Source organism: Dermochelys coriacea, chromosome 1, assembly GCF_009764565.3.
Source record: "Dermochelys coriacea isolate rDerCor1 chromosome 1, rDerCor1.pri.v4, whole genome shotgun sequence".
NCBI classification, from domain to species: domain Eukaryota; kingdom Metazoa; phylum Chordata; order Testudines; family Dermochelyidae; genus Dermochelys; species Dermochelys coriacea.
This window is the reverse complement of record NC_050068.2, coordinates 160,811,110-160,883,198: the sequence shown is the minus strand read 5'-3', so window position 1 is coordinate 160,883,198 and position 72,089 is coordinate 160,811,110. Positions and strand designations below refer to the sequence as shown.

The 72,089-nt window shown below is 41.3% G+C and overlaps 1 protein-coding gene across 1 annotated transcript; it reads left to right on the top strand.

Moving 5' to 3' along the window:
• Positions 1–43,075: 43,075 nt before the first annotated feature.
• On the top strand, positions 43,076–61,004 carry ETS2 (ETS proto-oncogene 2, transcription factor). Its single transcript, XM_038374069.2, has 10 exons — positions 43,076–43,260; positions 48,823–48,894; positions 52,606–52,726; positions 54,735–54,854; positions 55,179–55,379; positions 56,408–56,488; positions 57,424–57,645; positions 57,772–58,035; positions 58,657–58,775; positions 59,663–61,004. The coding sequence occupies exons 2-10, from the start codon at positions 48,823–48,825 to the stop codon at positions 59,876–59,878; spliced, it is 1,416 nt and encodes a 471-aa protein (XP_038229997.1). The 5' UTR covers positions 43,076–43,260; the 3' UTR covers positions 59,879–61,004.
• The last annotated feature ends 11,085 nt before the right edge of the window (positions 61,005–72,089 follow it).

The window sequence follows — 72,089 nt, the reverse complement described above, 5'->3', positions numbered from 1 at the left end:
GGAAGTTTTACTATAGACTTCACAGGAAGCAGCATTAGGATGACACTGAGTGCTTTCTAAAGTCCCACCTTTAATGGGTAACATTAGTAGCATCCTTCAGTGGAAAATATTTGCATTGGTAAGAACTGCTCCTGAGTAAGTGTTTGTTGGACCAGACCCTAAATGAGCAAGACCACTTTTCAGTTTGTTTTGCTAGAAAGTTCCTCAAGATGGTCAGGCATCAGAAAAAAAAAACCCTCAATAAAATACATGCTAGCTCAGTCTAGGTGAAACCAGCAGAATGTGCTGTCCATCATTATTTATGTAAAGAGCTGGATACAACCAAAGTTAAAGATAGGGCGGGCACAGCTCCATCTCCTCTGATAAGAGAATTCCCCCTCCACTCCCTCTCAGAGAGTGGGGGAGCTCATTTTCCTTAGAGCTCCACTTCTGTCTGGCTCTTCACTGGCTGGTGAAAGGAGTTTGCATCACGCCAGAGAGAGAGTCTGCAGTGGAAGTAGCAGGAGGAGCTATCCCCGACTGGAGAGTTTAGGGGATTCCAAACCTTCCCACGAGTAGCTGGAGCACCTGATGGGAGGAAGAGAGTAGTCCAAGTTGAGAGTCCAAGTGTTGCCAATGCCTGTGAAATACTGTATGTCCTCCAGCCACACCCACACATATCCCTAACCCACCCACTCTCTGCTACCTTCTCCCATCCATGGAGAGTTGAGCCCCCTAGGCCAGGAGTGTGGGAACATTTGCTCTGCCTGAAGTACATGCAGAGCAGAGAGCATGATGTCAATGAGAGGAAACAGCGCAGATCTCATTGTGTGAGAGCAGCATGAGGATAGTTCCCAAACTACAGGAGCAGCTATAATACCTCCTACTGTATTTCCAATGAGCTGCCGCAACCAACAGGAAACCCATGGACAGATGAGTGGCAAATATGCAGATTCTCAATATTACTGTTCAGTACAACACCAAGTCACCCAGGAGCTTTGGTAAGTGCCAACATAATATGAGGTTTTCATTTCAGGAGATCATCTAGGACAGTGGCTCTCAACCTTTCCAGACTGTACCTATTTCAGAATTCTGATTGGTCTTGTGTACCTTTCACGTTGCTTAAAAACTACTTGCTTAGAAAATCAGACATAAAACTACAGAAGTGTCCCAGCACACAATTATCAAAAAATTGCTTACTTTCTCATTTTTAACATATAATTATACAATACATCAATTGGAATATAAGTATTGTACTTACATTTCAGTGTATAGTATATACAGCAGTATAAACAAGTCACTATCTGTATGAAATTTTAGTTTGTACAGACGTTGCTAGTGCTTTTTATGTAGTCTGTTGTAAAACTAGGCAAAGAGCTAGATGAGTGGATGTACCCCCTGGAAGACCTCTCCGTACCCCAGGGGTACATGAACCCTTGATTGAGAATCACTGATTTAGGATACTTCCTTTTTTCTCTTTGTTCTTTTTCCATTGGCCCAGAAATACGCAACGCCAACCCTGCTTCTCAATCATGGATGTGGCTTCCCCTGTAACCTGCAAAGCTGATTCTCCACTATGAGAAGGGACTCAAGACACTTCCTACAGAGTACTCTGCCTCCAGAGCCTACCCATCCTGCCTAGTGCAGGACTGAACTCATTACAGAAAACTTGGTCTCCCACTAAGCTGGCCTGGCATTTTCCATTTTTATTGTTCTCATAGATTCATAGATTCATAGATACTAAGGTCAGAAGGGACCAGTCTGATCATCTAGTCCGACCTCCTGCACAGCGCAGGCCACAGAATCTCACCCACCCACTCCTATGAAAAACCTCACCCATGTCTGAGCTATTGAAGTCCTTAAATCATGGTTCAAAACTTCAAGGAGCAGAGAAGTCTCCCTCCAGTCAACCATGCCCCATGCTACAAAAGGCAAAAAAACCTCCAGGGCCTCTCCAATCTGCCCTGGAGGAAAATTCCTTCCCGACCCCAAATATGGCAATCAGCTAAACCCTGAGCACATGGGCAAGATTCACCAGCCAGATACCCAGGAAAGAATTTTCTGTAGTAAATCAGATCCCATCCATCTAATATCCCATCTCAGGGGATTTGGCCTATTTTCCCTGAATATTTAAAGATCAATTACTTACCAAAATCCCATTATCCCATCATACCATCTCCTCCATAAACTTATCGAGTAGAATCTTAAAACCAGATAGATCTTTTGCCCCCACTGCTTCCCTTGGAAGGCTATTCCAAAACTTCACTCCTCTGATGGTTAAAAACCTTCGTCTGATTTCAAGTCTAAACTTCCTGGTGGCCAGTTTATACCCATTTGTTCTTGTGTCCACATTGGTGCTGAGCTTAAATAATTCCTCTCCCTCTCCTATATTTATTCCTCTGATATATTTATAGAGAGCAATCATATCTCCCCTCAACCTTCTTTTAGTTAGGCTAAACAAGCCAAGCTCCTTAAGTCTCCTTTCATAAGACAAGTTTTCCATAAGTATATGTTCTTTAAAGTAGCAGTGATTATTTACATGATTATATATTTAAAGAATAATTTATTTTTTCCTAACAGAAATACCATATCACCTAAGACCAAAGGCAGCAGGATTATATAGTCAAAGAGATCACAAGAGGGTACAAGATGGCTTATATATGGTCCAAAGGCTTTAGGTAATATTTTCCCGGGTGCCTAATGGTTTAGGAACCTAAGTCCTGTTGAAAGTCAATGGAACATAGGTTCCTAAGTCACTTAGGTGCTTTAGAAAATGTTACCCTTAGAGCCTAATTCTGTTCTCACTGAAGTCTGTGAAATCAGTGGCTAAATGCCCAAGGGGAGCAGAATTCAGTGGGAGAGAAATCAAGGAGGATGAATCTAAACAAATAGATTGGGTCATCTAGCCCTGTAAAAGTCTGTTTCTCTACAAAATTAAGAAACTGAGACCAGTGTTTTACTTCATATAATTGAATTCCCTTTTTTCCTGTAAGGATAAAGGAATATTAATCAATTTTGTTAGGAGTTTTACTGAAATGCTAATTATCATTAGGTAAGTGGAAACAGCCACGGTTTAAAAGGAAAGATGTGTTTATTTGTAACTCATGGCATCTCTTCCTCTAGCTTTTGCTAAGATTGATTAGGTAATGGTGTGAATTGTTTAGGCAAGATCCTACCAGACATATGTACATACAATCTTCAGAAGGACGCTCTGTTCCTTATTCCCAGGTACACAAAATATCATGATGCATACTGAAAGCCTGCTATAACCTGTTAATAGAGTGTGGAAACAATCCTGGGGGATAAGGCACACTTTATTACATAATTTACATTTTGGCCAAGAAAAAACATTGATCTTATTAAGCCAGTTTTAATAAAGTCAAGATTTATTTGATTTTATGATAGTATCTTCATTCCAGTTGCTGTTTTAGCATGCCAAGTTTTGTATCACATTAGCCAATTACCATAAAACAAACGGTTGTTGGTGGACTTCTTATTTCAATTTTAATTTTTTGGGACAGAGTGGGAGGTGGCTTATGTTGGCTATTTCTTTGTACTTCCTGCCCCCTCAATTCTGATTAGGAAAGGGAATTCTAATACAGTCATTAACAAGTGATTAGAATGAGAGTAGAACAGAAAGAAATGCTCAGGGCCTGTCTTTGCTACTGTAGCAAGCGGCATGGTTTCCCTCCCTGACGGATGGGGAGAGAACTGTGACTGCCCTGTGGTGGGCAGAACTGAGATACCCATGGCCGCCCCACTGGAAGGAGAAGGGCAGGACAGGAACCGGAAATATAAAAGGCAGGCCCTCCAGCTCAGTTGGAGCAGAGCTGCCAGAGGAGCAGGACATCTCCCTCCCACTGCTGAAGCCCAGACCCGACGGAGGCCACTACAGTGCCAGAGACTGGGAGGGACTGCCGGAGCTGTCAGACATTGGGGACACCAAGGAGCTGTTGGGGCTGCCACTAGCCATTTACCCTGGTGAGATTAACGACAACCCAGGAACCCAGGTACCCCCTGACTGGGAGTGTAGGAAGAAGCCCAGGGAAGCCAAAGAGGAGTCAGTTGTGTTACTGACTGACAGCCAACCTGTGTGTTGCGGCTGGATTTCCCCGCTGACCCAGCAGTGGAGCACTCTGCCACTGTTAGGGCCCTGGGTGGGATGCAGTGGAGTCAGGTGGGCCTGAATTCCCCTATCCCTGCCACCCCACCCCTGGGAGTGGCAGCCTCCCCACCTTTAGGCCAGGAGGCCTGCATTGGTCTAGCACTTGCTCGAGCTAGGATGCCAGATGGTTTTGCTGGGTCTCCCGCCTGAGAGCTAATCCTTCCAAGACTGCTGTGTGATTCTACCTGACAGCAGGCCAGAGCCCTTACCTGATTGCTGCCCTGCCCTAACTGAGGGCCCGGGCAGGTAGACTCACTGCTGCTCTGCCTGAATGGAAACCACAGCCATTAACTGATTATGGTCCTGCCCTGATTGAGGGCTCCAGGCTTATAGACTTACTGCTACCCTGCCCGACTGCAGGCCAGACCTATTAACTGTGTACTATTCCGCTGTGGCTGAGGGCTGGGGCTACCAGACCCAATTGCTGCCTGGCCTGGACTGCAGGCTTGGGACTATTAACTGTCGGTTAATTCCCCCCTGAACGGTGTCGCTCTAGGAGCATTGCAGTGAGGAAGCGTGGTCTCTCTCCCTGATGGGCAGGGAGAGAACTGTGACCGCCTTACAGCTACAAAGTTATAACTCAAGTCCCATCCCCACAAAAAGAAGCCTGAATTGCCTGTCCCAGTACTTGCAAATACTACCAAAAATGTTTTTAAAGCCCTTAGTTTGAGCATCCTAGTGATTTTAACTCATGTTGGCTGGCCCATCAAGAGGTATGAGCTAAAACTCAAGTTAGTACAACTCATCAGCTGCTAACATGACCACTCTCATGTGGACATAGGCTAGTTCCACTCAGGTGCCACTAGTCCTCCAGTGCCTTCCACAATTCCCTCATGTGCCCAGAAAGGATAGACAAGTTGTCCCACAATTCACTGGGAAATAATTCAGAGTGGCGCAGCATAAAGAACTCTGTGATATGCCGCCAGATGTTTTATCACACACATGGGTGAGTGTTGTGCCAGTGTGGACACAGTTACACAAGTGTTGTTTTGTAGTGTGGCCATTCTCAAGGTAGGCTACCTCAAGAAAAGTCATGCCCATGTAGATAGCTCGAGTTAACTCTGCAGCGAATACATACCCTTAGTGTAACAGCAGGCTGAAAAACACGACCCTCAGGCCATCCCACTGGTCTTGGTAACAATACTAGAAGGTTGTATTTTTGTTCTAGAGGGTTTTGTGGCATCTGATCATCAGCACCCAAGTGTATTCTGCTCCCATTCTGAAGAGTAGTGAATTTTATTATGTTTTCTGTAGCAACCGACTTTGGAGCAAGTGTTAGACTGGAAATGGTGAATGAATAGCACAGAAAACCTTGATAGTCCATTGAATATTTTCTGCATTACACCATGACTGAAACCTCATTATATTTATGCATCCTCTAAGTGACTTCATGTTTTTCAAACTATTTTACTGTGCTCAGTTGTACTATTTATGATTTACTGAATTTATTTAGTTATTATGGAGTGAGGTTATGTCTTAAAATAGTGACAAAAAAACCTCCACACACATTTCCTATCTTATGCTAAACTATGTATAGTATCAGGATTATAGTGTATTAAAAGGGGGAATCTACCACATGGCCCATTTTCTACCATGGTCATGTAAAGAATTTAAGGCTCAATTTCCCCTTCCTGTCCAAAAATAAGATCATGAGGAAAGGGAGAAAAATTCTGAGGGGAACCTCATGCAGTTTACCTCAGATTGTTTTGTGGAGGGTGGTGATTGTGCCTCCTGGAATGAGAACAGGGCTAGCAGCGAGGAGGCCTTGTGCCTCAGCACCAGTTCCTGAACCTCCTGCTTTCCTCTCTGACTCTGTACCAAAGACTCCTATCTGTCAGTGGATCTGGATTCAATGAAGATGTTCTCCCACCCCCTGAACTCCATCCTGCAGTGACCTTCTGTGGCTCTGCATACAGAGTACCCACTAAAGGTTTGTGAAATATTAAGTTTGAAGCACTGGCAGCTAGAAAAGCCATCTTTCACCTGTAAAATGAACCAACTGATATGGACATCATCACTAGGACTGAGCTGATGATGACAACAAAGAGAGGAAAGCCCATTATATTTTTACAGGCACTTTTCAGAGTAGGACAGCACTCTAAACTTTTCAAAGATAGAGGGTGCAATTTTATTACCTATCATGAAACAACACCAATTTTTGTTTAAAAGCTGAGGTATACTTGTAAGGCACATTCCATAGAGACCAGACAACCCAAATCCCCAGTGAAGCTAAATGTAAGTAAAGCTAAGGTTACAGAAACATACCACACAGCAGAGGTCCCAAGATTAACAACAACAACAAAAAACACATAAAGATGAAACATTACCACAGAGAGAGAGATACAATAACACACCCTCAGGGTAGTGCTTATGTCACAGATCGCAAGAATATCATATAGGTACATCACATGCGGAAAGTTGCTGAAAAAGATGGTAATTCCATCTTTACTTGAAGAAACTCTGAGTTACAGGAGAGTCAAACAAAACCAAACAGCAACAAAATTTAAAGGAGACAGAGCTGGACTGTCCATTATGAAAGCAATTATGTATATAGCCCACATAAAGTTCAGTGTAAAGCCATGTTTGCTTGTACTAGAGGATCTAATTTCGATCTCTCTTACACCAGTTAAATAAGGGGTAACACCACAGAAGTCAATGAAGTTACTCTAGTATAGAACTGTTGTAAATGAAATAAACTCTCTGAACCTGAATCTGTTTAACTGTCCTAAGGAGAACCTTTCAAATTTTGCAATGTCGAAGTGGACATTGCTCCTGTTAATCATCTTCAGAGTGGTACAGTAGTATACTACTGCTGTTACAACAACAGCTTTTGCAGCCTGCATCCCACTTCAGGAGCCTTATCTTGTGACACTGTACTGAGGTCCACTAAGAAAGAAGACTGAAAATTTTTCAGTGTTTTTTCAGTGGAAAATAGCTTTTGTTTTGTTGAATTGGCCATTTCCTGACAACATGTGGGGGGAAGGGGAATCCTTCATATAAAAAAAATTAAAGTTTTGAAGTTTTTTGGTTTTCTAAAAAACAAAAAAAACTACACCACACTTAAATAGCCATGTAGCTCAAGCCCTGTGAGCCCATCACAGGCCAGCCACAGGTATTTAATTACAGTGTAGACATACTCTGAGGGACCTTCACTAGATACACTCTCCCAGTTTGACAGCAAGCCATTGATAACAACTCTGAATACAGTCTTTCAACCAGTGGTGAACCCACTTTATTAGTAATTTATTCTAGACCACATTTCCCTAGTTTGCTTATGAAAACGTCATGCAGGACTGTGTCAAAAGCCTTACTAAAATCAAGATATATGAAGTTTACTGCTTCACCCCATCCACTAGGCCAAAAACCCCATCAAAGAAAGAAACTGGGTTGGCTAGACATGATTTGTCCTTCATAAATCCATGCTGGCTATTTCTTATAACCCTATTATCCTCAAGGGGCTTACAAACTGATTCTTTAAAATAATTTGTTCCAGTAACTTGCCAGGTTTCAAAGTTAGGCTGACTGGTCTGTAAGTCCCTGGCTCCTCCTTTTTCCCTTTTTAAAGACTTTGTTTGCCATTATTTAGACTTCTGGGACCTCAATGAGTTCTCAAAGATCATCACTAACAGGTTCCAGATTGCTTCAGCTAGTTCCTAGGGTGCATTTTATCAGGTCCTGCCACTTTGAATACATTCAGCTTAACTACATATTTGTTAACCTGTTTTTCTCTGTTTTGGCTTTGTGTTCTTTTCCCATTTTTGTTAATATTAATTGTGCTAAGTATTTGATCATATTTGACCTTTTTAGTGAAGAATGGAGCAAAATAGACATTAAACACCTCAGCCTTCTTGATGTCATCAGTTATTAGCTCTCCTTCCACACTAAGTAAAGGATCTACACTTTCCTTTGTCCTTCTCTTGCTCCTGATGTATTTCAATAATTTCTCCTTATTGCCTTTTATATCCCTAGCTAGATGTAACCCATTTTGTGCTGTGGCCTTTCTGATTTTGTCCCTACTTGCTTGTGCAGTTCTTTTGTACCCTCCCTTAGCAATTCATCCATGTTTCCATTTTTTGTAGAATTCCTTTTTCATTTTCAGATCATTAAAGAGCTCCTAATGGAGCCCTATCACTCACTTACTATACTTCCCATCTTTCCTTTGCATCAGAATAACTTGCAGTTGGGTCTTTTATATTGTCTCATTGAGAAACTGCCAGCTCTCCTGAACTCCTTTATCCCTTAGAACCTACTAGTTCTCTGAGTTTGTTAAAGTCCATTTTCCTTATTCTGCTCCTTACTCCTTTCTAGCCTTAGAATCATGAAATCTATCATCTATCACTTTCACCCAAATTGCCTTCTGCCTTTAGATTTGCCATCATTACCACCAGGCCTTGTGTTCTGGATATTTCTGTTATTTATTTTAGAAATGTCTCATCCACTTCCTCTTCCTGATTTGGTCTATAGTAGACCCCTACTCTAATGTCACCCCTAGTTTTCTCCCTTTCTATCTTTATCCACAGACTTTCAACTGGCCTGCCTCTCACCTCCTTCTGGATCTCAGAACAAGTGTATATATTCTTGATGTATAGTGCAATGCCTCTTCCCTTTTTCTGTGCCTTTGCTTCCTGAATAAATTATATCTCTCTTTACCAATATTCCACTCCTGAGCTACATCCCACCAAATCTCTGTGATGTCAATTAAATCACAATGTATCTTATGTACTAATACTTGCAGTTCTTCCCGTTTATTCCCCCTACTTTTTGCATTTGTATATAGACTTTTGAGGTTGAGCAGATTCCTCCACTGATTTCCCTCGTTTCTCCTATGACCCTATTGTAGTTTTCTGTGTTCCCCCCACTCCACAACATTTAGCCCCATTAAGATTAACTTTTATATGCTTACCTGTGGGCTTTTGTCACCTGCTCCTTTTGAACCTAGTTTAAAGCCCTCCTCACTATGTTGGAGAGTTGGTGCACAGTGCTTCTCCCCTTAGTAAGGTGGACCCCATCACTTCCCAGCAATTCTCCTTCCCAGAATAGCACCCCATGATTGAGGAAGCTCTATCCATTATGGTCCATGTACAGTTTTTATACAGGAAAGCTACAGACAGACTAAGTCTGGAGACACCATATATTTCTACTGGTTTATATAAAGGAAACTACGGAGAAATGGAGTGACTGCCCCCAGCATTGCCTTTGTGGAATATTATTATACTTTAGGCTTCAACTTACCATGAATGAAACAAAAATCAATGGGAATTTTTCAGTTGACTTTCATGGGAGTGGTATCTGGCTGTTTACTGTGGACTTACCAAACAAACAAACAAACAAAACAAAAAAAAACACACAAGGAAAGTCACTCTTGCTCTTTTCCCTGCTCCCCTTCCCATACCAATGTATAAACAGAGGCAGCTTTCATACTTGTTTCTCAACCTGAAATAAGCTGTAGGAGGTTAAGCAAGTGAGCCTAGAAAGGCTTTATGGCCAGCTTTCAAATGTCTGGCAAACAGCTCATTTCAGTGCTAACAGCAGCCAAATAGTTCTGTGCACTCTGATCTAATATTTGCAGTATTTTACTCTGCCAGATGACATTTTAGGCCTTGGATGGTTTCACTCTGTTTGCTAGATTTAGTTTCAAGTTTATATGTAAACAGCTACTACATGAGATACCAACAAACTTTGACTCAATCTTTCATCATAAAATAATTCTGTGCTCCCACACAAATCCTACAAATGCTTCTGATTCACTAAATAAAGTATCATTAAAGACCTGACTTTTATGTGGGGTGCTTAGGATCAAGCTATGGCCAGCAGAGTAGCCTTTCAGGGCAGGGGAGGGGGGTTGGTATGCAAATAATAAAGCAAGGACCTTAGACAACATGTTGGTAGATTAATGTCATGCTGAGTGATGCTATTCACAGTGGACGTAATAGTTTAGCACCCTTACAGTTGTGGATGGGTGCCTCAGTTGTGGTTTTTGTGGGGAGGACATATGCCAGTTTTCATTCTTCCCATTTGAATCCCTCAAATGAATTCCTCTACTAAGTGAACAGACAGAGCCAGGAAATTGTGCTTGTAAACGTGACTGGTACAAAGTAAATTATGACTAAGGTGTAACTGATCTAAAAATGAAACTTTGGCTTAAAATGATAGGAGATTTTATACAGGGCATAACTTGCAAATAGATCATTCTGAAAGCTGAAATCAGTTTACTGCTGATATTTTTCATAATTCTTGTTCAGGGTTGTATAATTAGAAAGGAAGGACGACCTTGCTGCACTAGACTAGAACTCTGAGATCTGGATTAATTTCCCAGCTCTCAGACAATTTCACAGACTCAGACAAGTTGCTTAGTTTCTCTGTCTCAGCTTCCCATATTAAGAAACAAAACCAGTATAATATTTTGTCCCCCACTCTTTGTATCTCATGTCTCCTTGGATTGTAAGCTCTTCTGGACAGGAACGTTCTCTTACCAGGTGTTTGTATAGTACCTAGCACAATGATCTCAGTTTGGGCCTGTAGGTGATACTGTACTACAAATAAGTAATCTTCTGGCCCACATACAGGCCCCAAAAGAATCTGAACACAGTGGAACCTGTGCAAGTCTGTTGTGTGAGGACCCACAGTTATGCAAGTCCATCCGCCAAGCTGTCAGTTACTGTAGCTCTAACGCTGCAGTAGCAGCTCTGGAGCGTTCTCCAATGCATTTGTGTGACTTCGGGCTTGCCTACACTTAAAATAGCAGTACAGCACTTCAGCATAGACCAGCACAGAACTGAAAGTTTGCGTCAAAAACTTGTGACCAGTTCTGCTATCAACCCAGGAAATCCAACACCCCTTGAATTTCATTGCCACAAGGAGAAATTGGAATCACAACCCAGAGAATGCCTAAAGGTGACATGCAGGGGTAAGGAGGAGAAATCGGTTGCTCTTCTTTTGGGATACACGAAGACCACTTGAATTTCTTTAAATAGACATTTGTGTTGAGGGAAGAGGTTATTCTGTTTTGTTTGCGGGTTGCTAAAAGCATCTGAGAAATAATCAGGAATAACAATTCTTGTTGTTTTTCTCTTCATTTTGCTGGAGGTCTTCTTTGAGAACCCAGAGAAGTGGATTGGAAGCTCTCAGCCTTAGTTAAGGGGGTTGGGTGCTGAACCTTTGCATTTGTGTGCCTTAGCGCTTCCCTACACTTAAAATGCTCCCGTGGTACAGGTGTGCTGCTGTAGTGCTTCAGTGTAGACACTACAATGGGTTCTCCCATTGCTGAAGTAAGTCCACTTCCCCAAGGCGCAGTAGCTAGGTTGATGGAAGAATTCTTCAGTCAACCTAGCACTGTCTACACTGGGGGTTAGGTTGACTTAACTATGCCTCTCAGGGGTGTGGATTTTTACACCCCTGAGATATATAACTAGGCTGATGTAACTTTTCAGCGTAGATCAGCCATTTAAACAGAGGCATTTTCTTCTATCTGTTCTTTAGATATTTCTTTATGTGTTTTTGTTAAAACCTGTTTAAACAGATTTTAAAACATTCTGAACAAAAGTCGCTTTACTTTCACTAAAGTTTCATTTATTATCTGATTTCATAAACTATTAGTTCTCCAGTCATCCAGATCTTTCAAACATGGTAGACAAGGCTTGAATTTCCAATGCAAAGAACAAGCAAGGTGGGGGAGGGGATTTTTTTTTTTCTAAATAGCCTTCTTCAATCACAAACAAGCAGAAAAGAGCACAAACGTTCCCCCGCCCCTTTGCAGGGCACATTTAAGCAAACACCAATAGTCAAGGGTTATCACAATGCAAAACCACAGTCTTTGCCTACCACTATCATAACTGTTAGGGATCTAAATATTATACTGAAGATCAATTGAAATTGCACAACTAGGCAGCTTCCTACCAAGGAAGCCAAATGGGCAACATTGTCCAGCTATTTAAATCCTACAATAATCATATCTCATTTATACAGCACCTTTCTTTCTGAAGTATTCCAAAGTCCTTTACAAAGTATGTAGATAGCAGAATCATCATCTACTATTGAAATGCAGCAAGCTCTGGGTTGAAAATAAAGTTGACAGAAATTTAAACCCTTTAGGTTATAAAATAAAAAAGAATAGCATATCAAATTGAAACTGTGGAGGAGACTTAGGCAGAATGTAATTATCCAAATTGGAATTTGGTAAGAACACCACGGATTAACAGCCCAACTCTGTCAATAAATAAATGCCACACTATAATTATGGGTGGTGAGGATCTCAGTTTTATGTCTGAGCCTGAAGACTGAAATGCTCCATTGATACTGAGTTGGAACAGTGGTTCAGTAATGATTCAGGGAGAGTGCCACCTACTGAATCACCAGAAAGACTTCCTGCAGCACCTGACATTCTCCTTGATGGAATGTCATCCAAGCCTGTTCAACTTGTGAGATCTCATAAGGTCACAGCCTGAAGTGGTTTGTCTAGAACAGGGATCGGCAACTTTTGGCACGTGGCCCGTCAGGGAAATCTGCTGGCAGGCCGGGACGAGTTGGTTACCTGCAGCGTTCGCAGGTTCAGCTGATCACAGTTCCCACTGGCCCACGCCACTTCCCACAGCCCCCATTGGCCTGGAACGGCAAACCGCAGCCAGTGGGAGCAGCAATCGGCTGAACCTGCGGACGCTGTAGGTTAACAAGCTGTCCCAGCCTGCCAACGGATTTTCCTAATGGGCCATGTGCCAAAGGTTGCCTATCCCTGATCTAGAACCTAGAGAATGGGGCTTCATGCAAATGGCAACATCCATTACTTATACTAATGACTGAGAAATATGCATTTTGTCACACATACATACATACACACAAAAACTGACAGTACTAATATTTTGTTTTTTAAATAATCTTAAACTGAAAAGTATCAGATACAGTTTATACTGAGTCATACATCTATACCAGTCTTTTGGCTCTCTGCTCTGTCTTTCCCCAAAATACAATGACTATGACACTTTGCATCTGAAGAAGTGGGTATTCACCCACGTAAACTTATGTTCCAATACGTCTGTTAGTCTATAAGGTGCCACAGGACTCTTTGCCACTATGACACTTTGGTCACAAAACAACAACTGCAGTGTTGTCCCTCTTAACACATTATATATAAAATGTTTTTATTTAAAGATACTCTGTGACAATAAAAACAAGTAGAATATTAAAAAGGGTATGGTGCACAGGATCAGCCATGAATAATATAACATCAGTATGTATATATCCCAATAATATAAGATACAGTATGAATATATCCTAAGGAAGAACAGTTGTACAATTAATATTTACAAAGGTAAAAATGTAAAGTGTTCACACCTAAGTTTATTAACAGAGAAATTCTTATGGAACTTAGTTTAGTTTTAAGCCTGTATTCTTTTCTCATAATTGAGGAAAGGAAGCCATAGAGTCCAAATGTCACAAATGAATCTTGAAACAGGTCATTTTCTCCATTCTCGCTAGATCTCAGACATTATCAGCCCCCTTGTTTTTTTTCACAGTGAGGCTGCTCATAAAAAGAGTGTGTCAGTCTGGGCAGCAGGAAGGAAGAGCTGAAGTGGTGTGACGGGGTATACCAACCCCACACTGGGGCGGCGAGCGTTAAGGAGCTGCTCTGGACACAGGAAGCCATGCCCCTTCACCTCTGTTGCCAGCGGAGGCAGGGTTCAAAAGGGAGCAACTCAGCTCAGTCTGGGCTGATGGAGCAAGAGAGCATTTGGGTGCTACAGCCTCGTGTGGACTAGCCAGGGAGGCTACCAAAGGCCAGGAACGGGCCCCACAGTCACGCTGCTGCAGACCCGTCAGCTGGAGGCACTGAGGATGCCAAACCAAGGCAGACAGAGAGAGTGACCTGAAAGAACTCCAAGAGGGACCCTGAGACAGACCAGTGAAACCAGCAGAGGATCCAAAGCTGGGATAGGAAGTGGCCCAGGGATCAGTCATAGGGGTGCCCATCTTCTAGGCCACGCAATTCGAACGACTATTTCTTTTGACCCGAGGTTGGAACCAGGTGGGGCAGGGTGGGCCCAGGTTCCCTGTCCACGGCCACTGACTCTTGCCGCTGGGCAACACAGCCACTGAATTCAGCCACTAGACAAGATGGCCACTGACTCTCGCTATTGGGCAACATAGCCGCTGAATCCTGCTACGAGGCAAAGTGGCCATTGATTTTCATCACTGGGTGACTCGGCTGCTGAATCCTACAACTAGGCAATGTGGCCACTGACTCTCACCATTGGGTGGCACAGTCTAGAGTATCACCACTAGGCAGTTCTGCCAACGTTGGACTCAAAACCCCCTTTGACAAGTGGATATATATCATTTTATGGGAACTGCATACCCATTGTATACATGCCACTGTTGGGGTTAAGACAATGGGCCTGTTTTTTCATCCACTACCCCTTCACATTGCTTCAAAAAACTTAAAGTGGCTGTAAAACCTGGCTTAACCAGCTACATGGAAATTCCCCTGGCATAGAAGGAATCCCTGTGTGGCACAGAGCTGGCATAACAGACCTGTGTCACCCTTCTTGCAGCCTTACAATATGAAGTGTCACATGAGAAACGAGGCATGGCTGAGTACCTCTGCATTCTGGCTATTCCCAGACACCAAAACTGTCTCTTGAAACCAGGGACCTACCTACCAATCATACACCCCTAGTTGTCACTTACTATCCCACACAGGGTATCAACTATTACAACCTATACTTGAAGGGGACCATATCTTGAAAGAAATATTTCCTGGACCCCCTCTTGTGGGCTTCAAACACCCTATCCCCCCACCCCCATCTCATCAGAAACAATTTCCCCTCAGACAAGGACACACCATCTCAAAGCAGCACCAGATCCTGCCAAAACAACAGAGGCAAAACCTTCAGACATATCTCCATTGCTATGGTGTTAAACACAACACACCTGTCAAGATTTACGGGGCCTACACATGCCTATCACAACATGTGGTGCATACAGTGCATTAAATGCCCCAGTAACAACTATGTGGGTGAAACTAAACAAGCACCACGCTCTTGAATGAACTCACACAAAAAAGTGATAAAAGACAGACAAAAAACACCATATTACCCATGGCAAACACCTTTTCACAAAAGTGACCACTCCCTATCTAATCTTTCAGAATTCATCCTCAGCAGAAACCTGCACAACAACATCTGCAGAAGGGCAAGCCTAGGAACTTCAATTCATAACACTGCTAGGCACTAAAATCCATGGACTTAAAACAGGGACATTGTTTTCCTGGCTTATTACAACAATCTGTAATACATACCTGCCTGCTAACTCTTAATGGCCCTCTTCAAAACCATTTTGCATAACAATCCAACCCTTATTGCCCATTCCATTTCAAGTGACCTCCTACAATGTTACCTCTTATGCTTAAGAGTAGCAGCCGTGTTAGTCTGTATTCGCAAAAAGAAAAGGAGTACTTGTGGCACCTTAGAGACTAACAAATTTATTAGAGCATAAGCTTTCGTGAGCTACAGCTCACTTCATCGGATGCATTTGGTGGAAAAAACAGAGGAGAGATTTATATACACACACACACAGAGAACATGAAACAATGGGTTTATCATACACACTTGTAAGGAGAGTGATCACTTAAGATAAGCCATCACCCACAGCAGGGGGGGGGAAAGGAGGAAAACCTTCCATGGTGACAAGCAGGTAGGCTAATTCCAGCAGTTAACAAGAATATCAGAGGAACAGTGGGGGGTGGGGTGGGGGGGAGAAATACCATGGGGAAATAGTTTTACTTTGTGTAATGACTCATCCATTCCCAGTCTCTATTCAAGCCTAAGTTAATTGTATCCAGTTTGCAAATTAATTCCAATTCAGCAGTCTCTCCTTGGAGTCTGTTTTTGAAGCTTTTTTGTTGAAGTATAGCCACTCTTAGGTCTGTGATCGAGTGACCAGAGAGATTGAAGTGTTCTCCAACTGGTTTTTGAATGTTATAATTCTTGACGTTTGTGTGTCCATTCATTCTTTTACGTAGAGACTGTCCAGTTTGGCCAATGTACATGGCAGAGGGGCATTGCTGGCACATGATGGCATATATCACATTGGTAGATGCGCAGGTGAACGAGCCTCTGATAGTGTGGCTGATGTGATTAGGCCCTATGATGGTATCCCCTGAATAGATATGTGGACAGAGTTGGCAACGGGCTTTGTTGCAAGGATAGGTTCCTGGGTTAGTGGTTCTGTTGTGTGGTGTGTGGTGCTGGTGAGTATTTGCTTCAGATTGGGGGGCTGTCTGTAAGCAAGGACTGGTCTATCTCCCAAGATCTGAGAGAGCGATGGCTCGTCCTTCAGGATAGGTTGTCGTCATCATGAATAGGTCAGAGTATGAACAAGAGGCTACTAGGCAGCTCTCCAACACCACTTTCTACAAGCCATTACCCTCTGATCCCACTGAGAGTTACCAAAAGAAACTACAGCATTTGCTCAAGAAACTCCCTGAAAAAGCACAAGAACAAATCCGCACAGACACACCCCTGGAGCCACGACCTGGGGTATTCTATCTGCTACCCAAGATCCATAAACCTGGAAATCCTGGACGCCCCATCATCTCAGGCATTGGCACCCTGACAGCAGGATTGTCTGGCTATGTAGACTCCCTCCTCGGGCCCTTCGTTACCACCACTCCCAGCTATCTTCGAGACACCACCGATTTCCTGAGGAAACTACAGTCCATTGGTGATCTTCCTAAAAACACCATCCTAGCCACTATGGATGTAGAAGCCCTCTACACCAACATTCCACACAAAGATGGACTACGAGCCGTCAGGAACAGTATCCCCGATACTGTCACGGCTAACCTGGTGGCTGAACTTGTGACTTTGTCCTGACCCATAACTATTTCACATTTGGGGACAATGTATACCTTCAAATCAGCGGCACTGCGATGGGTACCCGCATGGCCCCACAGTATGCCAACATTTTTATGGCTGACTTAGAACAACGCTTCCTCAGCTCTCGTCCCCTAATGCCCCTACTCTACTTGCGCTACATTGATGACATCTTCATCATCTGGACCCATGGAAAAGAAGCTCTTGAGGAATTCCACCATGATTTCAACAATTTCCATCCCACCATCAACCTCAGCCTGGACCAGTCCACACAAGAGATCCACTTCCTGGACACTACGGTGCTAATAAGCGATGGTCACATAAACACCACCCTATATCGGAAACCTACTGACCGCTATTCCTACATACATGCCTCTAGCTTTCATCCAGATCATACCACTCGATCCATTGTCTACAGCCAAGCGCTACGATATAACCGCATTTGCTCCAACCCCTCAGACAGAGACAAACACCTACAAGATCTCTATCATGCATTCCTACAACTACAATACCCACCTGCTGAAGTGAAGAAACAGATTGACAGAGCCAGAAGAGTACCCAGAAGTCACCTACTACAGGACAGGCCCAACAAAGAAAACAACAGAACGCCACTAGCCATCACCTTCAGCCCCCAACTAAAACCTCTCCAACGCTCATCAAGGATCTACAACCTATCCTGAAGGACGAGCCATCGCTCTCTCAGATCTTGGGAGATAGACCAGTCCTTGCTTACAGTCAGCCCCCCAATCTGAAGCAAATACTCACCAGCAACCACACACCACACAACAGAACCACTAACCCAGGAACCTATCCTTGCAACAAAGCCCGTTGCCAACTCTGTCCACATATCTATTCAGGGATACCATCATAGGGCCTAATCACATCAGCCACACTATCAGAGGCTCGTTCACTCTGCGCATCTACCAATGTGATATATGCCATCATGTGCCAGCAATGCCCCTCTGCCATGTACATTGGCCAAACTGGACAGTCTCTACGTAAAAGAATGAATGGACACAAATCAGACGTCAAGAATTATAACATTCAAAAACCAGTTGGAGAACACTTCAATCTCTCTGGTCACTCGATCACAGACCTAAGAGTGGCTATACTTCAACAAAAAAGCTTCAAAAAACAGACTCCAAGGAGAGACTGCTGAATTGGAATTAATTTGCAAACTGGATACAATTAACTTAGGCTTGAATAGAGACTGGGAATGGATGAGTCATTACACAAAGTAAAACTATTTCCCCATGGTATTTCTCCCCCCCACCCCACCCCCCACTGTTCCTCTGATATTCTTGTTAACTGCTGGAATTAGCCTACCTGCTTGTCACCATGGAAGGTTTTCCTCCTTTCCCCCCCCTGCTGTGGGTGATGGCTTATCTTAAGTGATCACTCTCCTTACAGTGTGTATGATAAACCCATTGTTTCATGTTCTCTGTGTGTGTGTATATAAATCTCTCCTCTGTTTTTTCCACCAAATGCATCCGATGAAGTGAGCTGTAGCTCACGAAAGCTTATGCTCTAATAAATTTGTTAGTCTCTAAGGTGCCACAAGTACTCCTTTTCTTTTTGCGAATACAGACTAACACGGCTGCTACTCTGAAAACTGGATACAATTAACTTAGGCTTGAATAGAGACTGGGAATGGATGAGTCATTACACAAAGTAAAACTATTTCCCCATGGTATTTCTCCCCCCCACCCCACCCCCCACTGTTCCTCTGATATTCTTGTTAACTGCTGGAATTAGCCTACCTGCTTGTCACCATGGAAGGTTTTCCTCCTTTCCCCCCCCGCTGTGGGTGATGGCTTATCTTAAGTGATCACTCTCCTTACAGTGTGTATGATAAACCCATTGTTTCATGTTCTCTGTGTGTGTGTGTATATAAATCTCTCCTCTGTTTTTTCCACCAAATGCATCCGATGAAGTGAGCTGTAGCTCACGAAAGCTTATGCTCTAATAAATTTGTTAGTCTCTAAGGTGCCACAAGTACTCCTTTTCTTATGCTTAACTATCTGTCCCAAATTGTATTTAGCTCAGACACTCTGATTTCTTTCCCCAGACCTGAAGAACTCTGTAGATCAAAAGCCTGTAACTTCCACCAATGGAAGCTGGTCCAATAAACAATATTACCTTACCTACCTTCCCTCTCTCCCTCTCTCTCTCTCTCTCAAGCTCAAAAATATATATATATATATATATATATATATAGTTAATACTGATTGGCTCTCACTTATTCAAAAAGACAAAACATAAAGTAGAAACAATTCCATTTCTAAAAGTATTTAGTTACTTAAAAGTTTGCAGAATAAAAAAAAAATACTCACACTAAAGCATCAGAACCTGCACACCTTGACAAATTTATCTGGCTCATTACAGTTGCCAACTTTCTGCATATATAATGTAGAATAATTAGATCTATATTTTCAAATGCAACCTCTAAATTAGGGCATACAATTTTACCTACACAATTACATGTGTTTGCAAATGGAGATTGGGGAGATGAGATATTATTATTTGCATGCAAGATTTTGTATGAAAAAATTATGTGCTGATTTTGAAGCTTGGTTGAGACCACTTCAAAAAGTTTAAGACACATGGGGAGTAGGAACCATAAATGTCAGCTTCATGAATCTGAGCTGTTTCCTAATCTCTTACCATCCCAGTAAATCATTTATGAGTTGGGCAGCTATTTTATAAAATCAGATATATAATAATATGATGGGGATATACCTATCTCATAGAGCTGGAAAGGACCTTGAGTCCAGTCCCCAAACACTGAGCACCAGTGATAATAAAAAGAGTTTTTGGAAGTGTAACTCCCAGAAAAAGAGTCCCAAAATTAGTAAAAAAAACTAAGGAGTCTTCCTCCCCCACCTTGTGTGCAGCCTATGTAAAGCCTGTGATCAGAGGTGTGCAAGGGTTGCTTGATCCACACTTTTCATGGGGTACATAGAATCCCAGGATGGGGCTCGGAAGAGGCATGGTTCTGCCTCTCTTTTGCATTGATAAATAGAGTCAGCAGGCCATTCAAGGAAGAGCAAGAGGTACCCCGCAAAGGGGTGTTGTGTAGGGGGCACATTCTCTGTGTGCCCTAGGAAGCTCTGGGAAGCTGCGTTCCCCCTCAAGGCAGAGTGCTCTCCCTGGGGCTATTCAGCGTAGCACCACCCCAACACAAGGCTGTGCCTGTATGTCACAATCAAGACCTTAAATGGTAAGTGTTACCAGCAATGGCCATTTTTGTAAGTAATAAAGTGACCGCATTAAATAGGAAGGAAGTTAGACAATGATTCCCCTTGCTTAGGTACAAGTTGACAACATCAAAAGGATTAGTAATTAGAAAGATGGCAATGTTTTCCTGACTTCCCTTGAGACATTATTTCCTCTTTTCAACAGTTTACTCTGTGTTGTTATAAAGTATCATTTTATCAGACTCTAAAAATATTTCTGAGCTCGTTAAAAAAACCCTGCTAGTCATCTCCCTCTAGGTTTATTCAGTTGAGAAACAAAGCCCCCCATTCAACAAATCACTCAGACACATGCTCAAAATTAAGTATTGAAGTCAATAGGACTTACGCATGGTGCTTAAGTGCTTTGCTGAACTGGGTTTTAATGCAAAACATTGAAGAGAATAATCCAAATTCAGGAACTGCGTAACCAAGAGCAGAATTTGGCATGAGCACGTTAACGCTTTTGGAAATACAAAATCTCAGATCTTGCAATAAATAATTTAACTAGCATTGCCTTTAGTGTAAAAGTCTCTACGTCCAAGAAAAAAGAAGGTTTTATAATGAACCTTTTCGAGTCTCTAAAAATGGAATATTTTATAGTAATGAGTTAGTGATACATATGGTACAGTGACTGTGAAACCTATCCACAACTCCCCATTACACAGGCAAAAAATGCCTCTGAACGTAAAGGATGCTAGTCCAACTAAGGAGGATGTAGATAAAGAACAAAAAGGTTCAATTTTGGGAGATTCTTAAAACCTGTTTCAGAGTAGCAGCCGTGTTAGTCTGTATCTGCAAAAAGAAAAGGAGTACTTGTGGCACCTTAGAGACTAACAAATTTATTTGAGCATAAGCTTCATGAGCTACAGCTCACTTCATCGGATGCATTCAGTGGAAAATACTGGCATTTTCCACTGAATGCATCCGATGAAGTGAACTGTAGCTCACAAAAGCTTATGCTCAAATAAATTTGTTAGTCTCTAAGGTGCCACAAAGTCCTTCTTTTTTAAAAAAACCTGTGCAATACTCCAGATCTTTCTCCTGTTCTCTCTCTCTCCTTGAGTTCTAGTCCCAATGGTAGTTTGTAAACTCATGATGACAAAGAGGTGCATTCCCAGAGTGTGGGTGTTAGATTCCATCACACCTTCCTTGAAAGTTTTAGGAAGCTTGTTAAGCCTATGGGGAGGGATAAAGAACATGAGATATCTTGCCATGTTGTTTCTTGCACACAGATCTAAGGCAAGCACTAACAGTAGCACTAAGGGCATGGCTACATTTGCGAGTTAGAACACATTAAAGCAGCCCTGGGCACCCTAACTCATGACGCGTCCACACTGGCAAGGCATGTAGGGCACCCAGACTCTGCAGCTGGATCGCTCCCGGTAATCCACCTCGACGAGAGGCATAATGCTTGCTGCACCCCAGCTGGAGCGCCCAGCACCAGTGTGAACGCCCTTGTCTATCAATGCACCCTGATCGCCCCCCAGGAGTGTCCCACAATGCCTGTTCTAGACACTCTGGTCATCACTTTGAACTCTACTGCCCTGCCCTCAGGTGACCAACCATCAGACCCGCCCTTTAAATTCTCTGGGAATTTTGAAAATCCTCTTCCTATTTGCTCAGCCAGGCATGGAGTGCTCTCAGCGAATCTTTCCAGGTGACCATGCCTCCACGCGCCAGCTGATCCCCAGTATGGAGCTCTGACGAGGTGCTGTACCTCATCAGTGTTTCGGGGGAGGAAGCTGTCCAGTCCCAGCTGCACTCCAGCCATAGGAATTATGATACCTTTGGGCAGATATCAAGGGACATGATGGAAAGGGGCCATGACTGGGATGCACTGCAGTGCAGGGTTAAAGTGAAGGAGCTGTGGAATACCTACCACAAAGCCCATGAGGCAAACTGCTGTTCCAGTGCTGCCCCTGTGACCTGCTGTTTCTACAAAGAGCTGGATGCAATACTTGGGGGCGACCCCACCTGCACCATGGACACTTCAGAGCTCAGTTCAACAAGGCAGGAGGAGAAGGAAAGCGGGAGCGAGGGTGCTGAGGAGGAAGACACCCCAGAATCCTTAGATGCAAGCAGCCAGGAGCTGTTCTCAAGCCAGGAGGAAGGTAGCCAGTCGCAGTGGCCGGTGCTGGGTGAAGAACAAACACCAGAGGATGTACCCGGTAAGCGGCTTTTATTTTGGGAAGGAAGTTATTCGGTGTGGGCTCTTGGGCGAGGAGGGTTAGGGCTGCATGCATGCCTAGATGCGGAATAGGGTGTTGATGTGCTCTCTCACATCGTGGTAATTGGCCTCAGTGATCTCTTCACAGGTCTCATGCAGAAGCCCATGAGGCAAACCGCTGTTCCGGTGCTGCCCCTGTGACCTGCCGTTTCTACAAAGAGCTGGATGCAATACTTGGGGGCGACCCCACCTCCACCATGGACACTTCAGAGCTCAGTTCAACAAGGCAGGAGGAGAAGGAAAGCGGGAGCGAGGGTGCTGAGGTGCGCAATCCTCTTGCGCAGGTTCCTTGGCAGAGCTACTGTGCTCCTTGTCCCAGTCAGGCTAACATGTCTGTGCCACTGTGCCGTGAGGGGCGGGGGGACCATTGCTGCATACAGGCAAGCTGCATATGGGCCAGGGCAGAAGCCACATTGCAGTAGAAAATCCTCCCTTGCTTCCCAGGTCACCCTCAGCAGCGAGATATCTTCCAAGACGAACTCATCTTGTGGAAAATGTGGGGACAGTGTTCAGTATAAGGGCCCCTTGCAGCTGTTGGCTCTCCCCAAGGCACAGAACCCTAGAGGACAGTATGGCCATGAAACAATCAGTGCCCCTTTCCCCTGTGCTTACTCACCATTTTGGGGCTCCTGTGGGTTATGTGTGCTCATTTTGGGATGGGCAATTTCTGCTATTGTGTACACTGTACTTGTCTACTTTAAGTACGGCCAAATCATTGCTCTGTCTGGTGTGAACAATGCTGCCTCTGTTAAGTGTTGCATTTTGACTTTACAGATGTAACCTTGAGATCTCAGCCATCCTTGTTATCAATAGCCGAAAGACTCCAAAGAATTCGGAAGAGGCCATATAGAAGCAAAGAGGACATGCTGCATGAAGTCATGCATGAAGTCATGCAACATCCCTTAATGAAAATCAAAAAGCGCAGGAGTGGCAGGAGAGTGAAAGGAGGGTCTGCCAGCAGAATGCAGAGCGCCGGCACCAAAGCACGGATTGGCTGCTAAGCATTATGGAGCGCCAAGTGGATTCGATACAGGCGCTCGTAGCAATGCAGGCGAAGCACTTCAGTGCCTGCCTGCGCCCCCCCGCCCCTGCAGCCTTTGTCCCAAAACTCTTTCCCTTATGCCCCCATGTCACCTCCAACCCACTTTCCCCAACATCCGGGTTCTTATCGCCACCAGCTGCCTCCAACATCTGTAGCTTCACCACCCAGCCTTGCAAATTACGACCCTTACCCACTGCACTCAGCCCCTATCACCATGCATTATAGCCAGCCTGAAGTGCAGCACTCATTGCACAGCACTCCAGACAGGAAGGCTGAGTATGATAACAGGACATACGCAAATCTGTGATTGTCCCATTCCCCACCCCATCCCCTGGTCCTTTCTGTTTCCCAAGCATTTATGTTTCTTTTCAATAAATGCATATTCTTGTCAATAAATGGATTTTTGGCTTTGAAAACTTTCTTTATTATTGCATGAAGTAAAAGAAATCTTAGCCCAGGAAAGAAACAGGCACTGCAAGTCAGTGTAGCAAACACAGATTCCTACTAACTTTGGAACCACTGCACTCCACTCCCGTGCAAGGCACCAAACATTACTGGTGGCTTTCAACCCCAAATTGCTCCCTCAAGGCATCCCTAATCCTTGCAACCCTGTGCTGGGCCCCTCTAATAGCCCTGCTCTCTGGCTGTTCAAATTCAGCCTCCAGGTGTTGAACCTCTGAGGTCCACGACTGAGTGAATCTTTCACCCTCCCTTCACAAATGTTATGGACGGTACAGCATGAGGATATAACTGTGGGGATGTTGTCATCGGCCAGGTCCAAATTCCCATACAGACAGTGCCAGCGGCCCTTTAAATGGCCAAAAGCACACTCCACAGTCATTCTGCACTGACTCAGCCAGTTGTTGAACTGCTCCTTGCTGCTGTCAAGGCTCCCTGTGTAGAGTTTCATGAACCATGGCATTAAAGGGTAAGCGGGGTCTCCAAGGATCACAGTGGGCATTTTGACTTCCCCTACGGTGATCTTCTGGTCTGGGAAGAAAGTCCCAGCTTGCAGCTTCCTGAACAGGCCTGTATTCCGAAAGATGCGTGCGTCATGCACCTTTCCAGACCAGCCTGCGTTAATGTTAATAAAACATCCATGGTGATTCACAAGAGCCTGGAGAACCATAGCGAAATACCCCTTCCAATTAATGTATTCAGTGGGCTGGTGCCAGAATTGGAATATGTGTGCCATCTATCACCCCTCTGCAGTTAGGGAAACCCATTTGTGCAAAGCCAGCCACAATGTCATGCACGTTACCCAGAGTCATGGTTCTTCTGAGCAGGATGCGATTAGTGGCCCTGCAAACTTGCATCAACACGATTCCAATGGTCAACTTTCCCACTCCAAACTGGTTAGCAACCGATCGGTAGCCATAGAATCATAGAATCATAGAATATCAGGGTTGGAAGGGACCCCAGAAGGTCATCTAGTCCAACCCCCTGCTCAAAGCAGGACCAAGTCCCAGTTAAATCATCCCAGCCAGGGCTTGATTTGCCATCTGAAGTTGCCAGCTTCCAGATTGCAATAGCCACCCACTTCTCCACCAGCAGGGCAGTTCTCAATCTTGTGTCCTTGCGCCGCATTGTGGGGGTGAGCTCCTCACACAGTCCCATGAAAGTGGCTTTTCCTCACCCAAAGTTCTGCAACCACTGCTCATCATCCCAGTCTTGCATGACGATGTGATCCCACCACTTGGTGCTTGTTTCCCAAGCCCAGAAGTGTCATTCCACTGCAGTGAGCATGTCCGTGAATGCCACAAGCAATCTTGTGTCATATGCGTTATGCAAGTCAACAACATCGTCGGACTCCTCACTATCAGTTTGTAGCTTAAGGAGTAACTCGACTGCCATTCATGACGTGCTGGCAAGATCCATCAGCATATTCCTCAGCACTTCGGGATTCATTCCTGCAGACCGAAAGGGAAGACAGAGCACGCAGTACAAAAAATGTTGAAAGATGGCGCCAAATGTGGACAGAAGCACAGGGATTTCTGGGATGCAAAGCAATGCATCATGGGGCATTGGGACAGGACCCAGAATGCCCCCACCCTTCCACCCCCTTCCCACAAGCCACAGCGCCAGAATGGGAAGAGGTGCTCTGTGGGATAGCTGCCCATAATGCACCGCTCCCAATGCCACTACAAGTGCCGCAGATGTGGCCATGCCAGTGCTCTTGCAGCTGACAGTGTGAACACACGGCAGCACTTTCCCTACTATGCTCTCCAAGGGCTAGTTTAACTCAAAGCGCTCTACATCTGCAAGTGTAGCCATGCCCTAACAGTAGTACAGTAGCTGTGAATGAAATAAGAGCTGTTACACTCTGTAAAGAGCTAGTAGATAAATTAAGGATTATAAACCAAAGTTATGGAAACTAAAAGTGGGAAGTGTCCTGCTAGGTTTGGGGGTTCTTGTGGTACACTGAATTCTTATTTATGTATTCTGAACAATGGAAACTCCTTATACAGAGGGGTCAATACTGGAACCACTTACCTGCCACTTATCCCCTTCCCTGAATGTTAGAGGTTTGAATAAAAAGAGATTCAGATTTGCACCACCTCAGTTAATTGATCTTTACAAAATTAAATACCAAACTGATGTTTCGTCCAGCTCTATCTAGAAAATTAGCGATTTATTCTTCCATGTTTTTGAGAAGCTACATTACAGCTAATTTGACTAATTACCTTAATTATTCAGGTCCCTATTTTAAATGCAAGTCTTTCAGCATACTGTTGATGGCTTTAATTAACCTTAATTATGCATGTCACATTCCAGATACATAATTTTCATGAATGATAGATGAATGAGTAAGGATAGGAATTCAGATCACTAAATACAAGTTCAGATTTTAATTTCAATTAAATAAGTGTGCACCCCACATTTAAAGTAGCATAATAGTCATTTCTATAAATAATAGTATGTAGAGAAGGAGGAGTTGATGACTGATAGTGGAGAACTAGTGATTAAGAATGACTCCAACATTGTTCACTATTCCCTAAAGATGTGTGGGTATTAACATTTAAAATGACCACTTCAACCAACTGCTTCAGTGCATGTTGCCAAATATTTGTCTTATCTCCATAGCTCCTCTTGGAAGTATCTTTAAAAGGATACTTCTGAGTGTGGCATCAGAATGTTGGCCAACAGCAAAACAACACCCACTAATAACATTTTGCAGAACTGATCTCTATTATTCACTCACCAAAAGGCACACTTGGTATATTTTGACATCAAAACAGTTAAATAAAAATAAAAATAAAAATTGTAATAATATAAACACACCACATTACACATAATGTTCAGTACCCAGCTCACTAAACTGGATTTTATTTTGGCTGAAAAGCCACTGAACTGATTTAGATAAAGTGGCCTCAAATTTTGTTCTTTACGTTTTTTGTCATGTGAACAAGTGCTACAATGTAGTCTAATCCTTCAGCTGGCTATTTCTCTCTCATCTTGACTACTGCAACTTTTTTCCTGGCCTTCCTGATACCCACCTTGCCCCATTCAAAACACTGCTGCTAAAATCATCTTCCTGGCTTGTCACTTTGGCCCCTCTCTTCAAAACTATCCATCGCATCAAACACAGACTTTTGCCCCTTACTAGGACCTGGCCTTCTACAGTTTAGTCCTTCCCTACCTATCTGCTCAACCCCAGTTCTGCTCCATCTATACTGCCCAAATTCTCACAGATACTTAGGCACCTAACTCTTACTGATTTCAGTGGGAGTCAAGTGCCTGAATGCCTTCTCAAGCATCTTTGTGCCTTCTTCCTTATGGAAATCAGTGGTCAGAGCAAGCTAGCTGCCTAACCATTGTCAAGCTTTTTGTAGGTGTCATGGCAAAGAAAAGTTTTAGGGAGAGATTTGATGGAGGACAATGATAATGGTGAGATGAATGGCCTGTGGAAATTCATTAATCCCTCCTCTTTGTAGTATATAATTCCTGGTTTGAAAACTACAAGTTAGGTACACAGCATAACCAATCAACCTGGCGTTCCATTGCTGTTACCATCATCAGCCCTCCCCAATCAGTCCCTTGTCTACTACACCTGCCTGTTCCATCTTGTCAAACTAAACTGAGAAAATCTTTGGGGCAAGGACTGACTCTTACTCTGTTTATGTAGCATCCAACACCCTGAGACCTGATTCTTATTGGGAACCTGGAAACTCATGTAATACAAATCATCATCATTATCATCCATCCAACCACTGGAAGAATCATAGAATCATAGGACTGGAAAGGACCTCGAGAGGCCATCTAGTCCAGTCCCCTGCACTCAAGGCAGGACTAAGTATTATCTAGACCAGGGGTTCTCAAACTGGGGGTTGGGACCCCTCAGGGGGTCACAAGGTTATTACATGGGGGGTCGTGAGCTGTCAGACTCCACTCCAAACCTCGCTTTGCCTCCAGCATTTATAATGGTGTTAAATATATTTAAAACTGTTTTTAATTTATAAGGGGGGTTGCACTCAGCTTGCTATGTGAAAGGGGTCACCAGTACAAAAGTTTGAGAACCACTGGTCTAGACCATTCCTGACAGGTGTTTGTCCAACCTGCTCTTAAAAATCCCCAATGATGGAGATTCCACAACCTCCCCTAGGCAATTTATTCCAGTGCTTAACCACTCTGACCATTAGGAAGTTTTTGCTAATGTCCAACCTAAACTGCCCTTGCTGCAATTTAAGCCCATTGCTTCTTGTCCTATCTTCAGAGGTTAAGAAGAACAATTTTTCTCCCTCCTCCTTGTAACAACCTTTTATGTACTTGAAAAGTGTTATCATGTCCCTTCTCAGTCTTCTCTTCTCCAGACTAAACAAACCCAATTTTTTCAATCTTCCCTCATAGGTCATGTTTTTTAGACCTTTAATAATTGTTGTTGCTGTTCTCTGGACTTTCTCCAATTTGTCCACATCTTTCCTGAAATGAAGACAGTAATAAGCCACATTAGACAATGTGATTGCCACTGTTTATAAGATAGGGTTAGGGAATTTAGTGCTGATGAAAGTTGCCAGATTTCAAATTCTCTAGGCTGTATTTATTTTAGGGTTTTATATTTATAAATTTGTGCCCATCCAATGCTCAGAATTTATAAAATACAGATGTAAAGTCAAACAGGATCACTTTCTGATAAATCCTCCCAAGTAAAAAACAAACAAAAAAACTCCCTAAAACATGCTCAGTCCCATCCCAGAGAAAGCCTGGGAAATAGATAAAATTTGCGGTGAACCCCAAAGTCTTAGAAACATAGGTTCTGTTGAAGTGGGGAGAGGAGCAGGTTCTATAGGGCAGGACTCTCAGTGAAAACACTACCACCAATCCCCTTTTGTTTAAACCTATAACAAAGTCCCCTAATCATTCACAGATCAATTACGGTACAATAAGGGTTAATGCAAGTGATAAATAATATGCATTTAAAACAAAGATAACAGATCTGACCACTCTCTAGAGACAGATGAGTGCCCAGTCTCCATGCTTTTTCTGCCCTGACCTTCCTGCCAAAATTTGACCAACATGGGCACCAACTGTGGTGGCCAGTTGCCAAATAGGTGCCAGTGTGAAATCACCAACTCATTTCACATTAGCCAGTGAATAGCCTACAGATGGTAACAATTTCCAGACACTTCAAATCCAAACCAGATTAATGCAGGTATGTTCTGCATCCTATTATCAACACTGAGTCATCCAGTTCTACCACGGTCAGGACATTACTTATGTGTGTAAATGATTCATTATTCTGCTCATCCCAGCAATATTGCTCCCGGTAAGTTATGCAAAACAAACATAAACACAAAACCTTCCCCTCATCTCTCAAAAAACATTACCAAGAAACTTTGCTGTCTCAGTCTAAGGAGTCTTCATACACTGATTAGCTCCAAGTGTGTGTATGAGATGTGAAAAGGGATGGGAACAGAGGAAGGAAATATCCTTAGAATACTCAAAATGCAAAAAGGAGTCAAGTGCATGGTCATTTAAGTCCTCTTCGCCTCTGTCTCAGTAGTTGAACTCTCCACTGGAGTGTGAAAGCAAACAGGATGCAGAGGCACAAAAAAAAATCAGGGAAGCTTTTCGAGTCAAAATGTGTGCTGTTGGAGGCAGCTGTATTTATGATTTACAGTGCATTTTAACCCAGTCTTTTCTCACTGTAGTGTATTCTGCACAAAAGCCAATCCTCTCACTGTCTAGGGCTGATCGTTATCTCCTCTGTGTGGGTGTCCAACAGGTTCCTTTTAGAACACACCTTTTAAGCAACTATGTTTAGTTAGAAGGCTTCTATTTTGGCATGTCTGGCAATGGTAGAAATTGAAAGGTCTGCCAGTAGAAGGGATGGCCTTAATGGGAGTTCTGAGGAGACTGGGTAGGGCAGCAGATGGTGTAAATGTGAGATAGGATATTTTAAAAGATAGCTACTAACAGTTTTGCTATTTGAGCACATCCACCAGGTCATTGGAGTGGTGGCCCCTACAGTCTCACAGGGGCTGGTGGTCTCACAACTGGAATGGTGGCCCCTGCATGCAATTGGCATTGGTTTCCACAATTACTGGAACTGACAAAGAGTGTAAGCTGCTGCAAGGGCGTAGAAGGGATTTAAAGAAGGCAAGATCAAAATCTCCATATTTTGAATTTTATATTTGGTTGAGCAGAAAACAAGACAGGGTTTGTTCTTCTCAGACCACAGATCATCTCAGAACAGTTGGATTCTCCCTTGTATACCTGGCAAGTTTGAAAGTGATACAAGCCTCCATAATAAAGCCCATGGAAGTCAGTGGAGTTGCTCTCGCTTTCCTCTTCTCTGAACTTGGCTCAAAAGATTATCCATATATGTTAAAGCATAATATTTCCAAAGCACAGATTCCATATATGAATCAAATTAGAGATATAAAGTGAGTACTGATTGCTAAAGTAACACAGATCATTAGGGAAAAGGAATGATGAATTTAGAAGTTACAGCAGAATGCATAAGGAATATTAATTAAAAACATTTTTGTACTCATCCCAGCTTTTCTATAAATCTGTCAGATTAATAATGTAGGTTATATTGGAACAATAAAAAAACAGCAGTTTTACACTGTGGTAACAGTAGTGAATTAGCAAAGTTATTTTCACAGGAATCCAGCCTTTTTAGATGCTGGGTGAAAGCACACATGCACTAAATTGCAAATATTGCTTATTCTGAAAAGGCCAGATTATGACCGCTTTACCTATACCAGTGAGCAGTTCCTTATAGTACAAGTCCCAGTGAAGGCAGTGGGACTGCTCAGTTGAGTAATTGTTCACACCAGTGTAAGGAGTAAGAAGGCCAAAGTCTGGGACAAAAGGTGAAGTTCATCCTGGTGTGGAGAGTCAACACCCTGCCCCCCCATAGATGCTACACTGAATCGGCCAGCTGAGCTGCTGCACAGGGGCTGTACCACAAGAAGAATCTTTGCTTGCCAGCCTACACCCGTGGGAATTTTTAGACACAATGTATTTTTCATTAGAAAAATGCTGATTTGTTGAAAACTGTTCACAGGCAGGAGCTGGTTTGGATCGATTTCCAAAAATTTTTGAAACAAGGTTAAAAATTATCAAAACATCCCACTTTGAAATGAAAAAGTTCTGTTTTGGTCAAAATGACTTTTAATTTCCACATTTCTAGTTTTAAAATGCAAGTTTTTTTAAATGCTTGAAATCAAAATGAAGTGTTTCAGTTGATATGATGCAATTTTTTTTTTCCTCTCCAGATTTTCAGTTAACAAAATTTTTTGAAATTTCAGCTTTTCATCCTGATTCAGGATAGGAATTTTTAATACAAAAAACAAACAAACAAACAAACAAAAAACACTGAAAATTGTTGCAGGACAAGAAAACCATTTCCCATCCAGCTCTATGCCCGCCTTGCATAGGCTGGAGCAGGCGGCCACATTGTGGGTAGGCCAGGGAACTGACCAGTGGGAAGGGTTGTGGATCAGTGTTTACAGTGGCCCCTAGTACTTGGTGCAACCAAAACACTGGGACTGTGAATGCAATTCAAGCCAAAAACTGGAAGATTAGCCATGGAGAAGGCATTGCCGGCGGTGGGCTGTAATGCAGTCCTACACATTAGCCCTGTTGGGTATGGTGGTGGATTTCACCTTCCTCACTGACTGTGATCCACCCAAAAGAAGCCCAAGTATTTAGGCTCTACATACGTGGAGAGAATTTCACTCAAGTAGATCAATGGCTGGGTCAAGTGACAGTGGTAGTTTTTGCTTCATAAATAATACTCTTAAATTGTTCTGTGACCTGGCTTACCAAATTAATTGTCTACAAATGTTTAAAAAAGCCATCATCTCCATTTTTCTACTTCATTTGCTGTTTGCACCCGGATATTCTTCAATGAATCCTAAATGATACACCTTGAGCAATGTTTTGTCTGTCTGAATTCCAATAAGCACAGGACAGGATGACTAATGCAAGCATGTAACACCTGAAGAATGTGAAAAGAAAAGGAGTACTTGTGGCACCTTAGAGACTAACAAATTTATTAGAGCATAAGCTTTCGTGAGCTACAGCTCACTTCATCGGATGCATCCGATGAAGTGAGCTGTAGCTCACGAAAGCTTATGCTCTAATAAATTTGTTAGTCTCTAAGGTGCCACAAGTACTCCTTTTCTTTTTGAGAATACAGACTAACACGGCTGCTACTCTGAAACCTGAAGAATGTGAGTGATTCATTGTTAGTTACTGATAAGAGATACGGTCATTGCACCTGCCCTGTTTAAAAAAGTGTTGGAAAAATAGAACAATTGCTGCTTATAGTTGTATAAAAATGGCTTTGTCTTGTCAGTGTACTGGAATACATATGGGTATAGATATTAAAGTTTCTCTGGTATAAAAATGACTAGTTTGACATTATGACTTTAGGGATGCAGAAGCAAAAAAAAAAAGGCAGAAGATGCCGCTTAGACAAAATACATGCCTCATGGAAGAGATGGCTGTTAGCAAACGGTAGACAATTTTCCAAGTACAGTATACCTAACTATACATCAGGCCTGCTACTATCTTTAGCTTGCCAAGTATTTCTGTGAGATTTAGCTCAAATTCTTTAGATAGCAGGACCTAAATTGTTCTCTATGTAGGAAATATCCCATGCAGGAAACTGGAAATTTAAAAAGGAACTGAAGTGGTGTGTAGATAGGGTGACCAGACAGCAAATCTGAAAAATCAGGACAGGGGGTGGGGAGGTAATAAGAGCCTATATAAGAAAAAGACCCAAAAATCAGGACTGTCCCTATAAAATCAGGACATCTGGTCACCCTATGTGTAGACCTCATGCTAACCCTCTGCACAGTGATGAATTTCACCAATATGTGGCTTATACCCTGGCAGCCCTAGCTTATCTGAGTTCAGAGAGTCCATAGAGCAGCCTGCCTCTGAATGCATTTGTGTGCAGGTCAAAATAGTCAAACAACTTCCCCGACAATGCTGGTACTGGGAGCCATGTGTCTTCTGGGTGACTATGTGTAGCACCTGCCAGAATTTGAGCCATAATGTGAAACATTGTGTGTGAATTTAACAAATGTTTATTTTTCCTTAACTACAATAGGGAGGAGATTCTCCACTGCTGCTGGGTTGCACATTAAAACACAGAAAAAAACAGGAGGACTTGTGGCACCTTAGAGATGAACAAATGTATTAGAGCATAAGTTTTAATGGGCTATAGCCCACTTCATCGAATGGAACATATAGAAAGATATATATACACACACAGATAAGTTGGAAGTTACCATACAAACTGTGAGAGGCTAATTAGTTAAGATGAACTATTATCAACAGGAGAAATTTTTTATTTTTTAGTAATGTATATCTTACTATATGTTCCATTCTATGCATCCGATGAAGTGAGCTTTAGCCCATGAAAGCTTATGCTCTAATACATTTGTTAGTCTCTAAGGTGCCACAAGTCCTCCTTTTCTTTTTGCGGATACAGACTAACACGGCTGCTACTCTGAAACCAGTAGTTAAAGGATATAGGTAAGGCAGAGTTTCTGAAGTGGCATCCAGTGACAAAAACTCTCACTTGCCCAGAATGCTGTCGCTTGCAGAACAAGAAGCAAGCCTGGTAGCAGGGGCTTTTTGATTTTGGATTTTAGAATGCCTTCCGAAACATATCTGGGGCAAAAGCAGAACAGAGTACCAACAGCAATTACTGCAACCTTAAAAAAAATGAAAATCCAAATATGGAAAAAGTGTATAGATTAAACCATGCACTCTATTTACTGGTGAAGGAATCATTCAACTGTGCACATCAGTAGAAACCTAATTAACTTTGGCGACGAGATCACATTAATTATAAAAGTCTGGGACAACAGCATGGTAAGTCTGTACAGAGGAATGATAAGCTTATAAAAGAAATGAGCAGCATGTAAAATGCAAACAATAAAAGATATAAAACCTTTCAGTTGCTGAAAGGAAACTTCAAAAGACACAATCTCTTGAAAAACAAGAGATCCAAAATCCAAAAACCAGTGACTGTTCTCTTCAGTTTCTGGACAAATTTGGCCTTAAAAATATTAACATATGCTTTTTATTTTATGCCTCCAACAGCACCAAATGAAGTAAGTGTACTCTAAATAGTTTGGGCAATCTCTTAAGCAATAGCGAGGCTGAGTAGTATAATGACTAAGCTTTTACTTTAATATGAAGAGTAAAGACTTAGTTTTTCAAATTGTATGGTACATAATAAAATTCATGTGTTATGCATCTCCATCAGTCCAACTGCAAAAGTTATGCAAGTCATGCTCAAATCATTTTCATCAATTCAAAAGCCACATGAACATAAAAATCTTTGAGTTTTTATAAGTATAAATGACTGAGTTGTAAGGTTTATTTAATGATCATCAATTTTATCCAACACAAGTAGAATATATGGTGTTGATTCTTTTGTTCAAACTTGCCGAAAGAACTTTGGCATAGTATTTGCCTTTGCAGTGTTAATGCCAGTCTGCATGTATTAAGAGCAATGACACACACATGAAGAAGTTACTGTACTTTATGACTCACTGAGATGTCTTTCCAGATGTTACCTTGGTCAAATTTTGTTCTTCAAATAATTTAAAGTCTCTTCTTCAGAAGGAATGGAATGCACATTGGCTTGAAAGGTAGATTCTGGAAGGGTCACTTTTCTTACTTCTATTCTAACTATATACAACCAATCATTTGCTGGGTACCAGTTGAGTAAACGTTATGGCCTAAATTCATCTCTGCTGTAAGTTTATCTAGATCATGGAGTTGATGAATTTGGCCCTTTGTTTTGTTTAAATTATAATAGAATTTAGTTTGGATGCTGATGTTTTCAAACTGTGAAAAATAGGCATTTAGCCTTTGGAGATGTTATTTCCCCAAAGCCTTATACTATGACCTTATATGTGATATCCTCTGTAGTTTTACTGGAAGTTATCTTTCAGGTCCACACACATGTGGACTTTTTAATCCAAGATGATTCCTTTTATAACAGTACTTAATACAAATGATCCATTGAGCAAGACTGTTGCAGGTGCTGCATGGGTACTCAAAAGGAAGACAGCACAGGTCTACCATCAATATTGTGTCCCTGAGCAGGGACTGTTGTAATTTGCAGTCTTGAGTGCAAGGACTATTCCAAGACAGTGCAGCCAACACTGTTAGACTCTTCAGTGGAAGGAGAGGGTGTGGTGAGAGTGGGACCATGCCTGCCTTCAGGCTTCCCTTCCCTCCCCCATGCACCCCACCGGGGAAGCTGAATCAACACGAAGGTGAGCACACGCTGCATCCTTTATAAGCATGACAGGCTTCCACCCCAGTATGTTCTCCAGAATCCCAGGAGAAATTTTGGGGCAGTCAGCTGTAATTCATCTGGGTGCCCACTGTAATGAAGCCCCTCCTCATACCTTCCCTCTCACACACCCTGTGTGATTTAAACCATAAATTCTTAGGGTCCTATTTTGCTCTGTTTTGACATCAGTGGGAGTTCTGTGCACAGAACAAGAGTCAAACATGCACTTTGAGACCAGAGAAATCAGAAGGAAATTTGATATACCCTTCTCCTTTTGAGACGTGCAGTTAGATGTAAATCAAATTGATAAGATTGGCCCAAATTATGCCCCCAGATAAGTATCCACAGCTTTCAGTGATATCAATGGGAGACCTATAACCAGGAGAAAAATTTGACCCATTAAATGTCCCATATTTAAATACTTTGACATTTCAGCAAGTTCTTTCACTGTGAATCACAAAATCAGAGGGACATTCTTGAGAGTGTTTAGAAGACATTATCTCAGGGAAGGGCAGGAAGCAAGCCAGAACCATCCCCAAATCTGAGAACTCACTTCCATCTTCGCTAGAAAGACAGCATATGATGACGTGTACTAAGAAAAGCAATCTTTAGAAAAATTACTGGAGACTTCCCATGCCACACAACCTTCTAGTAATTCTGACCCTAACACATCTCTTCCCTTTCACTGTCTGGCTGTCACACCTTCCTAGTCACTTGGCAACAGTGTGAGAACTCGTGGCAAAGAAGGTGCCAGTCTCCCACAGTGGTTTCACAATGAAGATTCTCAGTGGAGATTTCACAATGGCACTGACGTTGTGATTATTCATTGACTTATGATGCACCATTCACGTGTCACCATGTTTTATAGTAAATTAAAACAAATACAAATGGGCAGCACCTAAGACAAGACATAAAGTTGCATTAATACGAAGTGTTTCTAATCAATACAAACCAAGTTCTGATGTAAATTTGATTGTTTCAGTTTAAAATAGCATAACATTATCTATTTTGCAGCTAAAATAGTGATGTATGCATTAGTTTTAATTGAGTTATTTAAAAGATTTTATTTTTGCATAGGATCCCAGCACAGAAACGATTAATAAAAAATGAGTAACTTCCAATCTGTCATCTTATCTTCTCTGAGAGTTGCTTCCCCTCTATTAATGGTGGCATAATTGTTCTTGCTATCCAGCTGACATACAGTTTATAATTGTTTCCCTTATGAGTTTAGCAGATGCCACCCTGTTAGATCAGGACTTTCTTGTATTAAGAAATGTCATCATCAAAATCAAGCCATTTTTGTGTCTCTCTTAAAAGTGTGCTGTCATAATTTGCCTGATTTGTGCACATTTGACAGAAGGAATCAGGTATCAAGCCCCTATCTAGAGGCTTGAGAAAAAGCTATATGGAAGATACACTATGAGGAAAGTATTAAATTCAAGAATCTAATTTTGAGGAAACTGGTCTACAAGCCATAGAGTACAGACCTCTAGAACCACAAATTGCAGGTGAGCCACTATTTAGGGGCAGCAAATGGGGGAATTATAAAGTTGCACCACCAGCACTAAAAGAAGCTACAATTGTTAATGCCAAAAATCCTGATTTTGAGATGTGAAATCAATGTTCAAATGGTAGTTTGAATTCCAGTACAGAAATCTGAACATAAAAGTAACAGCTACTGAGTTATGCTATGAATGAAAGCAAGAGTTAAACTAGAATGTGAGTTACATTAATACTCTTCTGAATCAGGGCTATAATACTTTTCATCTGCAGATATCAAAGTGCTTTACAAGGGGTTACAAAGTATCATTATTATGCACAAATTACAAATCAGGAGACTCAGAGAGGTTAAGTAGCTTGCCCAAAGACACACAATGGTAGAGCAATCAGGGTCATACAGCCTATGTTTCTTGACTTCCAGTCCAGTGCCTTATCGGATGGACCACTCTACCTCCTCTTGGGGAGCTCAACTTTCACTAAGAGCGAGAAACAAATGTTTTGAATGAAAAATTGTGCAAAAAGTTGACACTTTAAGGCTGTTACATTCACTAGGGGAAGCATCTCACTTTCCAGGGGCAAGCAGATTTTTCAAGGCCTGACGAGTACTCACATGTCATGACTCTCCTATCTGCTTCTGATTCAAATTCACAAAGTTGAACAGGTACCAGTTTTAAGTGTACATCTGATAATGATTTTAAATTTGCTTTTAAATGTTAAGTGATCTGAAACTATTGCAGAAGATACTATGTACAGAACTGTTGTTAAAATGAATAAAACAAGTGACATGGTTGACTTATAAGAACAAATTCTGTAAGAAAAAAACATACAATTATTCATACTTTTTTTTTTTAAGGCTTTACTCTCCTAAGTCTTTGGTGGGATAAGGGTGTTAATTAAAACCAGTGGGAAAATATTCAAAAGTGATTTCTCTTCACTATGGTCTCAGAGTCTCTCTGTCCCTCTGATTTGACCAAGACAGTCTTGTGTTTATTCTGCTTTTCCCATAATAAAAATTGTTATGTCTGAAACCACCGAAGCACACATTCCCAAACGTAAGTCTCTGCCCAAATCACGGTTAACTGAAAAGGTTGTTTGAGCTGGTAAGAAAATGATAGAGTGAAAGAGACTGGCTTGGAGACAGAAGAACGCAGGACAGACTATGAGAAACTGAGCAGACAGATTCACAGGCTATGTGGAAAATTTGTAATGGCGTATGGATGACTAGAAATTGGACAGAAGATTGGATGAAGGGATTTTTCTGCCCATACCAAAGAAGGGAAACAGAATGCAGTAACTATTGGATCATTTTCCTGATTCTCACATAAGCAAAGTTCTGCTCTAGGTAATCCATGATCACATGAAACAAAGGATAGAAACAGAACTAATACCACAACAACCTAGTTTCAGGGATGGCCAAGGCACATGAGTAAATCATGACTGTCACATCACTGAAAATGAAAAGAGTACAATTGTCCATTGATCACGGGCTTTGTACACTGCGCAAAAGCATACGATGCCACCCAATATGACCATCTTTGGAGGATACTTGCAGATATGGGGATTTCAAAGCAACTCATTGAACTCATTGCAAGTCTCTAAGCCCACCAACAGAACACAGTGCAAATAGCAGTAGGTGACAGGGAGTGGTTTTCCACTGTGCGGGGGTGTGAGACAAGGATGTATTTTGTTCCCAAGCCTCTTTAACTTATACAGAGAATTTATTATGAGACAAGCCTTGGAAGGTTTAACAAAGTGGAAGGAGCTGAGATCTCCAGAGGCGGACACCTCTTAACCAACCACAGATATGCAGATGAAACACTCTTTGCTACAACGACGGATGCAATGCAACAAAAACTGGAATCTGTAAAAACAGTTACTGAGGAATATTCCTCAGGAATGTGATGAAAACAAAATACATGTGCATGACTTGACTAACAAAAACGGGATGCAAGTGGAAATCACAAACTGTAGAGGCAGTAGATTATTTTAATTATCTGGGATCATATATATCCAACCAAGAAGGTTCTTCTGATCTCTTTAGAACTGCCTAAGATTGGAATGGCCTCTCTTAAGAAAGTGTGGAAAAACCACAGCACCTTGAAATGCACAAAGGAGTGACTGATGAAAAACCTAATTTTTTCCATAGAAATTTATGGATGTGAATTGTGAGAAGTTAATGCTGCTGACAAGAAGGAAACTGAAGCTTTTGAAAGGTGGCACTGGCAAAGACTCTTGCGTATCTCTTGGACAGAAAAGAGAACGAATGCCTCTGTTAGAAATATTATTGGAGGGAAGAAGACTCTGACATTGGAAAACAACAGACACAAGCCGATGCACTTTGGTTAAAGGTATAGAGTTAGATATAAACTTGAGAAAGTTACTGTGGAAGGAATGGTGGGTCATCACAGTAGGGGATGTATGGCATGTGGCATGTCACTGGAAGATCAGTTGCTGAGTACTTAAAGGTTTCAGAGTAGCAGCCGTGTCAGTCTGTATTCGCAAAAAGAAAAGGAGTACTTGTGGCACCTTAGAGACTAACAAATTTATTAGAGCATAAGCTTTCGTGAGCTACAGCTCACTTCATCGGATGCATTTGGTGGAAAAACAAAACAAAACTGTTTTTTGTTTTTTTCCACCAAATGCATCCGATGAAGTGAGCTGTAGCTCACGAAAGCTTATGCTCTAATAAATTTGTTAGTTTCTAAGGTGCCACAAGTACTCCTTTTCTTTTTGTGAGTACTTAAAGTTAGTGATGGACTGTGAAGGCTTTAGAAAATTCTGCTACGATGTCACTGATATTCAGACATCAATAAATGGATGTACTTACTTGTGCAGACACCTAGGCCTGTCTTCCTTAATCAGTAGGACAGTTCTGCGCCTGTATAAGTAAACAGGATTCTGCATAAACTACTGCTCCATTTGAGAGAAAGAGCAGCAAGACAAGGCAGTTGGGATTTTGTATTGACAGGGCATGCCTAGGGCACTTTCTTTTGTTAACCAGGAGACCCTATGAAGATTTAGCTTTGTTTACATAAAATCTTTAGTTTACTCTGCATCCCTTGAAACAGTCAAAAACAGACTACATTGAAATTCAGCTCAGAAAAGATCAGAGACATAGGCTTTAAAATATCCTCTTATCTCCCCTGAGAGCTTGAAAAAGCCAGCTTGTGCTGTCCCCTAATACAACAAAAAGTCACATGTCACCAATGAAAATTTCATCAGCTTTAGCAAAATATTTTTTTACAGGATACAAAAAGAACAGTCAGTGTCTCAGACAAGGCAACAGAATCAAATACATACCATTGGTTTCTTGCAAACTATCTTAAACCTGAAAGGTCCATGAATTTTATCACTGTGACCCTAGAAATAAATGAGGGGGAGAGAAAGACCAAGACTCAGAATAAATACACTGCAGTCCTGCAGGTAAAGAGAGGTCCAGGTTTTCTTAACAACAAAAAACACACTTTTACAGTCAGCTCTAAGGTTTGTTGCCTGAGGCAACCCAGAAGATTGAACTCTCACTTGTTGTCCCCCAGTTCCCTGTTGCTTACATTAAAAAGAACAGCCAATAAATATTTAGCTGTCCCAAGATATTGTCTATCCTTTCTATGTGGTGGAGCTCCAGAATCCTGGTTACATATCTCAATGATCTCAATTAAAGGAATAAGATTAAATGTCTTGGTTTTGTATCTAAAACTCTTTAAATGGTTTGGGAGCTGGCTACTTCAAAAGCATCTCTCTGTGTGATTCTACAGCAGCTGTGATCTGCTATCAAGCTGATAGCAAGAAGTGTTTCAGTGAAAGGTACTCAGTTCTAGAAGATTCATACAAGAGCAGAAGGGGCCATTGGGACCATGATCTTTTGCCATAAAATTTCATCCAGAAATTCCTGCATCAATCCCATAATTTAGTATTTGGCATGGCCACTCCTCCATCAGAAATAATAAACAGGCTTGGAACGAATGACAACATTTGTGCTTTTTCATCCTTAGAAGTATCTACAGTGATAAATGGACAATACCCAACAAAGCCATTTACATAGGTTACAGTGGCCCTGGGAAAACCCAGTATCAGTTTAATGTGATACATCCTCTACCATGGCACTCAATATTGTACAGGTTGGAAGGCAGACTTGAAGAACTATTTTCATGTTGCTCTGTGCCCAAGAGCCTGATACACCTCATCTTACAATAGTTTGGTACATCATTTGGTTCAATTAAAAACTAAATATTTTATATGCTTGTGATGTTCTTAGCTTCACAGATTCCAAGGCAAGGCAGGACCAGGATGATCACCTAGCCCAGTAGTTTTCAAACTATGGTCTGCAGACCCCTGAGGGTTCGCAGACTATGTGTAGGGGGTCCGCAAAAGGCTGTCGTTGCCATAAAACAGCAGTTACAATCCTGAGGGGTCCGTGGGCTATGTCTAAGATTTTCAAAAGGGTCCACACCTCCATACAAAATTTTTAGGGATACACAAATGAAAATAAAGGCTGAAAACAGCTGTCTGGATGGTAGATATTTTAACTCTATTACCCATTTTACCTTCTCTCCCTTTTTATGGAAATCGCAACAGAGTCTATTCCAAAGACTGATCCGAGTATTTATTGAAGAAAATATCCCCAAAGTGTTACACTACTGTTTTGTGCACTCAGAACTTAACATGTAATCAAGTTTGGTAAAAATATTTGTTTGGGGATCAACTGGCTGCCAAGTTTCTGCCTAAAACATCTTACTACAGTTATAAACTCAACATCTTAAGAGGGTTTGTAATATAATGGGACTGATAACAGACTTGTCTGCAGTGGCATAAAAATACTGTCCGGTGGCCTATAATACAGAAACAGAATTGTGTGTGATTTTATGACTAGTTCTAATCTATATTTGACAAAATAGTGAAATATTCATAGCAGCTCACTCAAACAGAAGGCTGTAACGTAGGCTTACGGGCATTGCTCTGGCTTATCATAAGGACAAACCACATTGAATGTAAATGATTTATCAGAATCCACTGAGACACTGTTCATTTAAAACTTTTCCTTTCATTTTGTCTTAGCACAATGCTGGCTTCCGCACCTTCACAGGAAGTGTTTAGAAACTAGTATTAGTCCATAAATGCCGTATCAGGAAAAGGTCAGCCTCACCATTCCCACATCAAAGCTGTAGTTATTAGAAAACTAAATTATTTCTGCCCCCTTTGGCACAGCTTAATTTGTGTCAGGGCTCACCCCTGGCACCTTTAGGCTTGGAAGTTCATCGCCCGGCACCTTTGGGCTTGCAGCATCAGGTATGATTATAAAAAAAAAAATGGTTTGAACCCCAGCACCTACATGTGTGAGCCCAGGCACCTCTTTCATTACAAATTAAGCACTGGTTGAAAACCACTGATCTAGTCTCAGGGGGTAGCCATGTTAGTCTGTATCCACAAAAACAACAAGGAGTCCGGTGGCACTTTAAAGACTAACAGATTTATTTGACAGGTTTCAGAGTAGCAGCCGCGTTAGTCTGTATTCGCAAAAGGAACAGGAGGACTTGTGGCCCCTTAGAGACTAACACATTAGAGCAAAAAGAAAAGGAGGACTTGTGGCACCTTAGAGACTAACAAATTTATTAGAGCAGAAGCTTTCGTGAGCTACAGCTCACTTCATCGGATGCATCCTGGAGCTCACGAAAGCTTCTGCTCTAATAAATGTGTTCGTCTCTCAGGCGCCACAAGTCCTCCTTTCCTTTTTGCGAATACAGACTGACCCGGCTGCTGCTCTGAAACCTGACATTTATTAGAGCATAAGCTTTGGTGGGCTCCAGCTCAGTGCATCGGATGCATTTTGATTTATGTGAGCATCAGCTTTCCTGGGTCAAGCCCCCCCCCCCTTCTTTGATCCTGTATAACAGCACGTCCCCCAAATGATGCCTAGAGCCGAGCTTCTAGAAAAACATCCAGTCTGAACTGGTCAAACAAAAGCATCCGTGAGGAAGCAGTGCCCCGGACTCTGGGAGAGACTCACGCCCGTCGCGCCCAGAGGACAGAGGTGTTTCTTCCCCCCGCTCTCTCCTTTTGTGATGTAAAGTCCTCAGGGGCAGGCTGGGCCCCTGCCTTCGGGGAAGAAAACACCAGGCGGACGGAGGAGAGAGGCGGGGGCCCCGTGAAAGCCTTTCGCACCCGGGAGCCTCGAAAGGGCAACACCCGCGAGAAGGAAAGGAAGCGGCTCTTCCGCCTCCTCGTCCAAGGCGGGGAGGCCAGGCCCGCGCGCTCCGCCCCCTTTCCCGGCCCGCTGAAGAGCCCGCGGGAGGCTCGGCGGAGCGCACAGAGCGCGGCGCACTCGGGAGCCACCAGCCGCGGCGGGCAGAGGCAGCGCCCCGCCCCAGCCACCGCGCGAAGGCGATTTGGGCTCCGGACGCCGCCGCCTCAGCAGCAGCGAGCGCTGGGTTTGGAGAGCTTCCCTGCGGGACCTCGGCGCGGGGCGGGCCAGGTAAGGCGCAGGATGCAGCCGGACGGCGTGGCCCCGGGGGGCGCGATGGCTTTGCAGGAGGGGGCCCGGCTGCGTGGCTCCGCAGCCTCTGCCTCTGGCCTCACGCCGGCCGCCAGAGCCGACCGGCCCCCGCTTCTGCAGCCGCCCCCGCAGCGGGCTCGGGAGCTGCCCCGGCGCCCAAACTTCGCGGGAGCTGCCCCGTGCGCGGAAGGACCCTTCCTCCTCCTCCTCCTCCTCCTCCTCCGCTTTGGGAATCGCTGTGTTTTATATCGGCGAGTCAGAGGACGCCGGCTGGGGGGGTGAGAGCCCATTTGGAGTCAAGCGGCGAGGGCAAGTCGAAATTGGGTTTTGAACCCCCCCCCCCCTCCCGGTACAGGGAGGCTCTTCCTGGCCGCGCCGCCGTGAGAAACGTTGAGGAGTTCCAGAGCAGCAGCCGGGTCAGTGTATTCGCAAAAAGGAGAGGAGGACTTGGGGCGCCTGAGAGACTAACATTTATTAGAGCAGAAGCTTTCCTGAGCTCCAGCTCCCTGCCTCGGATGCAAATCTCCCCTCTGTTTTTCCCACCCAATGCCTCCGAGGCAGGGAGCTGGAGCTCACGAAAGCTTCTGCTCTAATAAATGTTAGTCTCTCAGGTGCCCCAAGTCCTCCTCTCCTTTACTCGGCTAGTGTGGTAGGAAGAAGGTGGCACCTACTTAACCGTTGTTTTATAAATTGTTCCTGATCCTTTGGAAGCTTGAGCAGTAGCTGAAACGTTGGCACTTAGATGTGACTGAGGGTTGGGGGGCAAAGAGGGCTGTGGTGGGTTTTTTTGTTTGGTTTGGTTTTTTTTTTTTTAATAGCAAAGACGGGCTGACATGTCGGCCACTAAGACTGTTTGTTGTGACCTTACAATACAAATACGGGGCCGTGGGGAAGAAGAGGGCTGAGGGGCGGGGGGGGGGGGGGGGAGCAAACAGATTCAACAGCAGCAGCTTTTACATAGGCGTCTATGTACATCGCAGTATAAAGTCAACTAAAAAAAAATTAAATCCAAGTTTTAAAAATCCCTTGGGGGATCTAAAACCAGTAACCAGGAGTTTGGATGAGAACTATATAGATTCTCCCTCCCCCGATACATCTAGAAATATTTTTCTAAGCCTCCATTTGATAGGCAGATACATCAGATGTTTTGGTCTTTTTTTTGTTTGGGTGGGTGGTTTTTTATGTTTAAAGGTTGAGGGGTTTTTTGGTTTGTGTGTGGGGTTTTTTTTTTTTTTGTTTTTGTTTTTTTTTTTTTTTGGTAGGTCTGGTTGCGTGATTTCTACACCTTACTTTTTTATGGGCAAGTGTGTCAACTGTGACAAGTCATCTATCGTGTATTTAAGGAAGCGTCACTACTAACTGGAATCGAATAAAACTTAGAAATGAAGAGCTTGATTGATTTAAAGCCCATTATAAGAAACACTTTGAAGTCAGATGGAGTTTTGCTTGGGAAGAACTGGTGGATCTAGCCTATGAAGACTAGCTGCCTAATTAGTTAGGCCTCAAATATTAACACAGATTTTAGTTTTTCTTTTGAATAGGTACAGGCTTACTCTAGGTAAAGGAAGTACCTGGTTATTACTGAAAGAAGTTGACCAGCATTCAGAAGTATTAGTTAATTGCTTGATCCTGTTGAGTCTGTTCCGGTTCCATCCACTCTCAGCCGTGCACAGGTGTTGACAAAGGCATTCTGCTAGTTAGACTCATTGTAGCCAACCAGAATCGGCTGTCAGTGTTTAGTGGAGGAGTGGGTAGTGGGGCCCAATCACATTGAGCCATTATGCCTTTTTAAGAACTTAAAATAACAACAATTTCACCAACCCAATGAAATACTCCAACTTTAAGTGTCTCTGTTGCAAAGATCTGTATCGCACACTCAGCCCAGTTTATTTTCCAGTATGCTGGTGAGTTCCCTATCACCGAGCTGGAAACCCTTGCCTCATTGGTAAATCACCCAAACTGGTAACACTATGAATAACTGTATCCTTTCATTTGTCATACAAGTTGTACTTGAAGAATTTGATCAAAGGAAAAAAAAAATATTGATGAGGATTTTGGCGCATAATTGTGTGCTACAGAGTCTATTTCCAGCTGCCTTCAAAACATCACACTGACAAAGTGAAAGTGATTGTGTGCTTGAAATAGCAAGTGAACAGACTGGCATAGAGAAATAGTGTCCAGTTTAATATACTGAAAGAAATGTCAGTTACACCTTTTTAAATACTACTTGTATTGTGAACACTTACTGAGACCAAAAAAAAAGACGGGTAAAATCATGGTCCTCTTGAAGTCATTGGCAAGATTACAATTGACTTCGGGGCCAGGACTTCACCTGAAATCTTCAGACTAATTACAATAAATGATGGGCCAAAAATTAAGGTTATTGGAAAATGTATGCAAAAGCATTTCTGCATCACTAATTGCAGCTGTATCTAGAAGTTGAGGCTCATAGCTAGATACTATTAAATTATAAGGAGTAGTAACAGAGACTAAAAAGCTTTAGAAATTCATTATAATCCTGTTGCTCCTTTTCAGAGTAACAGGATACGATGTTAATTTAAAATTGTAATATCTTCAGGGGAGGAATGAGGGACATTTTGAGTGAATTTATGACCTGAACCGTGGAGAGGTCACTATTCGTTACCAACACGCTCATAAAAGAGAGAGGATATTGTGTTCTCATTTCCACAAAATCACACCAATCAGCATTTTCCATATTTAGGTGGAGTTTGCCTGACTGTATTCCTTTCAAATGCAGTTGTTTTCTATTTTCAGTCATTGTTTTGTATGTGGAAGGACAGTTGACAAAATGAGTCTTTAAGTTTAAATATTTAGGATTTTGAGTGATGGGACAAAGGAGAGGAGAAAAGGCTGGTTTTATTGGTTTATTTTTATAGATACTTTGGATGTTTATCATTACAGCAAGCTGTATTTGTTTTGCATAGACGTTCTTTGATTTGCTTAGTTTCTTTTGAGTACTTGATTAACTTTTATTTTCTTTTTTACGTGTGTGTGTGTGTGTGTGTGTGTGTGTGTGTGTATAGAAGTAACCAAGGGGGGGAGAAATAATTTAGTTTTTTAACAACTACAGCTTTGATGTGGGAATGGTGGGGCTGACCTTTTCCTGATATGGCATTTATGGACTAATACTAGTTTCTAAACACTTTCTGTGAAGGTGGGGAAGCCAGCATTGTGCTAAGACAAAATGAAAGGAAAAGTTTTAAATGAACAGTGTCTCAGTGACAGGTTTCAGAGTAGCAGCCGTGTTAGTCTGTATTCGCAAAAAGAAAAGGAGGACTTGTGGCACCTTGGAGACTAACACATTTATTAGAGCATAAGCTTTCATGAGCTACAGCTCACTTCATCGGATGCATTTGGTGGAAAATACAGAGGGGAGATTGATATACGCACACAGAACATGAAACAATGGGTTTTATCATACACACTGTAAGGAGAGGTTTCAGTGAGCAGTAGCTCATGAAAGCTTGTGCTCTAATAAATTTGTTAATCTCTGAGGTGCCACAAGTACTCCTTTTCTTACTGTAAGGAGAGTGATCACTTAAGATAAGCCATCAAGAGCAGCAGGGGGGTGGGGGAGAGAACCTTTCATGGTGACAAGCAAGGTAGGCTATTTCCAGCAGTTAACAAGAACATCTGAGGAGCAGTGGGGGGTGGGGTGGGGGGGAGAAATAACATGGGGAAATAGTTTTACTTTGTGTAATGACTCATCCATTCCCAGTCTCTATTCAAGCCTAAGTTAATTGTATCCAGTTTGCAAATTAATTCCAATTCAGCAGTCTCTCCTTGGAGTCTGTTTTTGAAGCTTTTTTGTTGAAGGATAGCCACTCTTAGGTCTGTGATCGAGTGACCAGAGAGATTGAAGTGTTCTCCAACTGGTTTTTGAATGTTATAATTCTTGACGTCTGATTTGTGTCCATTCATTCTTTTACGTAGAGACTGTCCAGTTTGGCCAATGTACATGGCAGAGGGGCATTGCTGGCACATGATGGCATATATCACATTGGTAGATGCGCAGGTGAACGAGCCTCTGATAGTGTGGCTGATGTGATTAGGCCCTCTGATGGTATCCCCTGAATAGATATGTGGACAGAGTTGGCAACGGGCTTTGTTGCAAGGATAGGTTCCTGGGTTAGTGGTTCTGTTGTGTGGTATGTCTCAGTGGATTCTGATAGATCATTTACATTCAATGTGGTTTGTCCTTATGATAAGCCAGAGCAATGCCCGTAAGCCTACGTTACAGCCTTCTGTTTGAGTGAGCTGCTATGAATATTTCACTATTTTGTCAAATATAGATTAGAATTAGTCATAAAATCACACACAATTCTGTTTCTGTATTATAGGCCACAGGACAGTATTTTTATGCCACTGCAGACAAGTCTGTTATCAGTCCCATTTATATTACAAACCCTCTTAAGATGTTGAGTTTGTAACTGTAGTAAGATGGTTTTAGGCAGAAACTTGGCAGCCAGTTGATCCCCAAACAAATATTTTTACCAAACTTGGTTACATGTTAAGTTCTGAGTGCGCAAAACAGTAGTGTAACACTTTGGGGATATTTTTTTTAATAAATACTCGGATCAGTCTTTGGAATAGACTCTGTTGCGATTTCCATAAAAAGGGAGAGAATGTAAAATGGGTAATAGTTAAAATATATACCATCGAGACAGCCAGTCAGCTTTTTAAGAGATATGTTTTAATGCATGTTCCTTCTGATGTGTTCAAAGTACCTAACCCCTGTAGTGTTGTGAAATTACATCTGCTCACAATGGGTTGTTGCTTATTTTGCATAGTCTCCAAATACTGTTTGTCAAAGGGTAAATAACTGAAACTTGTATCCATCTATCAGAAGCTACATTTTTCTCAGGCTAACAATTCACATTATAAACAACCTGTATTCAGTACTTGATTGTGTATTCTGGATTGTCCCAAAAGACATATTGTCCAAGATTTAGTTCCAAAACAGTTTGAGTGAAAACAAAGACGAGTCACTAAATCTTGCATGCAGCCCCACACCCTAATTGGAAAGGGAAAGTTGTAAGTCATTTATGGGTGTTTAGTAAAAATCCCAGTAAACAAAGTCAAAATTCAAAAAGTCAAAGCATGAACATTTAAGGCACTGGAACCAAAACTTGAAGACACCTAGGGATAAGCAATGAATAGTTGGAAAGCAAAGAATTTCTATAGGCCTGTAAACTTAATTTCAACCAACTTGGGCACTAGGAAGACTTTCATCTTGTATACTAAGCTTGATCTGCTTCTCACATGTCTCCTAACATTTTAATGTCAATGATTTTGATGGAGTTCATCCCAATTCAAAATGTATAAATCAGGCCCAGTGTTGAGGACAAAGTACTCAAGATGAAAGCTTTCATATTATTGCCTTGTCAGAGGATTCTCTGAATGAAGCATTTTGTTGTATTACAAGTTTATGCTCTACAATAGAGCAGATAAGGTTCTTCTGTTAATGGACTCTCACCTTCTGCAAGAACAAATTTTTCATATTTTCTGTTTTCATTTCAGATGAGTGACTTTGGAATCAAGAACATGGATCAGGTAGCTCCTGTGTCTAATGTCTACAGAGGAATGCTCAAGGTGAGTTTTCCTAGGAGAGATGCTAAAAACAAGTGGCCTAAATTCCCACTCCATGCACATATTTCTCATGTTAGTGAGAGATGTGCATGCTGAAGAGACTATGTTAATTACATTTGGGTTCCTTCTTGTTGATCTTTATTCCTATAAGATAAGGAGCAAACACTTCATACCTAGCCATTTAAAGGACACTGTTTAAACAGGAAAATATACATTTGACAAATCCATCCTAAAGATTGGAAAGCAAGATGAAAAGTCAGATTCTGATTTCCAATTCACTGAACTCAATCAGAATTGTGCAAGTAAGGGCAGCAGGGCTAGGTCCTAGGTGGTCTTTTTACATTTAACTTCATGCAAGGCTGTCAATGTCTTTTGACAGGACTGATGTGTATATAAAAGCATTGGTCTAGATGGGAAAATTAGATTCTCTTTGGTTATGTGCAAATCTACCAAATGAAAATCTAGAGTAAAATGCATGAAAACAAGACTATTCAGTATGGTATTGGTATGTAAAACAGTTGTTCAAATGTCTTGACTTGCTTTGAAAGATATTTACAAAGCGAGGACAAGTTAGAAAAAACAGAATTTAAGATTTCATTTTTGTAACTGTCTGCAAGGGCATGCATTTAACATATTTTTTTTTTTGTAATTATTCATGAAAGGTCTTTAGCCAGCATTGGTTGCTTGTATTGTATTGTATTGTGGTGATCAAGGCAAAGCAAATAAAGACCAGTCAAATTCTTTTTGGCCTAGAAAGCTATGAGAAATGCCAGTGTTTGAGGCTATATCACAATCTCATTTAAAGTCTGTTACAAATGTGTGTGTGGTTGGTTTGTTTGTTTTTCTCCTTTCTCCCCTCCTCTCCCCCCCTCCGGCTTATATAATTTCTTTTGCTAACCAGCAACCAAATATTCATTTCATAGAGCATAATAGAAAGCTTTATGTGAAATTTGTGAATTGAGTGCTCTCCCGTGCAGGAGTTATTCCAGGCACAAAGGAAATTGGAGGTAGATTACAATTTGTCACAATCTTAGGTCAACCCTTAAAACTCTTGGAATCAACTATGCAATGGTAAAATATTCTTTCGGATTTGCTTCAAGTTTTGCACAATTTATTACTAAATTTATACATAACTGCCAATAAACCACATAATGCGCCCCCCCCTTTTTTTTTTGGTTGACTGAGTAAAGTGAGCAGGATTTATCCCAAATGGGGTTTTATTACCTATTCAGAGCAATGTTCAAACATTAACTAATACATTTTACATTTCTGAAACATGAGACATGGGTACAGTATGCTTTCTACTCATTCATATACTACTGCTTTTTTTTTCCCTCCAGTGAGTCACTGTAAGGGTCATTATTTACACAAAATACAGGAGTTTCCAGATTATGTTGAAAGATCTTGGCCTTTTCTCTAGATACAAATGGTGAATCAGAGCTATTATCTATTAACATTTAAAGAATTTTTTAGTAGCCGACCAGACCAGCTGGTTTTAACAACTATTTTATGGATAACACAAATCTTTAAAGTATCTTTACTCTGACTTATTGCTATCATATGTACATGAACAATCTTAATTGGTATGAACAATATTACTTGGACTGAGCTGACCAGCAGAGTTAATTTTTGGACTAAATTAGCCATTAGAAGGAAGACTTCTAGATTTTTCTTCATGTCAGCCTCTTCCTTCTGTGGGTCATAGGCTGCTATGAATTGCACCCTGAAATGCATAACAACTTTTTATAAAAAACAGCCTCAATACTACATGCAAGTCAAAGTGTCTGTCTTGAGTTTCTGCCCAGCCAGTTTAGAAAACAAATAGTACCATACACCAAAATAGAAAAGCTGTAAACTCCAGAAAGGAACCATGGTGGATTCAGGAAAGACCAGATACTTAATATGCTATTCTGCAAAAACAATTTAAGTTAGTACAGTCAATTGAGAGCAAATCTGTGTTATGCTGAAGAGCATTAGTTTATTCTCAACAGAAATCTGTACCTTGGCATTAACATTTAAGTGGATGCCTAAGCAAATAGGAACAGTCTACAGATATTGTATGCCTTAGTCTTTGGCTCCCCTTTACTGCAGATGCTCTCATATGGGTATCATTGCTGTGTTCTGTAGCTTTCCAAATACTGTATCCACAAGTTTGGGTTGTGGCTTTTGTTTCTGTTTTTAAATCTCATCAATAGGCATGTCTAGTGATAGCCTCTACCTGTTGCTACAAGTCTCTTTCATGACTGGTTGGCATGTTAAGTGTAAACTTATTCAGCTCACTTTTGTAGAAAAAGCTTCTAACTTTTAGACCTATTTATGAAGAAGGGGTGCATGTGGCCTGGGAGATTCAGTAATAACTTTGCATGCACACCACCTCCCACATAGAGCACTTCAGAGTTTGAATGATAGACAAGTTTTTCTACAAATATTTGTAATCTTTAATAAAAGTGACTATTTTTTTTTCCCCCTCAAACATTCTATTATAGCCAGTCCTACTTATTCTTGTTCATTGGTTTAAACTAGCAAAGGCTCATTAGAGACTGCTGAGGATTAACAAGCTGCTTTTTATGAAATGCAGTAGTTGTTACAATCGGGTTACCTAAACCATAAAAATAAAATAAACCTAAGAAAAGACTTGACTTCATAAATCATGTAAGACTGTTTTACAGTCTTAAGTAATGTCATTCAGATTAAATATTTCCAAAAATGTAAGTAAACCTACTTGCGTCTTCACATTGGCAATTATTTTGTTATAATAGAAGGACTAGTGAATTTATAATAATTAGCACTTAAAGGAAGTCATTATCATTAGCTGTCTATTACAAGGCTAAAAATGATACTAATATCTCTTTACAATTTAACAATCAGTTAAAATTTAGATACACACCTGTTAGAATAAAACTTCAGTTATAGAAAAGGTTAAAATGGCTGCTAGTTGTGCCTACTATAACTAAAGTTTGTAATTTTCATTGTATCTCAATTTTAAAATAGTCTATCTTTAATTCAAAGATGCAGCTGTCACACTGTAAAGCAGCCTTTTCAAACAGTCTTGCAGAATGCTGCCTCCAGTCAATAACTGCTCATCTGGGAACTTGATCCTCTCACCTCCATGGAGGTAGAAGCACCAAAGCCTAATTGGGGTCATTTAACTTCTAACAATTTAATGCAGGCAGCATTGTCTTTGAAAAGATTAAACACAGCTCTTTTGCATTTTAGTGTATCAGAGTTGCAGTTAAAAATCAGAAGGCCAGATCCTCAGCTTATGTAAATCAGCTTAGCTCCAGTGAAGTCAGTGATCTATTCTTATTTACACCATCTTGGGTCTGGCGCAGAAGGATAGGAAACATAACAGAAAAATTAGTTCATCTGCATTATATAAACATAGCATTCATTTATTTTGTATAATGTGTAGCTTAGTATATCACTGTTCATGTTGTAAAAAAATGATTACCATAGGACATACAGAATGTGCCACACAGGAAAGTGAACACTGCTGTTGGAATCTTTTTGTATTTTTATTTTAACTATGCAACCCTTAACATTGCATTAATAGTTATTTTGTTTATACTCTGAACTCATGGTTTAATAGTTTTCAGAAGATAGTACCTGGAGATAATGTACCTACAAACTTAACCTGTCCTCTTTCCTGTTGCTGTTAGCAATGCTCTAGCAGAATACTTACACTGAATATTCTTTTTCTAAACTGTTTTGCAGCATCAACCAGCATTTGACGCCTCTGATGTCACAAACTCTCTGTTTGCAGGATATTTTCCCTCATTAAATGAAGATCAAACCCTTCAAGAAGTACCAACTGGATTTGATTCAATTTCTTATGGTAAATATTGTTTGCGTTTTTAATTTGATCAGCCACATCAGTCAAAATAGAAAGTGCTGGGTTCTCTAACTAGGTTTCTGTCACTGTTACCTACAATGCACAACAATAAATCTTTAATAATAGAGAAGACTTTTTTAAATATTACCTTAAGACTTCAGTCATGCAGACGTTTACATACATTAAATTTATGCACAAGTAGTTCTATTGCTGGCTTACAGCTTCCCATAGCAGAAACCTACACTGTAGTAGGGTGTGTGAATATAAGAGGATCTGTTGTCTGCAGAAGGCCAGTTAGGCATACTGAGGCAGAATTAAAAAGGTCTTTTGGATATGTGTATCTGTTAAGATTAACATTACTAATAATCTTTACCTACCTTTACTTGTTCATTTCTATAACTCAAGTTGGTGTATTTTTAAAATGGGGAAAGACAGAATATTAGAGCTCTATTTAGTCCTGCTGAACTTGTATAAATTTAGAACTCTGCAAGGTCCTTGGTCCCCTTTCCCTCAGGTTTATTCTGCAGCTTTAGAAACTTTGCATAAGTAACACATTTGAAATCCTTGTAGCAGGACTGTACTCAAAGTTCTCAATTTACCTTCACCTCAGATCTCTCTGACTAGCTTATTCCCAAGCTACTCAGATACAATGGCGATGGGTGTTGCACCTAAGTTTTTATTCAACCTTGCAATGAGCTTCACAAGTGTGCAGAGGTTCACCTGCTTGCTCATGTGGAGCTCATTGCAGACCATAGATAGCTAGATTAGCTTTGCAGATTCATGCACAGTCCTAAAGCCTGACAGCTTATCTCATACGTATGCACACACTCCCTGTGACATTAACTTTATTAGATATAGCAATTGTTAACAACATGAGTTCAACCTAACTGTGTCAACTACAATCTGTGCACTAGTTTTCAAAGAGATTTGTGGGAAGTTGAAAGTTTGAAGAAATATTGACTGGCTGGCTCCAAGCTAGAGGGAACCCAAGGAAATGTAAGACACCAGTCAGAATATCAAATCCGGGTAACTTTTTAAAATGACAGATAATGCAAAAACAATTTGACCAATTTTCTTCAAACTTTACTTGAAAATGCTCTTTACTTCCAAAAGAAGTCTGGAAATTTTCATGCCAAATCTTTCTAGTAAAGATGATGATGGGATGGGGACTAAATTATTCCTTTGAATGGAAGTTGGTTGCAGCATTAACTAAGGAGTTCATTATCTAGATTATGAATTTATAACAATTTATGGCTGCATAAAATTCAAGTACCAGGATCATCGGCCAGTTACATAAATTTGGCATTGGGAACTAGCTTGTGACCCAAAATGTATTGTATTCTAGCCATTGAATAATACATAACCCCACAAATTCAATTGACTGATCTATGCATGAGTGGGTCTGACGTTCAATCTAGTGCAGTGGTAAATGTATCCACAAGCCAACTCATCATTGCTGCCCTCCTTGTTACTTAGTTCTCAAACTCAGAGCAGGATATCCAGAGTTGACAAGAGGTCACTTGGCTCTCAGATTATAGAGGAGAGAAGAGGAAGAAGTGGTCATCTTATCTCATAAAGATAATTGACTCTACATAACAAATGGCTTCAGAGTAGCAGCTGTGTTAGTCTGTATTCGCAAAAAGATTTATAAATCTCCCCACTGTGTTTTTTCCACCGAATGCATCCGATGTAGCTCATGAAAGCTTATGCTCAAATAAATTTGTTAGTCTCTAAGGTGCCACCAGTACTCTTTTTTTTTTTTTTTTTTTTTTTTTTTCTACATAACAAAGGCATACTTCTTACTACCAAAGTCAATCTGAGTCTGCATCATTAGCTGCGACAATCTTACACTGGCATAGAAATAACTATTACAGATAGGGCTTGCCATATTTGGTCCCATTTTATAGTTAGAAGCTTCCTTTGCTTGTTCTTTAAGTAACATTGTGGATTCTCCCTTGTCTCGTCCATTAGCCTAAATGCTAATGTCTCTCCTCCTCCCACTTTCTTTTAGAGTCAAACAGCTGTGAATTGCCTCTCCTAACCCCATGCAGTAAGGCCGTGATGAGTCAAGCTTTAAAAGCTACTTTCAGTGGCTTTGCAAAGGAACAGTGTCGTCTGGGTATCCCAAATAGTAAGTGCTTTCATTTTTATAATCTTTTTTAGTGCAAAAATTATGCTGATGAGAAGAGCAAGTAAACTGAGCTCATCCACTGATTAAAAGAATATAGAAGGAAAAATTAGGGAAGTTATTTAAAATTATGACTAAATCATTGATATTTGAGCTTCAGAAGTAGATATCCTAGATAACTTTTTAAACATGAGCCCTCACTCTCTATCTTTTTAACTAAACTTATTTTAGGTTCTTATGAACATAACATTTAGAGGCAACTCTAGATATTCATTTTTCTCTTCTCCCCTCTTTTTCCCCCTACCTTCCCCCCCGCCTCATTTGCAGATCCTTGGCTATGGACTGAACAGCAGGTTTGCCAATGGCTTTTTTGGGCTACCAGGGAGTTTAGTTTGGCAAATGTGAACTTTCCTCGGTTTGTCATGAATGGCCAAGATTTGTGCAACCTGGGCAAGGAACATTTCTTGGAGCTGGCTCCTGATTATGTAGGTGACATTCTGTGGGAACACCTGGAACAGATGATAAAAGGTAACTAGAGAGCCAAAAAGGACTCCTGCTCTATGAGCCTAACAAAGCAACCCCCTCAAACAAAACTGTGATGTATTTCAGAGTTGTGGTTTTGTAATTGCCTAAAACTCAGTGAATTTTTAAAATCTGTAAACATTATCAAAGGTATCTTTTTAAAAAAAATAATTTTCTGGAGAGCATATAAGCAATCATCAGTCATCTCTAGCTTGTCAATTACTGGCAGACTGTGCAGTTGTCTCAGCAGCAGTTTTATACAGAAGAGTCATTGATTATAAATGAGATTAGGATGGAGCTGATGCAATATATAATTCAAATCAGGGAAAAAAAGTAACCAGAAGTCAAACTAGGTCAAGTCATGTTACTAGTGACTCTTACCAGTGTTTTGGAATAAGTCAGTGAATGAATGTAGGAGTGACAGACGCTTGAGGGTCTTTTTCATTGAGACAAGACAGATGAGGACAAATTTTGTCGAGGGGCTTCACATGGATGCAGGGATCTACCCACCCTAATCATCCAACAAGATGAGAGCCAAAACATCTATTGAAAAAAGGGAGAACTCTTTTTTTTCTTTTCCCATTGTTACCATAAGCTGTCTTTCTTTTAAGCATTTGTTAAACAACTTTGGAAGCTGAGTGTTCTTTTGTGTAGCTGGATTTTGGTTGTTTTGCTTTTTTCTTTTCACTGTTCTAGTCCTGTGTGTAAAACACTTACCTAATGCCCAGATCCTACAAACTTTTAAGTACATGTATATAATCCCCTTGACTTCTATGGAACTGCACATGTACATGAAGTGAAGCAATTGCTGAAGTGTTTGCAGGATCAGGTCCTTAAGTGTGTTGCAGATTTTTAGACAGATTGAATATTAGAATTCCATCGGCACAAAATTTTCCCAACCAGCAGTTATTTCTTTGAAAGTTTGATGTCTGGTGACTAACTTCATGTGACTGTCACAAATACCTCCAGTTGCCTTGAAGTTCCCCATAATGTCCTGGTCAGATGTGCAAAAAGAATATTTGTTCTCTTTTCAGACAGTCAAGAGAAGACACAGGACCAATATGTTGAAAATTCTCATCTTACCTCAGTCCCACACTGGGTCAATAACAACTTAAGTAGGTATCCTGACTTGGTTGACATTTAAAATCCCTTAGCATTATGCTGCACGTGATATCATAAACTGTAATTCTGCAAGTTGGTTTGAACACAGAAAATAATCAGACTAGATATTTTCTTGAGGCAAATCCTTGGAGTCCGTGAAACCAGGAGGAAAAAAGACACTGTGAAAGCTGTGGTTAATCAAAGTCAAGTCTCTATTTTTGGAAATTCATTTACCAAAAACAAATTTGGGATTTCATAACTTTTCTGAACAAATCAAGTGTTTAGTGCAAATTGGCCATTACCACAACTACCAGGCTGAATCTAAAAGCAGCACTGATTTGGGGGGGGGTTCCAGCAGGAGTCATGTTTAGTTCTTTTTGGTAGAAGGAAGGTGGAGGCAATATGAAGCCTCGGAGAGCAGATGGAGTAAATAGGGAGGGAGAAGACAGGGACCAGTGGCCCTCTCCTGACATATCTCTCCCCACAGGCTGCTTATGTGTACGAGGTCGTATTTTCAGCACAGTATTTCTCAATCTGCTGATCAGTTAACGAGAGGAATCCTGGTATGGACCACCTAGCCCCCTCCCCAGCACTTTCTATCTGTTCTGTCATTCTGGGAAACCACAGAGCTCTGTGCACAACTGGCAATCTGTGAATCATACAACAGATACTGGTTGTGTGATACAGAACCTGGTTAAACTCTAGTGCGGTCAATTGGTCCTTCCACTGACTTCAGTAGACTTTGGATTAAACCCATACCCTATTGTTCCTACCCAGTCAGGTTTTCAGCTTTAAAAATATTTTTTTAGTGGCATAACTGTCTGTCTGTATTGCAGTGGAAGGGTTGACTTGGTTTTGTTTTGCTTACGTGAAGGTATTACATTTATGAGAAGGATTGTAGTGAATAACTAATTCATTCCTTCCCTCCTCCCCCCCCTTCTCATTTTAGGTTTTAATACAGAACAGGCCCCTTATGGTGTGCAAATGCATAGCTACCCCAAAGCCAGCCTCCTGAGTGACCTGTGTCAGACTTCTGCAGGACCAAATCTCCTCAGCTCAGAACAAGAATTTTCAATGTTCCCCAAAGCTCAGTTAGAGACGGTCAGCGTGAACTACTGCTCCATGACCCACGACTTCACAAACAATCTGAACTTGCTGATGGATAACTCTGGTAAGATTTACCTTATCCATTTGCTAATTATTAGTTTAAGGCTCTATACTCTGTGTGCACTTTTTTCCTTAATGTGGCTTATACATACAAAATAAACTGAATAATAACCATTATTTAATTTTTTAGGTAAGGCCAGAGAGCATGAATCAAGTGACAGCGGCACAGAAAGTTATGAAAGCACAGATTCTCAACTTCAGTCCTGGAACAGCCAATCCTCTTTAGTGGATGTACAACGTGTGCCCTCTTATGAAAGTTTTGAAGATGATTGTAGCCAGTCTCTCTGTCTGAACAAACCTACAATGTCTTTCAAAGACTACATTCAAGAAAGAAGTGATCCTGTAGAGCAAGGGAAACCAGTTATACCAGCAGCAATTCTAGCAGGCTTTACAGGCAAGTGATGTCACACAATATATCTCTTGTGTGGGTATATGTCCGTTTTGATACAGGAAGAGTGTACCTCTCAACCTCCCTTACTCCTTGGTTTTTTACTAGAATATTGTATTATTAGTGAAGAAATTGTTCATGAACAAACAGCCTGTATTAAAACCTGGAATGCATTCTATTTTTGGTAGAGCTCCATCTGCCTAAAAAGAAGGGAAACTCAGACAAAATCTTCAGTTCAAGGAGTTCACCAGCACTGACTCACCCACTAAGCACATATTCCTAGACTACTTAACTCAGGCAAAATGCTCATCACTGGAAGCTTCATCAGGTCAAGGACTTTAGTTTAGAACCTTTAAGGTTTTAAATATAGATGCCAGCAGAAAGGAATGAAGTGAAGGGGTGGGGAAGAAGCAAAGCTTGGTTCGAATAACTACTTTGAATTAAAATAGTGTACTCTGTTTATTATAATGTATCCTTCAGCAGATTCCTGTTACAGAAACAGTAGTTCTTTGCCTCAGCCAAACATCTTAAAATTATATCAATTAGATAAAGCTTAGGATTATGGTATGTGCCTTATTAGCCATAACTAAAAGATATAATAATTTTTACTTTTCTTGGTTTTTACAGGCAGTGGACCTATACAACTGTGGCAATTCCTTCTGGAGTTACTAACAGACAAATCCTGTCAGTCATTTATTAGCTGGACTGGAGATGGATGGGAGTTTAAACTTGCTGATCCAGATGAGGTATGTGGCTAATTGAGACTGAATAAAAATCTAGGGCCTGATCCTACATCAATGAAAGGCACCCCTGAAGGCAAAGTGTTTACAAGATCAGGAGTCTTTGCCTCTGTAAATGTTTTACTGCTGGGTGACTTCGAGAGCATCAGTCAAGTACTTAGGTGTACATAAAAGTTTAGTGTATTGTAGTCTCTTTGCATGCTGCCTTTACATTTTAACTTGTAGCATTGCTTAAGGAAAGTAACTTAACTGATAAAACTTCTGTGAATTAAGAGAAACGGGGCAGATGCACAGAATAGTGAGGCCTTCAAAGATCTGTTTTTAGACGTACATCAAATGACTTCTGTGATCATTTGGAAATTAGTCACTAACAGAATAAACTCCAACCCTCTAATTGACAATGGAACCCCTTTCTGATGCAGTTAAAGGGCCTGATCCAAGGCCTACAGAAGTCAATGAAAAGACTTCCGTTGCCTTCAGTGAGCTCTGGATATGGCCTTAAGTGACTTAACCACCTCATGTGTGAGTTGTGTAGTTGTTTTGAGAAGAATTCACCTTAACCTCTTCTCTTGCACAGCCTTCCCTACCTGGCCCTCCATACAGTTTCACAATCCCAATGTAGCCCTCGGGCCAAAAAGTTTGCCCACCCCATCATAGACCCTAGGTCTTATTCCTTTTAATCAAAGTTTGGCCAATAACTCAGAGATTAAGACTTCAGCTCTTACTCACTCAAGTAGCCTCACTGATTTGATAGCATTTGAACCATCAAAGTGACTTGGCTGCTAAATAAGTTTTAATTTTCCTATTATCAGCTAACTGAGAAAGTATGCTTTAATTGGTTTGTTTTGCCTTTTTCTTCTTTTCTCCCCCCCCCTTCCCCTTTGGGGCTGAAGGTGGCACGACGGTGGGGAAGGAGGAAAAACAAGCCAAAAATGAACTATGAGAAACTAAGCAGAGGCCTGCGCTATTATTATGACAAGAACATCATCCACAAAACATCAGGGAAACGCTACGTGTACCGGTTTGTATGTGACCTACAAAACCTGCTGGGGTACACAGCAGAAGAACTTCATGCCATGCTGGGAGTGCAGCCAGACACAGAAGATTGAGCTCTGCAATATCGTGCAAAACTGGCAGAGATTGCAAGACTTTGAACTATGACTAGGACCTATCTGCAGTCAGTCTTTTCAGATTGGTGCAACTGTTAAGAAATAAGGACCTTGAACTGGTTTTGTAATCAGGGAAAGCTGAAGGAAGAAGTGGCCTTATTTCATCAGATGCAATGGCTAAGTACTGCTGCATCAAGTCCTTTGGAGCAGTATGGAGGATGGCACAGTCTCCAGCTCTAACCTGAAGACAATGTTCTAGGGTTAAATGTTTTTTTTGGCTTTTTATTATGGGTTGTTTTTAATACCAAGGTTGGAGAGTGATCAGTTATGCATCAGAATTCTAGCTCCAAACTTAACTACGTTGCTTACATCATGATATGCATTTTTTAAAAAAAAAACAAAACCCTACTTAACCTTTTATTTTAAAGCAGAGAGTGAGACAGATTTGTATTGTACATTTTATTACACAAACATGTTAGGTACAGAAACATTTTGTTTCAAAACTTGGTGTAGCAATTATAACTTTTTTCCTTTTGAGGGAGGGGGGGAATCATACCATTTCAAGTCAGTTTGTATATATTTATATGCTGCTTCTTGAAGTTCTTTAATGTTCCTATTTAACAGATATTGTATAATGTAATTTAAACTAATTGTGTGTATGTGTTTGAAATAGGAAGAATGTGAACGTTTGTTTCATGTTTGAATAGGACGTACAACATTTTGCAGTTTGAAGTCTATTAAATGCCTTGTACATGATTATACTGTAGGCCTGTAATATGACAGTCGGAAGGTATTGGTGAATATTTTGCCCTGACTGTAGTTGGTAAACTCTGTTCATTTTGGCATTTTTACAAGAAACTGATGTAGTCTGGGACATAAAGGGCCTCTTTCTCCTAACTGAAAAAGAAAACATTAACATGAATAAGTTGAATTTTTCTTGATAAATGGCGCATGTTCACTTCTATGCATGTCCTTTTAAAAACAATTTATATACAAGCCTCTTTTTTCCTGAGTTCTCCCCCCGGTTTATCCCATATGATAAAAATATGAATTCTATTTTTTGGAAATAACTGTGGCTCCTTTTCAGAGATCAGGAGGGATTTATGTAGCAGCTATTTTTATTGCATGAAAAAAAACACTGGAAAAATGTCATTTGTAAGACCTTTATTTTTTATCTGAGCTTGATGTACACTGTGAGGGAGGGGGAAAACATCTTTATTAAAACATCTTAAACAGAAAAAACAGTGTGAATAATTTCCTAAATATTTTGATTGGCTCTTATAATCCTTTTTGGGAACAGAAATACCTTCTAAAGTCACAGACCTGATTGTCTCTTCAGACCAGTGTAAAGTGGAAGGAAGTCTTGCAAAGAGTTGAGGTACCTCAGTGTACAGCTCTTGTGGAAGGAGAATCAGACAATAACTCTTTTTGCGGTGGTGATTAGCTCTGTACAGAACATGTTGCACAAGGCTCTATGCCCTTCCTCAAAAAGCCTTGTGCTGGCCCTCTCCCACTTTACTGCTAGAGTACAGAACATATGTCTGATTCAAGTTACAAGAACTTATGTTCCCCCATCACCTGAAGTTAATATTTTTCAAGAGTTTTAACTCAAACTGGCATTTGATCATTTGGATTAAGGTATAGTGTGAATTTTAAAGTGCAATTATTGACACTTATTCCAGAATAACTCCATGCTTTGTAGAAATGCTATTACAACCTAGACCCAAACTGGTAGGTGTGTGCAGGGTGCATAACTCCTGCTCACGTTGGAAAAATGTTCCCAACACCTCTTGGTATGGAATAAGCCACTTTGCAAAGACCACAAGTCATTTGTTTCCCTCAAACAAAATGATAGTAGGCTACAACATGCCAGTCATTTTTAAGCTTGCCTTTCTCTAAAGGAGGAAAAAGGGAGGGAACAATATGATCAAGTGCTTTTAAAAGATAAATTATCCTTGTTTTAGTAGCTACAAAAATAAGGGCCAAATTCTGCTCTCATTACACTGGATTCAATCTATGTAAATGCAGAACTTGTAGTTTTATAAAGTGCTCTTTAAAACAAAGTACAGTGGAAAAGTTCTCAAACATGGCCTTCTAAACATCTTGGACTAGCTCGTCAGAACCTCCTCTGTTAATGGCTGTAGGATGCACCATGAACTTTGAGGGCTAAATCATGCACAGGAACTGCCTGTCTTCCTAGCCTTTCCATAGCCCATACAAGGGAAAGGGGGAAACTACTCATCCCCACTATTTCAGGCCCACATAGGGGGTCTGCTGAATTCAGGTCTCAGTTCGTAGCTGTTTTATCTGTCAACAGAGGAATGTATAGCTTGGACAGAAATACAGTTTCTAGGGGCCAAAGCCCAATAAAGTCCATGGAAAGGCAGCCAAAATTGTCAGTAGGATTTGTGATCTGCTACACTGTAGATATAGAAATGACTTGCTTCTGGCCTGGGTTTCTAGGATGGGTGTGGGGGCAGGAGCCATGTTATTGTCTACAATCATATTTTCCTCTTTCTGTGCCACTCACATGCTTTGATTATAGGGTATTTCAGCCCTAATCTCACTTTCAGTTCATTTTCAATATGCATTTCCTAAACACAGCCCTGTCACTCATTTAGAGCTGAAGCCTAATAGTTTATTCATATGATGGGCATTTAAACACAGCTTCCTTTTTTTTATTTCCCAAATTCAACAAAAAAATCTTACAGCAGTAGGGACACAGAGTACTCAAGATCTAAACTGCCCCCATTAACGTGTCTCTTCTATGACTTTAATCCTGAGTGGTGTTCTCAGGGGATGGACTCCACCTGAATAGGGAGGGAAATAGATTTCTGGGATGGAGGTTGGCACAACTGATAAAAAGAGCTTTAAAGTAGGTGCTCTCGGAGGTGGGGGGGGTAGGAGATGTTCATGTGATCTCCACACCAGATTTTAACATTGAGAGGGAGGAAAATCAAGTAAGAAAGGATACAGCCATGGTTAGGAGAATGGACATTAAGGGGAAGGATAGTGCTGATACTAGTCAGATAAGCAATTCTGGCAATAGAATGACAGTGTACCCAGTCAGGCAAAGAATGTTGCTGCTTGACTTCACCCACAATTAAGATGTTTGTACACCAGTGTAAGGAACCTGACTAATAAAATGGAGGAACTAGAATTACTGGTGGAGGAAGTGAAACCAGATATTAGGGTAAACAGAAACATGGTGGAATTGTAATCATGACTACAGTACAGGTATTGAAGGGTATGTGCTGTTCAGGAAAGACAGAAATAAAGGGAAAGGTGGTGGAGTACCCTTGTATATTGATGAGTTGAACCGTAAAGAAATTAGAAGTGATGGAACGGATAAGACAGTCAGTTTGAGCCAAAATCACTTTGGGGGGGAAAAGCTATGAGAGGTTCCCCTGAAACAGTGCTTGGGGTATGTTACAGACCACCAGGATCCAATTTGGAGATGGATAGAGACATCTTAAAATGTTTTTAATGAAATAAATACTTTCATTGTGTGATTATTGGAGACTAACATCCCAGATATAGATTGGAGGACAAGTGCTACTACTAACAGTAGGGCCTACATTTTCCAGGATGTGATAGCAAATTTTTTCATCAAACAGTTGATGAACCAACAAGATATGATGCCATTTGAGATTTGGTATTGGTGAGGAGTGAGGACCTCACAGAAAAACTGGTTGTAGAGGACAACCTTGGTTCAAGTGACCAGGAACTCATTCAGTTTAAACTAAATGGAACTATAAACAAAAACAGATCTGCAATGAGGGTCCTTGATTTCAAAAGAGCTAGCTTTAATAAATTAAGGAAATTAGTTAGGGGAGTGGACTGGATCAAAGAACTCAAGCATCTGAATGAGGAGGAGGCTACTTTACATCAAAGTTGCAGAAACTATCTGAAGCATACATCCCAAGCAAGGGGGAAAAATTCATAGGGAAGGGTTGCATATCAAGCTGGATGAGCAAGCATCTCAAACAGGTGATTCAGAGAAAGCAGCAAGCCTATAAGGAATGGAAGATGGGTGGGATCAGCAAGAAAAGCTGCTTCTCGTCAGAAAGTGCTGGGATAAAGTGAGAACTGCCAAAAGCCAGGCAGAGTGGGACCCTGCAAAGGGAATTAAAACCAATAGTAAAATGTTCCATAGCCACACAAATAAGAATAAAAGTGGGACCGCAAAGCACTGAAGATGGGGGTGGAGATTAAAGATTAACTAGGCATGGCCCAACCCCTAAACAAATGTTTTGCCTCAGGTTTTAATGAGGCTAATGAAGAGGATAGGGGCAATGGCAGGGTGGCTAATCGGAATGAGAATATGGAGGTAGAAATTACTACATCAGAGGTGAAAGTCAAACTCAAACAATTTAGCAGTACTAAATGGGGGAGGGTAATCTCCATCCAAGAATATTAAAGGAACTAGCACATGAAAGTGAAAGCCCAATAACAAGGATTTTTAATGAATCTGTGAACTCAGGAGTCTTACCCTATGAATGGAGAATTGCTAATATAGTTCCTATTTTTAAGAAAGGGGGAAAAAGTGATGCAGGAAATGACAGGCCTATTAGTTTGACCTCAATTGTGTGCAAGTTCTTGGAACAAATTTTGAAAGAGAAAGTAGTTAAGGACATAAAAGTGAATGGTAATTGGGGTAAAATACAAGATGGTTTTACAAAAAGTATATTGTGCCAGACCAACCTGATCTTCTTTGAGAAGATAACTGATTTTTTAGACAAAGGAAATGCAGGAGATCTAATCTACCTGGATTTCAGGAAGGCAATTGATACAGTTCCACATGGGAAATCATTAAATTTGAGAAGATGGGAATTAATATGAGAACTAAAAGGTGGACAAAAAACTGGTTAAAGGGGCAACTACAATGGGTCATACTGAAAAGTGAACTGTCAGGCTGGAGGGAGGTTATTAGTGGAGTTCCTCAGAGATCAGACTTGGGACCAATCTTATTTGACATTTTTATTACTGATCTTGGCACAAAAAGTAGGAGTGCACTAATAACATTTGCAGATGACACAAAGTTGGGATGTACTGCCAATACAGAAGAGGACCGGAATATCTTACAAGAAGATCTGGATGACCTTGTAAACTGGAGTAATAGAAATGGGTTAAAATTTAATAGTGCAACGTCATGCATTTAGGGACTAACAACAAGATTTTTTGCAATAAGCTGGGGACTTACCAGTTGGAAGTGACAGGAGTAGAAAGACCTGGATGACTGGTTGATCACAGGATGACTATGAGCTGCTAATGTGATACGGCTGTGAAAAAGGCTAATGTGGTCATGGGGTGCATCAGGCAAGGTATTTCCAGTAGAGATAGGGAAGTGTTAGTACCATTAAAAAGGCACTGGTGAGACCTCATCTGGAATACTGTGTGCAGTTCTGGTCTCCAATGTTTCAGAAAGCTGAATTCAAACTGGAACAAGTATAGAGAAGGGCTACCAGGCTGATCTGAGGAATGGAAAACCTATCCTATGAGAGGAGATTCAAAGAGTTTGCAAAAAGAAAAGGAGTACTTGTGGCACCTTAGAGACTAACAAATTTATTTGAGCATAAGCTTTCGTGAACTACAGCTCACTTCATTGGATGCATTCAAAGAGTTTGGTTTGTTTAGCCAACCAAAAGAAGGCTGAGGGGAGATATGACTGCTCTCTATAAATACATCAGAGGAATAAATACGAGGGAGGGAGAGAAGTTATTCAAGTTAAGCACCAATGTGGACACAAGAACCAAGGGCTATAAACTGGCCATCAACAAGTTCAGACTTGAAATTAGGCAAAGTTTCTAACCATCAGAGGGGTGATATTCTGGAAGAGCCTTTCAAGGGGAGCAGTGGGGGCAAAAACTTAACTGGCTTCAAGACTGAGCTTGTTAAGTTTATGGAGGGGATGATATGGTGGAATTGACTACAATGGCATGTAGCTGATCTGCAGCTGCTAACAGCAAATAGCTCCAACATCCAGTAATGGGACACTAGATGGAGAGGGTTCTGAGTTACTATAGAGAATTCCTTCCCAGGTGTCTCGCTGGTGGGTCTTGCCCACATGCTCAGAATCCATGTCAGGAGTTGGGAAGGAATCTTCCCCCCAGGTCTGAATGGTAGAGACCCTGGGGTTTTTTTTGCCTTCCTCTGCAGCCTGGGTCACTTGCAGGTTTAAACTAGTGTAAATGGTGGATTTTCTGTAAGCTGAAGTCTTTATATCATGACGTGAAGACTTCAGTAACTCAGCCAAAGGTTAGGGGTCTATTACAGGAGTGGGTGGGTGAGGTTCTGTGGCCTGCAATGTGCAGGTCAGATTAGATGATCATTCTGACCTTGAAGTCTATGAGTCTATGAGAACTCAACCATTTGCACTGTGTTGTATTAGTGGATGTGACATAGATCCTAGGCCATAACCCTATATAATATATGTAAAGACCGTTTAAAAAGAATCTTCTATGTGGCTGAAGAACAAACCATGTAGAAAACTTCTACTCTTTTCCCACAGCCAAAGGAGTGACTGCTAAGTTCCAATAAATTCTCCCCATCCTGAAGGTCTGACCCAATTGTCCTTCCAGATGTGGAGACTCGAATGCAGATCCTTCCAAAGCCTGTCATCTCTGCTCCAGAGACAGCCAGGCTGTCATAAAGTGGTACAGTGAGCTCCTTCCTCAAGCTGAATATGCCACCTCCATCTACGAAGTGCCACCTTATTAATGAGTGAGGTGTTGCAGGGCCCTGTCCAGTCTTCCTTACTCAGGCAAAACTCCCATTGACTTCACTGACTAAGAAGTGCAGCATGCTATAGGCCCCAAAGTGGCTATTATTATTCTATTTCTATCTCTGTCAGTCTTTCTGTGACCTTGGGTAAGGCACCTCAGCTCTGTGCCTCAGCTCCCCATCTGTAAAATGGGGATAATAAAGCTTCTTTTGTCCATCTTGCCCTAATTAGACTGTAAGTGCGCTGGGGCTATCTCTTAGTGTCTGTACAATGCCTTCCACAATAGGGCCCTCAACTCAGGTAGGGCATCCAGCTATTAACCTCGTACAAATAATAATAGTTCAGCACCTTTCAAAAGTATTTAGCATATATGTGACTAGCAACAGCAAAGTCTCACTCCATTTAACATTAAGGGCCCACTTAATTTTTAAAAAGACACATTTTGCACTGATATTCCAAAGACATATGACTAAATTCTGCAGTGACTGAGATCAATGGGGTTGCACAGTGTTTAAGTGCAGAATTTGGCCCTTAATATTTAATAACTTGTAAGGTGCTCCGATAACGTGACCCAAAATAAATGTCTACCAGTAGATAGACTCCGCAATATTAATTTTGCTAAGGAAACACAGTGGAGTAAAAAAAGAAAAAGAAGAAAAGAACCTGTAATTGTGCTATGGTTAGGGTTTAAACTATCACAACATTTCACATGCAGTTTTAATATAGGAAGGAGAAAGATTGGTTTTTGTTATAACAGGACTGGCTGCATTCTCATGGCTACAATTTACACAGATCTTTGTTCATTACGAAACCAGCAGCTACTTTTTGCTGCCCTCACAAAGTATTATGCAAATGTCAACAGAGTTACAGAATTGCCAAATCTGAGACATTCCAGCTTATCTTTCTTCTATAACTTCTCTCCCTTTCTCAGCATGTAGCTTTTCATAAGTTCAGGTATATGTGTTCACAACTGTTTTCTTGATTCATATGCTAGACATGTGACTGGTGTTAATGCTAATGGGAAAATGTGGGGGGGGGAATATGCTTTAAAAGTGAGAGGAATTCACATTACACACCAATGTGTGTGTTCCTTTATGAAGGAGTCCTGTCTAATGTGTGTCATATGATACACAGTCAGTAACCATATAACATACACATTTATTAAAAGTAAGCAAACTATATAAACCCTCTGTCTCAGTATAATTTGCCCCATGCAAACTGAGATTTTTTAATGGTAGGTCTCATTTACGAATAGAAATGTTTTGAACATTTTCTGTGTTTGGGGATGAAGGAACAAAGCTATGACATGTTTTATTCTCCTGCCTTTCTCCCTCTTGGCATTTATTCTCTGACATAAATAACAAGGTTAGCTCCCTGTGTATTATGAAATCACACAAAAATGTTTTCATTCTCTAAAAGAAAAAAGTCTGTTTCATATGGTTCATGGGTAGACAGCAAAAAAGGCCCAATGCTGGTGGTAAACGGTTTATAAATTGTGACATAAAAATCAGAGGCAGATGCAACTCCCTGGGAGTCAGCATTTTAAAACCTAGTTTTTCATTCCAAGAATTCATTATGCTGTGGATCACAAAGAGAACAGATTTGTCCACTCCAGTAAGGACCAGGTACCTTGGAAGTCAATAGAATAGTGCCCATTTATGTCAGCTGAGGATCTGGCCTCTGCTGTGTTACTAATTCATGTGAATTTTAGCTAACAAAGGCTAACATCAGTGAACTTACAGTGAACATGCAAATCAATAGCAAACAGAATCACTGTTGTGTGATAGATGATCCCAGGATGATGTCCTACTAAAGGTAAAGCCATCTATACTGAACAATTAGGGAACAAATCCCTCTCCTTAAAACTGATTTCATGTTGAAGATGGTTCTAATGCAGTGATACTCAGACCTCAGTGGTTCAGGAGCCAAATCAGTGATCAACATTACCCAAAAGAGTCACGGTAGTGTGAATTCATTGTTTAATTTACTATTTTTATATATATTATTCTCACAGCAAAATGACTGACCAAGTATTCTACAACTGGTTAATAACATTGTAAAAGCATCCCGACTGGTTAATAACTTAGAAGGGTGAATAATTAAATCACACAGTGTGTTAATATCATGAGTGCAGGAGACACATTAAAGACCCACTTGCAGATCCGAAGCCTCAGTCTGAGTGTCACTGATTGAATGCAAGGTCACAAATGAATCAGGCAAAATGTAATTCTCCCATTTAACTTAAGGGTTTCCACCGTGGAACAGGATGGCTTTGGCAAAGTGGAAGGGAATGATGCATTTGCAGGGTAGAGGAGGAAAGTGTAAATCCAACAAAGAAACCACTTCTGCATTAAACACACGTCCCCTATTTGCCCATGTCATTTGCTGAGAGGTGCTGAGAACCCACATCTCTTGCTGAAATAAGGATCAGCCCCCAGATCTCCAGCTTTATGTTACTGCCACTTAGCTGGCTGGTCTAACTCAAGCTGCCTACCACTGACTCTGGCAGTCTAACAGGGACAATCTTTACATAAGGATTAACTGTTTTTGAACAATTCCAGTTCCCCCAGTGTCCTAGACACAACACTCCTTGTCTTCTGCATCAGGAAGTTAGGTCTGGTGGGTTCCTTAAACAAACATGCATTGTTGCCATTACAGGCAAAATTCTATTTTCTTTTAAAGGGACTTTGTCACAATTGGAAGGTTCAAAATGCAGCCTAGTTTTTCCATATATATCAACTCAGAAAGTTCATAGGGTTCCCCCTGCTCTCATTTTATTAGGTATGTAATCAATTAAAATATGTATAAACATCTAACCAGACAAAACTTACTAAACATTGAGGGAGCTACTCAGTTATGAGTAAGTCCATATAGATGTCTTCATACATTTATAACAATAGAATCACAGCTGAGAAAGGCCCTGAGACCATACCATCACCAATGCTACCGATGCAGGATTGTTCCCTGCATGGGTAGGGATGCATGGTACATGGTATTGCCCAGTCCAGTTTTAAGTGAGTCAAGTAATGGACCTTCCCCCATTTCTTTTGGAAGAGGTTTCAGAGTAGCAGCCATGTTAGTCTGTATTCGCAAAAAGAAAAGGAGGACTTGTGGCACCTTAGAAACTAACAAATTTATTTGAGCATAAGCTTTCGTGAGCTACAGCTCACTTCATCGTATGCAATGCTCATGAAAGCTTATGCTCAAATAAATTTGTTAGTCTCTAAGGTGCCACAAGTACTCCTTTTCTTTTGGAAGATTATCACACAGTCCAATAGACCTCACTGATCAGAAACTTGTCCTCATTTTCAACCTCATTTTATTTAAATTTCATACCAATACTCCTAAATTATAACCCTTGGACTATGCTGAATAACTCACTATGGCTATTTCATTCTTCTGGTGTTTGTTGCCTTTACCCTAGTTTCAGTAACACTGTTCTATGAAAGCAGTTCAAGTTGACACTTTTGAACAGTAACTACTGGTGCACTGAATTCTGACTCCCGTTATATCATCTTGAGCCAGGTCAGTTGTGTGTATTGACTCATCCACGAAAACCACCACATGGCACAGAGGCCCATGTACAGTACATTTTCCTTCCTTAAACTTGTGAATCTTTCCATCAGAAAAGCAGCTCAGATGTTTAGCAGAAACTGGAGCGCTGGTGTGGCTTCCCGCCTTTTTTTTTTTTTTTTAAAGGAATCAAAATGCAGTTGTTAACAAATAACTCAATAGAGCCATCATCACCAGCAGTTCGTGCCACCACAGCAAGGTCAGGCCCAAGAGTAATATTTTTATTACATTAATTTTTCTCTAGCAAATATTAAAATGGTCTCATATATTTTAAAAAGCCCACCAGCTGCCCTGCAGCCTCTGAGCAACTCTTCAAATAAAACAGTAAGCATTTGAAGTTAAGAAGGCAAAAGAATTTTATAGAAATTGCTGTCAGGGGAAGGGGCAATTACCGAAAAAAACAAGCATGAGAAATCAAATGAATCCAAGAATTATTAATACCTTAATAGTGTCTCCACAGTATCTTCACTCACTTGTACAGGACAGGAACTTATCCTAAGCCCACTTTTGGCTGCTTTTATCTAGGTTTGTAAGTGATTTACACAAAACGCACCCGAAATCAGTTTTGATTGAGATTCTTATTCTTTTGCAAACTTCAGCTCAGGCTCCAGAACAGTTTGTCAAATACAGGCTCTTCCAACATTCCCGAACCACACCCTTCAGTTAATCAAGTTTAACTGGGACTCGGATGACAAACCAGTCACAAGTAATATTAACTGCTTGCACACTATTTAGCTACTGACACCAGTTCAGTTATATGGACACAGATTTCCCCCTAAGATCCAAAATGTCCTTTGACCTGTATTCCAAGAGGATGAAATGACACCAAACCAGAAGTTGATAATGATAGCAGGTTTTCTGGTTTCGTGTTCATCAAACTGTGTAAAGACACTACTCGTGCTGAGCAAGTTACCTCGCAAAGACTGTGCCTTGGCATCATCTCAGCAATCTAGTGATGCTGAACCAGAGGTCTCCCAGAGGCCCAAACCTTGACATGAGCTTAGCAAACTAATGGTACTAAATATGTAACCTCAGAGAGTCTCTGCCAAGATATAGCCCCAGACAGCTAAAGGAGCTGAGCTACTGAACTCATAAAAGTCTGTCCCTACACATAAAAGAAGCAAGCTAGAGATGCTGCACCAGTAACCTCACAGAGGCATGGGCCTTGACATGAGCCCAAAAAGCAGATGTGCAGAGCCAGTGAGCTTAGAGACCCCTCTGTGCCTTGTCCTGGCTTTAACTCAGCAAGCTAAAGCTGCTAAGCTAGGGACTTAAGAGAGGCCTGAGCCTTGCCATCAGAGTAGAAATGATGAGAAAGACTTAAAATAAGGGGTAGCATGTATAAGTGGAACTTCCCCTCAGCTGCTAAAGCCAGAGGGGCAGTTTCCCCACCACTCCCTCCCCTGGCTTGGGGAAGCACAACTTTGCTGTGCTCCATCTCTAAGCAACTGCTGTCATTCCACTTTCTTTTTCTTCCCTCCTTTCATAGCTTCTCCCTCAGCCCTAGTGCTTCCTGCCCCCTTTCTCCTTCCTGCAGCAGGAAGGAAGTGGATTACCTTTAAAAAAAAGTATTTTTCCATCTCATGTTTCTATACTGTCCACCCACCGTGGATACGCAAATTCCCAGGAAGTTTCCACTCACAGTGAACTAGTTAACAACACTGTCATTCAAACAGTCTTCATTAGGCTTCGGAACAAAGACCCCATGGAGATGAAGAGGAGCTGTTTATACTTCTTTTAGAGCTAATCTTTCAAGCTCTGTCCACAGATTCCATAAGAGAGCATTTCATGGCGCCACATTTATATTGGCATAGCCACAGACCCACCAGACCTGCTCCTGCCCCACTCATGCTGGAATGCAGTGATATCCCCTCCCCAGACCCGAGGACATGAAGAGGGTAAAGTCTCCCTGTG

Bases quoted from the DNA above. Each gene is read 5' to 3' on its own strand.
- ETS2 (XM_038374069.2), top strand. From the start codon at position 48,823: ATGAGTGACTTTGGAATCAAGAACATGGATCAGGTAGCTCCTGTGTCT. The intron at 52,727-54,734 runs GTAAATATTGTT...ACTTTCTTTTAG, and splicing joins ATTTGATTCAATTTCTTATG to AGTCAAACAGCTGTGAATTG. The intron at 55,380-56,407 runs GTAACTAGAGAG...TTCTCTTTTCAG, and splicing joins CCTGGAACAGATGATAAAAG to ACAGTCAAGAGAAGACACAG.